General features: G+C 31.3%; 1 protein-coding gene across 1 annotated transcript; it reads left to right on the top strand.

Annotated features, from left to right (window-relative positions):
- Positions 1-50,587: 50,587 nt before the first annotated feature.
- Positions 50,588-54,596, top strand: LOC119607784. The gene is made up of 2 exons (XM_037961891.1): positions 50,588-53,170; positions 53,274-54,596. The coding sequence occupies exons 1-2, from the start codon at positions 50,588-50,590 to the stop codon at positions 54,594-54,596; spliced, it is 3,906 nt and encodes a 1,301-aa protein (XP_037817819.1).
- Positions 54,597-72,089: the final 17,493 nt, after the last annotated feature.

Below are 72,089 nucleotides of genomic sequence, written 5' to 3'. Positions count from 1 at the left end.
CTGGGAAAATAATTCTATCGATCTATCCAATTGGCCATTTTCTAAAAATACATTATGCAATAAATTATATACCAAAACAAATGGCAACTATAATGCAATAAAAAGATGTATAAACGACTGTTATAACATGAAAACTATAAAAGTTATTTGTCAATGTTATTTGCAACCATATCGGAACCTCAAACTACCGCGTTTTTAAAGCTGTGAAAATAATTCTACCGATCTATCCAATTGGCCATTTTCTAAAAATATATTATGGAATAAATTATATACCAAAGCAAATGGCAACTATAGTGCAATAAAAAGATATATAAACGACTGTTATAACATGAAAACTATAAAAGTTATTTGCAACCATATCGGAGCCTTAAATTACCGCATTTTTGAACCTGTACCAATAAATATACCGATCTATCCGATTTTTGTAAAAATTCATAATGCCACAAATTATACACCAAAATAAAGTGAAACTCTTATGCTTTAAAATGATGCCTAAACTATTGCCCTAGCATGAAAACTGTCAAAGTTATTTGCAACCATATCGGAACCTCAAATTACCGCGTTTTTAAACATAGAACAATAATACTTATCCATCAAATTGACCATTTTTTAGACGAACGCATTATGCTACAAATGATATACCAAATTAAAGTGCAATCATAATGCTCTAAAATGATGCATAATTGACTGTCATAGCATGAAAACAGTCAAAGTTATTCACAACCATATCGGAACCTCAAATTACCGCCTTTTTAAACCTGGGAAAATAACACTACCGATCTATCCAATTGGCCATTTTCTAAAAATACATTATACAATATATTATATACCAAAACAAATGGCAATTTTAATGCTTTAAAATGGTGCATAAATGACTGTCCTAGCACGAAAACTGCCAAAGTTAATTGCAACCATATCGGAAGCTCAAATTACCGCCTTTTTAAACATAGAACAATGATTCTACCGATCCATCAAATTGACCATTTTTTAGACGAACACATTATGCTACAAATGATATACCAAATTAAAGTGCAATCATAATGCTTTAAAATTATGCATAAATGACTGTCATAGCATGAAAACTGTCAATGTTATTCACAACCATATCGGAACCTCAAATTACCGCCTTTTTAAACCTGGGAAAATAATTCTATCGATCTATCCAATTGGCCATTTTCTAAAAATACATTATGCAATAAATTATATACCAAAACATATGGCAATTTTAATGCATAAACGACTGATCTAGCACGAAAACTGCCAAAGTTAATTGCAACCATATCGGAACCTCAGATTACAGCGTTTATTAAACATAGAACAATATTTCTACCGATCTATCAAATTGACCAATTTGTAAAAAACACACATTATGCAACAAATTATGTACCATATTAAAGTGCAATCATAATGCTTTAAAATGGTGCATAAATGACTGTCATAGCATGAAAACTGTCAATGTTATTTGCAACCATATCGGAACCTCAAACTACCGCGTTTTTAAAGCTGTGAAAATAATTCTACCAATCTATCCCATTGGCCATTTTCTAAAAATATATTATGGAATAAATTATATATCAAAGCAAATGGCAACTATAGTGCAATAAAAAGATATATAAACGACTGTTATAACATGAAAACTATAAAAGTTATTTGCAACCATATCGGAGCCTTAAATTACCGCATTTTTGAACCTGTACCAATAAATATACCGATCTATCCAATTTTTGTAAAAATTCATTATGCCACAAATTATACACCAAAATAAAGTGCAACTCTTATGCTTTAAAATGATGCATAAACTATTGCCCTAGCATGAAAACTGTCAAAGTTATTTGCAACAATATTGGAACCTCAAATTACCGCGTTTCTAAACATAGAACAATAATTCTACCGATCCATCAAATTGACCATTTTTTAGACGAACACATTATGCTACAAATGATATACCAAATTAAAGTGCAATCATAATGCTCTAAAATGATTCATAATTGACTGTCATAGCATGAAAACAGTCAAAGTTATTCACAGCCATATCGGAACCCCAAATTACCGCCTTTTTAAACCTGGGAAAATAATTCTACCGATCTATCCAATTGGCCATTTTCTAAAAATACATTATGCAATAAATTATATACCAAAACAAATGGCAATTTTAATGCTTTAAAATGGTGCATAAACGACTGTCCTAGCACGAAAACTGCCAAAGTTAATAACAACCATATCGGAACCTCAGATGACTGCGTTTATTAAATATAGAACAATAATTCTACCGATCTATCAAATTGACCAATTTGTAAAAACACACATTATGCTACAAATGATATACCATATTAAAGTGCAATCATAATGCTTTAAAATGATGCATAAATGACTGTCATAGCATGAAAACTGTCAATGTTATTTGCAACCATATCGGAACCTCAAATTATCGCGTTTTAAACATAGAACAATAATTCTACCGATCCATCAAATTGACCATTTTTTAGACGAACACATTATGCCACAAATGATATACCAAATTAAAGTGCAATCATAATGCTTTAAAATTATGCATAAATGACTGTCATAGCATGAAAACTGTCAAAGTTATTCACAACCATATCGGAACTTCAAATTACCGCCTTTTTAAACCTGGGAAAATAATTCTATCGATCTATCCAATTGGCCATTTTCTAAAAATACATTATGCAATAAATTATATACCAAAACAAATGGCAATTTTAATGCTTTAAAATGGTGCATAAACGACTGTCCTAGCACGAAAACTGCCAAAGTTAATAACAACCATATCGGAACCTCAGATGACTGCGTTTATTAAATATAGAACAATAATTCTACCGATCTATCAAATTGACCAATTTGTAAAAACACACATTATGCTACAAATGATATACCATATTAAAGTGCAATCATAATGCTTTAAAATGATGCATAAATGACTGTCATAGCTTGAAAACTGTCAAAGTTATTCACAACCATATCGGAACTTCAAATTACCGCCTTTTTAAACCTGGGAAAATAATTCTACCGATCTATCCAATTGGCCATTTTCTAAAAATACATTATGAAATAAATTATATACCAAAACAAATGGCAATTTTAATGCTTTAAAATGGTGCATAAACGACTGTCCTAGCACGAAAACTGCCAAAGTTAATAACAACCATATCGGAACCTCAGATGACTGCGTTTATTAAATATAGAACAATAATTCTACCGATCTATCAAATTGACCAATTTGTAAAAACACACATTATGCTACAAATGATATACCATATTAAAGTGCAATCATAATGCTTTAAAATGATGCATAAATGACTGTCATAGCATGAAAACTGTCAATGTTATTTGCAACCATATCGGAACCTCAAATTATCGCGTTTTTAAACATAGAACAATAATTCTACCGATCCATCAAATTGACCATTTTTTAGACGAACACATTATGCCACAAATGATATACCAAATTAAAGTGCAATCATAATGCTTTAAAATTATGCATAAATGACTGTCATAGCATGAAAACTGTCAAAGTTATTCACAACCATATCGGAACCTCAAATTACCGCGTTTTTAAACCTGGGAAAATAATTCTACCGATCTATCCAATTGGCCATTTTCTAAAAATACATTATGCAATAAATTATATACCATAACAAATGGCAATTTTAATGCATAAACGACTGTCATAGCACGAAAACTGCCAAAGTTAATTGCAACCATATCGGAACCTTAGATTACTGCGTTTATTAAACATAGAACAATAATACTACCGATCTATCAAATTGACCAATTTGTAAAAACACACATTATGCTACAAATGATATACCATATTAAAGTGCAATCATAATGCTTTAAAATGATGCATAAATGACTGTCATAGCGTGAAAACTGTCAATGTTATTTGCAGCCATATCGGAACCTCAAATTACCGCGTTTTTAAAGCTGTGAAAATAATTCTACCGATCTATCCAATTGGCCATTTTCTAAAAATATATTATGCAATAAATTATATACCAAAACAAATGGCAACTATAATGCAATAAAAAGATATATAAACGACTGCTATTTTGAACCTGTACCAATAAATATACCGATCTATCCAATTTTTGTAAAAATTCATTATGCCACAAATTATACACCAAAATAAAGTGCAACTCTTATGCTTTAAAATGATGCCTAAACTATTGCCCTAGCATGAAAACTGTCAAAGTTATTCGCAACCATATCGGAACCTCGGCATCGGAATCATAGCGTTTCTAAACATAGAACAATAATTCTACCGATCCATCAAATTGACCATTTTTTAGACGAACACATTATGCTACAAATGATATACCAAATTAAAGTACAATCATAATGCTTTAAAATGATGCATAAATGACTGTCATAGCATGAAAACTGTCAAAGTTATTCGCAACCATATAGGAACCTCAAATTACCGCCTTTTTAAACCTGGAAAAATAATTCTACCGATCTATCCAATTGGCCATTTTCTTAAAATACATTATGCAATAAATTAGCTACCAAAACAAATGGCAATTTTAATGCATAAACGACTGTCCTAGCACGAAAACTGCCAAAGTTAATTGCAACCATATCGGAACCTCAGATTACTGCGTTTATTAAACATAGAACAATAATTCTACCGATCTATCAAATTGACCAATTTGTAAAAAAACACATTATGCTACAAATGATATACCATATTAAAGTGCAATCATAATGCTTTAAAATGATGCATAAATGACTGTCATAGCATGAAAACTGTCAATGTTATTTGCAACCATATCGGAACCTCAAATTATCGCGTTTTTAAACATAGAACAATAATTCTACCGATCCATCAAATTGACCATTTTTTAGACGAACACATTATGCCACAAATGATATACCAAATTAAAGTGCAATCATAATGCTTTAAAATTATGCATAAATGACTGTCATAGCATGAAAACTGTCAATGTTATTCACAACCATATCGGAACCTCAAATTACCGCCTTTTTAAACCTGGGAAAATAATTCTATCGATCTATCCAATTGGCCATTTTCTAAAAATACATTATGCAATAAATTATATACCAAAACAAATGGCAATTTTAATGCATAAACGACTGAACTAGCACGAAAACTGCCAAAGTTAATTGCAACCATATCGGAACTTCAGATTACAGCGTTTATTAAACATAGAACAATAATTCTACCGATCTATCAAATTGACCAATTTGTAAAAACACACATTATGTAACAAATTATGTACCATATTAAAGTGCAATCATAATGCTTTAAAATGGTGCATAAATGACTGTCATAGCGTGAAAACTGTCAATGTTATTTGCAGCCATATCGGAACCTCAAATTACCGCGTTTTTAAAGCTGTGAAAATAATTCTACCGATCTATCCAATTGGCCATTTTCTAAAAATATATTATGCAATAAATTATATACCAAAACAAATGGCAACTATAATGCAATAAAAAGATATATAAACGACTGCTATTTTGAACCTGTACCAATAAATATACCGATCTATCCAATTTTTGTAAAAATTCATTATGCCACAAATTATACACCAAAATAAAGTGCAACTCTTATGCTTTAAAATGATGCCTAAACTATTGCCCTAGCATGAAAACTGTCAAAGTTATTCGCAACCATATCGGAACCTCGGCATCGGAATCATAGCGTTTCTAAACATAGAACAATAATTCTACCGATCCATCAAATTGACCATTTTTTAGACGAACACATTATGCTACAAATGATATACCAAATTAAAGTACAATCATAATGCTTTAAAATGATGCATAAATGACTGTCATAGCATGAAAACTGTCAAAGTTATTCGCAACCATAGAGTAACCTCAAATTACCGCCTTTTTAAACCTGGAAAAATAATTCTACCGATCTATCCAATTGGCCATTTTCTTAAAATACATTATGCAATAAATTATCTACCAAAACAAATGGCAATTTTAATGCATAAACGACTGTCCTAGCACGAAAACTGCCAAAGCTAATTGCAACCATATCGGAACATCAGATTACTGCGTTTATTAAACATAGAACAATAATTCTACCGATCTATCAAATTGACCAATTTGTAAAAAAACACATTATGCTACAAATGATATACCATATTAAAGTGCAATCATAATGCTTTAAAATGATGCATAAATGACTGTCATAGCATGAAAACTGTCAATGTTATTTGCAACCATATCGGAACCTCAAATTATCGCGTTTTTAAACATAGAACAATAATTCTACCGATCCATCAAATTGACCATTTTTTAGACGAACACATTATGCTACAAATGATATACCAAATTAAAGTACAATCATAATGCTTTAAAATGATGCATAAATGACTGTCATAGCATGAAAACTGTCAAAGTTATTCGCAACCATATAGGAACCTCAAATTACCGCCTTTTTAAACCTGGGAAAATAATTCTATCGATCTATCCAATTGGCCATTTTCTAAAAATACATTATGCAATAAATTATATACCAAAACAAATGGCAATTTTAATGCATAAACGACTGAACTAGCACGAAAACTGCCAAAGTTAATTGCAACCATATCGGAACTTCAGATTACAGCGTTTATTAAACATAGAACAATAATTCTACCGATCTATCAAATTGACCAATTTGTAAAAACACACATTATGCAACAAATTATGTACCATATTAAAGTGCAATCATAATGCTTTAAAATGGTGCATAAATGACTGTCATAGCATGAAAACTGTCAATGTTATTTGCAACCATATCGGAACCTCAAACTACCGCGTTTTTAAAGCTGTGAAAATAATTCTACCAATCTATCCCATTGACCATTTTCTAAAAATATATTATGGAATAAATTATATATCAAAGCAAATGGCAACTGTAGTGCAATAAAAAGATATATAAACGACTGTTATAACATGAAAACTATAAAAGTTATTTGCAACCATATCGGAGCCTTAAATTACCGCATTTTTAAACCTGTTCCAATAAATATACCGATCTATCCAATTTTTGTAAAAATTCATTATGCCACAAATTATACACCAAAATAAAGTGCAACTCTTATGCTTTAAAATGATGCCTAAACTATTGCCCTAGCATGAAAACTGTCAAAGTTATTTGCAACCATATCGGAACCTCAAATTACCGCGTTTCTAAACATAGAACAATAATTCTACCGATCCATCAAATTGACCATTTTTTAGACGAACACATTATGCTACAAATGATATACCAAATTAAAGTGCAATCATAATGCTCTAAAATGATTCATAATTGACTGTCATAGCATGAAAACAGTCAAAGTTATTCACAGCCATATCGGAACCCCAAATTACCGCCTTTTTAAACCTGGGAAAATAATTCTATCGATCTATCCAATTGGCCATGTTCTAAAAATACATTATGCAATAAATTATATACCAAAACAAATGGCAATTTTAATGCATAAACGACTGAACTAGCACGAAAACTGCCAAAGTTAATTGCAACCATATCGGAACCTCAGATTACAGCGTTTATTAAACATAGAACAATAATTCTACCGATCTATCAAATTGACCAATTTGTAAAAACACACATTATGCAACAAATTATGTACCATATTAAAGTGCAATCATAATGCTTTAAAATGGTGCATAAATGACTGTCATAGCATGAAAACTGTCAATGTTATTTGCAACCATATCGGAACCTCAAACTACCGCGTTTTTAAAGCTGTGAAAATAATTCTACCAATCTATCCCATTGGCCATTTTCTAAAAATATATTATGGAATAAATTATATATCAAAGCAAATGGCAACTATAGTGCAATAAAAAGATATATAAACGACTGTTATAACATGAAAACTATAAAAGTTATTTGCAACCATATCGGAGCCTTAAATTACCGCATTTTTGAACCTGTACCAATAAATATACCGATCTATCCAATTTTTGTAAAAATTCATTATGCCACAAATTATACACCAAAATAAAGTGCAACTCTTATGCTTTAAAATGATGCCTAAACTATTGCCCTAGCATGAAAACTGTCAAAGTTATTTGCAACCATATCGGAACCTCAAATTACCGCGTTTCTAAACATAGAACAATAATTCTACCGATCCATCAAATTGACCATTTTTTAGACGAACACATTATGCTACAAATGATATACCATATTAAAGTGCAATCATAATGCTCTAAAATGATTCATAATTGACTGTCATAGCATGAAAACAGTCAAAGTTATTCACAGCCATATCGGAACCCCAAATTACCGCCTTTTTAAACCTGGGAAAATAATTCTACCGATCTATCCAATTGGCCATTTTCTAAAAATACATTATGCAATAAATTATATACCGAAACAAATGGCAATTTTAATGCTTTAAAATGGTGCATAAACGACTGTCCTAGCACGAAAACTGCCAAAGTTAATAACAACCATATCGGAACCTCAGATGACTGCGTTTATTAAATATAGAACAATAATTCTACCGATCTATCAAATTGACCAATTTGTAAAAACACACATTATGCTACAAATGATATACCATATTAAAGTGCAATCATAATGCTTTAAAATGATGCATAAATGACTGTCATAGCATGAAAACTGTCAATGTTATTTGCAACCATATCGGAACCTCAAATTATCGCGTTTTAAACATAGAACAATAATTCTACCGATCCATCAAATTGACCATTTTTTAGACGAACACATTATGCCACAAATGATATACCAAATTAAAGTGCAATCATAATGCTTTAAAATTATGCATAAATGACTGTCATAGCATGAAAACTGTCAAAGTTATTCACAACCATATCGGAACTTCAAATTACCGCCTTTTTAAACCTGGGAAAATAATTCTATCGATCTATCCAATTGGCCATTTTCTAAAAATACATTATGCAATAAATTATATACCAAAACAAATGGCAATTTTAATGCTTTAAAATGGTGCATAAACGACTGTCCTAGCACGAAAACTGCCAAAGTTAATAACAACCATATCGGAACCTCAGATGACTGCGTTTATTAAATATAGAACAATAATTCTACCGATCTATCAAATTGACCAATTTGTAAAAACACACATTATGCTACAAATGATATACCATATTAAAGTGCAATCATAATGCTTTAAAATGACGCATAAATGACTGTCATAGCTTGAAAACTGTCAAAGTTATTCACAACCATATCGGAACTTCAAATTACCGCCTTTTTAAACCTGGGAAAATAATTCTATCGATCTATCCAATTGGCCATTTTCTAAAAATACATTATGCAATAAATTATATACCAAAAAAAATGGCAATTGTAATGCTTTAAAATGGTGCATAAACGACTGTCCTAGCACGAAAACTGCCAAAGTTAATAACAACCATATCGGAACCTCAGATGACTGCGTTTATTAAATATAGAACAATAATTCTACCGATCTATCCAATTGGCCATTTTCTAAAAATACATTATGCAATAAATTATATACCATAACAAATGGCAATTTTAATGCATAAACGACTGTCCTAGCACGAAAACTGCCAAAGTTAATTGCAACCATATCCGAACCTCAGATTACTGCGTTTATTAAACATAGAACAATAATTCTACCGATCTATCAAATTGACCAATTTGTAAAAACACACATTATGCTACAAATGATATACCATATTAAAGTGCAATCATAATGCTTTAAAATTTGCATAAATGACTGTCATAGCGTGAAAACTGTCAATGTTATTTGCAGCCATATCGGAACCTCAAATTACCGCGTTTTTAAAGCTGTGAAAATAATTCTACCGATCTATCCAATTGGCTATTTTCCAAAAATATATTATGCAATCAATTATATACCAAAACAAATGGCAACTATAATGCAATAAAAAGATATATAAACGACTGCTATAACATGAAAACTATAAAAGATATTTGCAACCATATCGGAGCCTTAAATTACCGCATTGTTAAACCTGTACCAATAAATATACCGATCTATCCAATTTTTTTAAAAATACATTATGCCACAAATTATACACCAAAACAGAGTGCAACTGTAATGCTTTAAAATGATGCATAAATGACTGTCATAGCATGAAAACTGTCAAAGTTATTCACAACGATATCGGAACCTCAAATTACCGCGTTTTTAAACCTGGGAAAATAATTCTACCGATTTATCTAATTGGCCATTTTCTTAAAATACATTATGCAATAAATTATATACCAAAACAAATGGCAATTTTAATGCTTTAAAATGGTGCATAAACGACTGTCATAGCACGAAAACTGCCAAAGTTAATTGCAACCATATCGGAAACTCAGAACAATAATTCTACCGATCTATCAAATTGACCAATTTGTAAAAACACACATTATGCTACAAATGATATACCATATTAAAGTGCAATCATAATGCTTTAAAATGATGCATAAATGACTGTCATAGCGTGAAAACTGTCAATGTTATTTGCAGCCATATCGGAACCTCAAACTACCGCGTTTTTAAACATAGAACAATAATTCTACCGATCCATCCAATTGGCCATTTTCCAAAAATATATTATGCAATAAATTATATACCAAAACAAATGGCAACTATAATGCAATAAAAAGATATATAAACGACTGCTATAACATGAAAACTATAAAAGATATTTGCAACCATATCGGAGCCTTAAATTACCGCATTTCTAAACCTGTACCAATAAATATACCGATCTGTCCAATTTTTGTAAAAATTCATTATGCCACAAATTATACACCAAAACAAAGTGCAAATGTATTGCTTTAAAATGTTGCATAAACGATTGTCCTGGCATGAAAACTGTCAAAGTTATTTGCAACCATAACGGAACCTCAAATCATAGCGTTTTTAAACATAGAACAACAATTCTACCGATCCATCGAATTTACAATTTTTTAGAAGAACACATTTTGCCACAAATGATATACCAAGTTAAAGTACAATCGTAATGCATCAAAGTGATGCATAAATTATTGTCATAGCATGAAAACTGTCAAAGTTATTCGCAACCATATCGGAACCTCAAATTACCGCCTTTTTAAACCTGGGAAAATAATTCTACCGATCTATCCAATTGGCCATTTTCTAAAAATACGTTATGCAATAAATTATATACCAAAACAAATGGCAATTTTAATGCATAAATTATTGTCATATCACGAAAATTGCCAAAGTTAATTGCAACCATATCGGAACCTCAGATTACTGCGTTTATTAAACATAGAACAATAATTCTACCGATCTATCAAATTGACCAATTTGTAAAAACACACATTATGCAACAAATTATGTAACATATTAAAGTGCAATCATAATGCTTTAAAATGGTGCATAAATGACTGTCATAGCATGAAAACTGTCAATGTTATTTGCAACCATATCGGAACCTCAAACTACCGCGTTTTTAAAGCTGTGAAAATAAGTCTACCGATTTATCTAATTGGCCATTTTCTTAAAATACATTATGCAATAAATTATATACCAAAACAAATGGCAATTTTAATGCTTTAAAATGATGCATAAATGACTGTCCTAGCACGAAAACTGCCAAAGTTAATTGCAACCATATCGGAACCTCAGATTACAGCGTTTATTAAACATAGAACAATAATTCTACCGATCTATCAAATTGACCAATTTGTAAAAACACACATTATGCAACAAATTATGTACCATATTAAAGTGCAATCATAATGCTTTAAAATGGTGCATAAATGACTGTCATAGCATGAAAACTGTCAATGTTATTTGCAACCATATCGGAACCTCAAACTACCGCGTTTTTAAAGCTGTGAAAATAATTCTACCGATCTATCCAATTGGCCATTTTCTAAAAATATATTATGGAATAAATTATATACCAAAGCAAATGTCAACTATAGTGCAATAAAAAGATATATAAACGACTGTTATAACATGAAAACTATAAAAGTTATTTGCAACCATATCGGAGCCTTAAATTGCCGCATTTTTGAACCTGTACCAATAAATATACCGATCTATCCAATTTTTGTAAAAATTCATAATGCCACAAATTATACACAAAAATAAAGTGCAATTCTTATGCTTTAAAATGATGCCTAAACTATTGCCCTAGCATGAAAACTGTCAAAGTTATTTGCAACCATATCGGAACCTCAAATTACCGCGTTTTTAAACCTGGGAAAATAATTCTACCGATCTATCCAATTGGCCATTTTCTAAAAATACATTATGCAATAAACAATAAAACAAATGGCAATTTTAATGCATAAACGACTGTCCTAGCACGAAAACTGCCAAAGTTAATTGCAACCATATCGGAACCTCAGATTACTGCGCTTATTAAACATAGAACAATAATTCTACCCATCTATCAAATTGACCAATTTGTAAAAACACACATTATGCTACAAATGATATACCATATTAAAGTGCAATCATAATGCTTTAAAATTATGCATAAATGACTGTCATAGCATGAAAACTGTCAATGTTATTTGCAACCATATGGGAACCTCAAATTACCGCGTTTTTAAAGCTGTGAAAATAATTCTACCGATCTATCCAATTGGCCATTTTCTAAAAATATATTATGCAATAAATTATATACCAAAACAAATGGCAACTATAATGCAATAAAAAGATATATAAACGACTGCTATAACATGAAAACTATAAAAGATATTTGCAACCATATCGGAGCCTTAAATTACCGCATTTCTAAACCTGTACCAATAAATATACCGATCTATCCAATTTTTGTAAAAATTCATTATGCCACAAATTATACACCAAAACAAAGTGCAAATGTAATGCTTTAAAATGTTGCATAAACGATTGTCCTGGCATGAAAACTGTCAAAGTTATTTGCAACCATAACGGAACCTCAAATCATAGCGTTTTTAAACATAGAACAACAATTCTACCGATCCATCGAATTTACAATTTTTTAGAAGAACACATTTTGCCACAAATGATATACCAAGTTAAAGTACAATCGTAATGCATCAAAGTGATGCATAAATTATTGTCATAGCATGAAAACTGTCAAAGTTATTCGCAACCATATCGGAACCTCAAATTACCGCCTTTTTAAACCTGGGAAAATAATTCTACCGATCTATCCAATTGGCCATTTTCTAAAAATACATTATGCAATAAATTATATACCAAAACAAATGGCAATTTTAATGCATAAATTATTGTCATAGCACGAAAATTGCCAAAGTTAATTGCAACCATATCGGAACCTCAGATTACTGCGTTTATTAAACATAGAAAAATAATTCTACCGATCTATCAAATTGACCAATTTGTAAAAACACACATTATGCAACAAATTATGTACCATATTAAAGTGCAATCATAATACTTTAAAATGGTGCATAAATGACTGTCATAGCATGAAAACTGTCAATGTTATTTGCAACCATATCGGAACCTCAAACTACCGCGTTTTTAAAGCTGTGAAAATAAGTCTACCGATTTATCTAATTGGCCATTTTCTTAAAATACATTATGCAATAAATTATATACCAAAACAAATGGCAATTTTAATGCTTTAAAATGATGCATAAATGACTGTCCTAGCACGAAAACTGCCAAAGTTAATTGCAACCATATCGGAACCTCAGATTACAGCGTTTATTAAACATAGAACAATAATTCTACCGATCTATCAAATTGACCGATTTGTAAAAACACACATTATGCAACAAATTATGTACCATATTAAAGTGCAATCATAATGCTTTAAAATGGTGCATAAATAACTGTCATAGCATGAAAACTGTCAATGTTATTTGCAACCATATCGGAACCTCAAACTACCGCGTTTTTAAAGCTGTGAAAATAATTCTACCGATCTATCCAATTGGCCATTTTCTAAAAATATATTATGGAATAAATTATATACCAAAGCAAATGGCAACTATAGTGCAATAAAAAGATATATAAACGACTGTTATAACATGAAAACTATAAAAGTTATTTGCAACCATATCGGAGCCTTAAATTGCCGCATTTTTGAACCTGTACCAATAAATATACCGATCTATCCAATTTTTGTAAAAATTCATTATGCCACAAATTATACACAAAAATAAAGTGCAACTCTTATGCTTTAAAATGATGCCTAAACTATTGCCCTAGCATGAAAACTGTCAAAGTTATTTGCAACCATATCGGAACCTCAAATTACCGCGTTTTTAAACATAGAACAATAATTCTACCGATCCATCAAATCGACCATTTTTTAGACGAACACATTATGCTACAAATGATATACCAAATTAAAGTGCAATCATAATGCTCTAAAATGATGCATAATTGACTGTCATAGCATGAAAACAGTCAAAGTTATTCGCAACCATATCGGAACCTCAAATTACCGCCTTTTTAAACCTGGGAAAATAATTCTACCGATCTATCCAATTGGCCATTTTCTAAAAATACATTATGCAATAAATTATATACCAAAACAAATGGCAATTTTAATGCTTTAAAATAGTGCATAAACGAAAACTGCCAAAGTTAATTGCAACCATATCGGAACCTCAGATTACTGCGTTTATTAAACATAGAACAATAATTCTACCGTTCTATCAAATTGACCAATTTGTAAAAACACACATTATGCTACAAATGATATACCATATTAAAGTGCAATAACAATGCTTTAAAATGATGCATAAATGACTGTCATAGCATGAAAACTGTCAATGTTATTTGCATCCATATCGGAACCTCAAACTACCGCGTTTTTAAACATGGAACAATAATTCTACCGATCCATCAAATTGACCATTTTTTAGACGAACACATTATGCCACAAATGATATACCAAATTAAAGTACAATCGTAATGCTTTAAAATGATGCATAAATGACTGTCATAGCATGAAAACTGTCAAAGTTATTCACAACCATATCGGAACCTCAAATTACCGCGTTTTTAAACCTGGGAAAATAATTCTACCGATCTATCCAATTGGCCATTTTCTAAAAATACATTATGCAATAAATCATATACCAAAACAAATGGCAACTATAATGCAATAAAAAGATGTATAAACGACTGTTATAACATGAAAACTTTAAAGGTTATTTGCAACCATATCGGAGCCTTAAATTACCGAATTTTTAAACCTGTACCAATAAATATACCGATCTATCCAATTTTTGTAAAAATTCGTTATGCCACAAATTATACACCAAAACAAAGTGCAACTGTAATGCTTTAAAATGATGCATAAATGACTGTCATAGCATGAAAACTGTCAAAGTTATTCACAACCATATCGGAACCTCAAATTACCGCGTTTTTAAACCTGGGAAAATAATTCTACCGATCTATCCAATTGGCCGTTTTCTAAAAATACATTATGCAATAAATTATATACCAAAACAAATGGCAATTTTAATGCTTTAAAATGGTGCATAAACGACTGTCCTAGCACGAAAACTGCCAAAGTTAATTGCAACCATATCGGAACCTCAGATTACAGCGTTTATTAAACATAGAACAATAATTCTACCGATCTATCAAATTGACCAATTTGTAAAAACACACATTATGCTACAAATGATATACCATATTAAAGTGCAATCATAATGTTTTAAAATGATGCATAAATGACTGTCATAGCGTGAAAACTGTCAATGTTATTTGCAGCCATATCGGAACCTCAAATTACCGCGTTTTTAAAGCTGTGAAAATAATTCTACCGATCTATCCAATTGGCCATTTTCTAAAAATATATTATGCAATAAATTATATACCAAAACAAATGGCAACTATAATGCAATAAAAAGATATATAAACGACTGCTATAACATGAAAACTATAAAAGATATTTGCAACCATATCGGAGCCTTAAATTACCGCATTTCTAAACCTGTACCAATAAATATACCGATCTATCCAATTTTTGTAAAAATTCATTATGCCACAAATTATACACCAAAACAAAGTGCAAATGTAATGCTTTAAAATGATGCATAAACGATTGTTGGCATGAAAACTGTCAAAGTTATTTGCAACCATAACGGAACCTCAAATCATAGCGTTTTTAAACATAGAACAACAATTCTACCGATCCATCAAATTTACAATTTTTTAGAAGAACACATTTTGCCACAAGTGATATACCAAGTTAAAGTACAATCGTAATGCATTAAAATGATGCATAAATGATGGTCATAGCATGAAAACTGTCAAAGTTATTCGCAACCATATCGGAACCTCAAATTACAGCCTTTTTAAACCTGGGAAAATAATTCTACCGATCTATCCAATTGGCCATTTTCTAAAAATACATTATGCAATAAATTATATACCAAAACAAATGGCAATTTTAATGCATAAACGACTGTCCTAGCACGAAAACTGCCAAAGTTAATTGCAACCATATCGGAACCTCAGATTACTGCGTTTATTAAACATAGAACAATAATTCTACCGATCTATCAAATTGACCAATTTGTAAAAACACACATTATGCTACAAATGATATACCATATTAAAGTGCAATCATAATGCTTTAAAATGATGCATAAATGACTGTCATAGCATGAAAACTGTCAATGTTATTTGCAACCATATCGGAACCTCAAATTACCGCGTTTTTAAACATAGAACAATAATTCTACCGATCCATCAAATTGACCATTTTTTAGACGAACACATTATGCCACAAATGATATACCAAATTAAAGTGCAATCATAATGCTTTAAAATGATGTATAAATGACTGTCATAGCATGAAAACTGTCAAAGTTATTCACAACCATATCGGAACCTTAAATTACCGCCTTTTTAAACCTGGGAAAATAATTCTATCGATCTATCCAATTGGCCATTTTCTAAAAATACATTATGCAATAAATTATATACCAAAACGAATGGCAACTATAATAAACTATAAAACTATAAAATTTATTTGCAACCATATCGGAGCCTTAAATTACCGCATTTTTAAACATGTACCAATAAATATACCGATCTATCCAATTTTTGTAAAAATTCATTATGCCACAAATTATACACCAAAACAAAGTTCAACTGTAATGCTTTAAAATAATGCATAAATGACTGTCATAGCATGAAAACTGTCAAAGTTATTCACAACCATATCGGAACCTCAAATTACCGCGTTTTTAAACCTGGGAAAATAATTCTACCGATTTATCTAATTGGCCATTTTCTAAAAATACATTATTCAATAAATTATACACCAAAACAAATGGCAATTTTAATGCATAAACGACTGTCCTAGCACAAAAACTGCCAAAGTTAATTGCAACCATATCGGAACCTCAGATTACTGCGTTTATTAAACATAGAACAATAATTCTACCGATCTATCAAATTGACCAATTTGTAAAAACACACATTATGCTACAAATGATATACCATATTAAAGTGCAATCATAATGCTTTAAAATGATGCATAAATGACTGTCATAGCATGAAAACTGTCAATGTTATTTGCAACCATATCGCAACCTCAAATTACCGCGTTTTTAAACATAGAACAATAATTCTACCGATCTATCCAATTGGCCATTTTCTAAAAATACATTATGCAATAAATTATATACCAAAACAGATGGCAACTATAATGCAATAAAAAGATGTATAAACGACTGTTATAACATGAAAACTATAAAATTTATTTGCAACCATATCGGAGCCTTAAATTACCGCATTTTTAAACCTGTACCAATAAATATACCGATCTATCCAATTTTTGTAAAAACTCATTATGCCAAAAATTATACACCAAAACAAAGTGCAACTGTAATGCTTTAAAATGATGCATAAATGACTGTCATAGCATGAAAACTGTCAAAGTTATTCACAACCATATCGGAACCTCAAATTACCGCGTTTTTAAACCTGGGAAAATAATTCTACCGATCTATCCAATTGGCCATTTTCTAAAAATACATTATGCAATAAATTATATACCAAAACAAATGGCAATTTTAATGCTTTAAAATGGTGCATAAACGACTGTCCTAGCACGAAAACTGCCAAAGTTAATTGCAACCATATCGGAACCTCAGATTACAGCGTTTATTAAACATAGAACAATAATTCTACCGATATCCCAAATTGACCAATTAGTAAAAACACACATTATGCTACAAATTATATACCATATTAAAGTGCAATCACAATGCTTTAAAATGATGCATAAATGACTGTCATAGCATGAAAACTGTCAATGTTATTTGCAACCATATCGGAACCTCAAATTACCGCCTTTTTAAAGCTGTGAAAATAATTCTACCGATCTATCCAATTGGCCATTTTCAAACATTTATTATGGAGTAAATTATATACCAAAGCAAATGGCAACTTTAATGCAATAAAAAGATATATAAACGACTGTTATAACATGGAAACTATAAAAGATATTTGCAACCATATCGGAGCCTTAAATTACCGCATTTCTAAACCTGTACCAATAAATATACCGATCTATCCAATTTTTGTAAAAATTCATTATGCCACAAATTATACACCAAAACAAAGTGCAACTGTAATGCTTTAAAATGATGCATAAACGATTGTCCTGGCATGAAAACTGTCAATGTTATTTGCAACCATATCGGAACCTCAAATTATCGCGTTTTTAAACATAGAACAATAATTCTACCGATCCATCAAATTGACCATTTTTTAGACGAACACATTATGCCACAAATGATATACCAAATTAAAGTGCAATCATAATTCTTTAAAATGATGCATAAATGACTGTCATAGCATGAAAACTGTCAAAGTTATTCACAACCATATCGGAACCTCAAATTACCGCCTTTTTAAACCTGGGAAAATAATTCTATCGATCTATCCAATTGGCCATTTTCTAAAAATACAGTATGCAATAAATTATATACCAAAACAAATGGCAACTATAATGCAATAAAAATATGTATAAACGACTGTTATAACATGAAAACTATAAAAGTTATTTGCAACCATATCGGAGCCTTAAATTACCGCATTTTTAAACCTGTACCAATAAATATACCGATCTATCCAATTTTTGTAAAAATTCATTATGCCACAAATTATACACCAAAACAAAGTGCAACTGTAATGCTTTAAAATGATGCATAAATGACTGTCATAGCATGAAAACTGTCAAAGTTATTCACAACCATATCGGAACCTCAAATTACCGCGTTTTTAAACCTGGGAAAATAATTCTACCGATCTATCCAATTGGCCATTTTCTAAAAATACATTATGCAATAAATTATATACCAAAACAAATGGCAATTTTAATGCATAAACGACTGTCCTAGCACGAAAACTGCCAAAGTTAATTGCAACCATATCGGAACCTCACATTACTGCGTTTATTAAACATAGAACAATAATTCTACCGATCTATCAAATTGACCAATTTGTAAAAACACACATTATGCTACAAATGATATACCATATTAAAGTGCAATCATAATGCCTTTAAAATGATGCATAAATGACTGTCATAGCATGAAAACTGTCAATGTTATTTGCAACCATATCGGAACCTCAAATTACCGCGTTTTTAAACAAAGAACAATAATTCTACCGATCTATCCAATTGGCCATTTTCTAAAAATACATTATGCAATAAATTATATACCAAAACAAATGGCAACTATAATGCAATAAAAAGATGTATAAACGACTGTTATAACATGAAAACTATAAAATTTATTTGCAACCATATCGGAGCCTTAAATTACCGCATTTTTAAACCTGTACCAATAAATATACCGATCTATCCAATTTTTGTAAAAACTCATTATGCCAAAAATTATACACCAAAACAAAGTGCAACTGTAATGCTTTAAAATGATGCATAAATGACTGTCATAGCATGAAAACTGTCAAAGTTATTCACAACCATATCGGAACCTCAAATTACCGCGTTTTTAAACAAAGAACAATAATTCTACCGATCTATCCAATTGGCCATTTTCTAAAAATACATTATGCAATAAATTATATACCAAAACAAATGGCAATTTTAATGCTTTAAAATGGTGCATAAACGACTGTCCTAGCACGAAAACTGCCAAAGTTAATTGCAACCATATCGGAACCTCAGATTACAGCGTTTATTAAACATAGAACAATAATTCTACCGATATCCCAAATTGACCAATTAGTAAAAACACACATTATGCTACAAATTATATACCATATTAAAGTGCAATCACAATGCTTTAAAATGATGCATAAATGACTGTCATAGCATGAAAACTGTCAATGTTATTTGCAACCATATCGGAACCTCAAATTACCGCCTTTTTAAAGCTGTGAAAATAATTCTACCGATCTATCCAATTGGCCATTTTCAAACATTTATTATGGAATAAATTATATACCAAAGCAAATGGCAACTATAATGCAATAAAAAGATATATAAACGACTGTTATAACATGGAAACTATAAAAGATATTTGCAACCATATCGGAGCCTTAAATTACCGCATTTCTAAACCTGTACCAATAAATATACCGATCTATCCAATTTTTGTAAAAATTCATTATGCCACAAATTATACACCAAAACAAAGTGCAACTGTAATGCTTTAAAATGATGCATAAACGATTGTTCTGGCATGAAAACTGTCAATGTTATTTGCAACCATATCGGAACCTCAAATTATCGCGTTTTTAAACATAGAACAATAATTCTACCGATCCATCAAATTGACCATTTTTTAGACGAACACATTATGCCACAAATGATATACCAAATTAAAGTGCAATCATAATTCTTTAAAATGATGCATAAATGACTGTCATAGCATGAAAACTGTCAAAGTTATTCACAACCATATCGGAACCTCAAATTACCGCCTTTTTAAACCTGGGAAAATAATTCTATCGATCTATCCAATTGGCCATTTTCTAAAAATACAGTATGCAATAAATTATATACCAAAACAAATGGCAACTATAATGCAATAAAAATATGTATAAACGACTGTTATAACATGAAAACTATAAAAGTTATTTGCAACCATATCGGAGCCTTAGATTACCGCATTTTTAAACCTGTACCAATAAATATACCGATCTATCCAATTTTTGTAAAAATTCATTATGCCACAAATTATACACCAAAACAAAGTGCAACTGTAATGCTTTAAAATGATGCATAAATGACTGTCATAGCATGAAAACTGTCAAAGTTATTCACAACCATATCGGAACCTCAAATTACCGCGTTTTTAAACCTGGGAAAATAATTCTACCGATCTATCCAATTGGCCATTTTCTAAAAATATATTATGCAATAAATTATATACCAAAACAAATGGCAACTATAATGCAATAAAAAGATATATAAACGACTGCTATAACATGAAAACTATAAAAGATATTTGCAACCATATCGGAGCCTTAAATTACCGCATTTCTAAAACTATACCAATAAATATCTATCCAATTTTTGTAAAAATTCATTATGCCACAAATTATACACCAAAACAAAGTGCAAATGTGATGCTTTAAAATGATACATAAACGATTGTCCTGGCATGAAAACTGTCAAAGTTATTTGCAACCATAACGGAAGCTCAAATTACCGCGTTTTTAAACATAGAACAATAATTCTACCGATCCATCAAATTGACCATTTTTTTGACGAACACATTATGCTACAAATGATATACCAAATTAAAGTACAATCATAATGCTTTAAAATGATGCATAAATGACTGTCATAGCATGAAAACTGTCAAAGTTATTCACAACCATATCGGAACCTCAAATTACCGCCTTTTTAAAGCTGTGAAAATAATTCTACCGATCTATCCAATTGGCCATTTTCTAAAAATACATTATGCAATAAATTATATACCAAAACAAATGGCAATTTTAATGCATAAACGACTGTCCTAGCACGAAAACTGCCAAAGTTAATTGCAACCATATCAGAACCTCAGATTACTGCGTTTATTAAACATAGAACAATAATTCTACCGATCTATCAAATTGACCAATTTGTAAAAACACACATTATGCTACAAATGATATACCATATTAAAGTGCAATCATAATGCTTTAGAATGATGCATAAATGACTGTCATAGCATGAAAACTGTCAATGTTATTTGCAACCATATCGGAACCTCAAATTACCGCGTTTTTAAACATATAACAATAATTTTACCGATCCATCAAATTTACCATTTTTTAGACGAACACATTATGCCACAAATGATATACCAAATTGAAGTGCAATCATAATGCTTTAAAATGATGTATAAATGACTGTCATAGCATGAAAACTGTCAAAGTTATTCACAACCATATCGGAACCTCAAATTACCGCCTTTTTAAACCTGGGAAAATAATTCTATCGATCTATCCAATTGGCCATTTTCTAAAAATACATTATGTAATAAATTATATACCAAAACAAATGGCAACTATAATGCAATAAAAAGATGTATAAACGACTGTTATAACATGAAAACTATAAAATTTATTTGCAACCATATCGGAGCCTTAAATTACCGCATTTTTAAACCTGTACCAATAAATATACCGATCTATCCAATTTTTGTAAAAATTCGTTATGCCACAAATTATACACCAAAACAAAGTGCAACTGTAATGCTTTAAAATGATGCATAAACGATTGTCCTGGCATGAAAACTGTCAAAGTTATTTGCAACCATATCCGAACCTCAAATCATAGCGTTTTTAAACATAGAACAACAATTCTACCGATCCATCGAATTTACAATTTTTTAGAAGAACACATTTTGCCACAAATGATATACCAAGTTAAAGTACAATCGTAATGCATTAAAGTGATGCATAAATTATTGTCATAGCATGAAAACTGTCAAAGTTATTCGCAACCATATCGGAACCTCAAACTACCGCGTTTTTAAACATAGAACAATAATTCTACCGATCCATCAAATTGACCATTTTTTAGACGAACACATTATGCTACAAATGATATGCCAAATTAAAGTACAATCATAATGCTTTAAAATGATGCATAAATGACTGTCATAGCATGAAAACTGTCAAAGTTATTCACAACCATATCGGAACCTCAAATTACCGCCTTTTTAAACCTGGGAAAATAATTCTACCGATCTATCCAATTGGCCATTTTCTAAAAATACATTATGCAATAAATTATATACCAAAACAAATGGCAATTTTAATGCTTTAAAATGGTGCATAAACGACTGTCCTAGCACGAAAACTGCCAAAGTTAATTGCAACCATATCGGAACCTCAGATTACAGCGTTTATTAAACATAGAACAATAATTCTACCGATATCCCAAATTGACCAATTAGTAAAAACACACATTATGCTACAAATTATATACCATATTAAAGTGCAATCACAATGCTTTAAAATGATGCATAAATGACTGTCATAGCATGAAAACTGTCAATGTTATTTGCAACCATATCGGAACCTCAAATTACCGCCTTTTTAAAGCTGTGAAAATAATTCTACCGATCTATCCAATTGGCCATTTTCAAACATTTATTATGGAATAAATTATATACCAAAGCAAATGGCAACTTTAATGCAATAAAAAGATATCTAAACGACTGTTATAACATGGAAACTATAAAAGATATTTGCAACCATATCGGAGCCTTAAATTACCGCATTTCTAAACCTGTACCAATAAATATACCGATCTATCCAATTTTTGTAAAAATTCATTATGCCACAAATTATACACCAAAACAAAGTGCAACTGTAATGCTTTAAAATGATGCATAAACGATTGTCCTGGCATGAAAACTGTCAATGTTATTTGCAACCATATCGGAACCTCAAATTATCGCGTTTTTAAACATAGAACAATAATTCTACCGATCCATCAAATTGACCATTTTTTAGACGAACACATTATGCCACAAATGATATACCAAATTAAAGTGCAATCATAATTCTTTAAAATGATGCATAAATGACTGTCATAGCATGAAAACTGTCAAAGTTATTCACAACCATATCGGAACCTCAAATTACCGCCTTTTTAAACCTGGGAAAATAATTCTATCGATCTATCCAATTGGCCATTTTCTAAAAATACAGTATGCAATAAATTATATACCAAAACAAATGGCAACTATAATGCAATAAAAATATGTATAAACGACTGTTATAACATGAAAACTATAAAAGTTATTTGCAACCATATCGGAGCCTTAAATTACCGCATTTTTAAACCTGTACCAATAAATATACCGATCTATCCAATTTTTGTAAAAATTCATTATGCCACAAATTATACACCAAAACAAAGTGCAACTGTAATGCTTTAAAATGATGCATAAATGACTGTCATAGCATGAAAACTGTCAAAGTTATTCACAACCATATCGGAACCTCAAATTACCGCGTTTTTAAACCTGGGAAAATAATTCTACCGATCTATCCAATTGGCCATTTTCTAAAAATACATTATGCAATAAATTATATACCAAAACAAATGGCAATTTTAATGCATAAACGACTGTCCTAGCACGAAAACTGCCAAAGTTAATTGCAACCATATCGGAACCTCAGATTACTGCGTTTATTAAACATAGAACAATAATTCTACCGATCTATCAAATTGACCAATTTGTAAAAACACACATTATGCTACAAATGATATACCATATTAAAGTGCAATCATAATGCTTTAAAATGATGCATAAATGACTGTCATAGCATGAAAACTGTCAATGTTATTTGCAACCATATCGGAACCTCAAATTACCGCGTTTTTAAACAAAGAACAATAATTCTACCGATCTATCCAATTGGCCATTTTCTAAAAATACATTATGCAATAAATTATATACCAAAACAAATGGCAACTATAATGCAATAAAAAGATGTATAACGACTGTTATAACATGAAAACTATAAAATTTATTTGCAACCATATCGGAGCCTTAAATTACCGCATTTTTAAACCTGTACCAATAAATATACCGATCTATCCAATTTTTGTAAAAACTCATTATGCCAAAAATTATACACCAAAACAAAGTGCAACTGTAATGCTTTAAAATGATGCATAAATGACTGTCATAGCATGAAAACTGTCAAAGTTATTCACAACCATATCGGAACCTCAAATTACCGCGTTTTTAAACCTGGGAAAATAATTCTACCGATCTATCCAATTGGCCATTTTCTAAAAATACATTATGCAATAAATTATATACCAAAACAAATGGCAATTTTAATGCTTTAAAATGGTGCATAAACGACTGTCCTAGCACGAAAACTGCCAAAGTTAATTGCAACCATATCGGAACCTCAGATTACAGCGTTTATTAAACATAGAACAATAATTCTACCGATATCCCAAATTGACCAATTAGTAAAAACACACATTATGCTACAAATTATATACCATATTAAAGTGCAATCACAATGCTTTAAAATGATGCATAAATGACTGTCATAGCATGAAAACTGTCAATGTTATTTGCAACCATATCGGAACCTCAAATTACCGCCTTTTTAAAGCTGTGAAAATAATTCTACCGATCTATCCAATTGGCCATTTTCAAACATTATTATGGAATAAATTATATACCAAAGCAAATGGCAACTATAATGCAATAAAAAGATATATAAACGACTGTTATAACATGGAAACTATAAAAGATATTTGCAACCATATCGGAGCCTTAAATTACCGCATTTCTAAACCTGTACCAATAAATATACCGATCTATCCAATTTTTGTAAAAATTCATTATGCCACAAATTATACACCAAAACAAAGTGCAACTGTAATGCTTTAAAATGATGCATAAACGATTGTTCTGGCATGAAAACTGTCAATGTTATTTGCAACCATATCGGAACCTCAAATTATCGCGTTTTTAAACATAGAACAATAATTCTACCGATCCATCAAATTGACCATTTTTTAGACGAACACATTATGCCACAAATGATATACCAAATTAAAGTGCAATCATAATTCTTTAAAATGATGCATAAATGACTGTCATAGCATGAAAACTGTCAAAGTTATTCACAACCATATCGGAACCTCAAATTACCGCCTTTTTAAACCTGGGAAAATAATTCTATCGATCTATCCAATTGGCCATTTTCTAAAAATACAGTATGCAATAAATTATATACCAAAACAAATGGCAACTATAATGCAATAAAAATATGTATAAACGACTGTTATAACATGAAAACTATAAAAGTTATTTGCAACCATATCGGAGCCTTAGATTACCGCATTTTTAAACCTGTACCAATAAATATACCGATCTATCCAATTTTTGTAAAAATTCATTATGCCACAAATTATACACCAAAACAAAGTGCAACTGTAATGCTTTAAAATGATGCATAAATGACTGTCATAGCATGAAAACTGTCAAAGTTATTCACAACCATATCGGAACCTCAAATTACCGCGTTTTTAAACCTGGGAAAATAATTCTACCGATCTATCCAATTGGCCATTTTCTAAAAATATATTATGCAATAAATTATATACCAAAACAAATGGCAATTTTAATGCATAAACGACTGTCCTAGCACGAAAACTGCCAAAGTTAATTGCAACCATATCAGAACCTCAGATTACTGCGTTTATTAAACATAGAACAATAATTCTACCGATCTATCAAATTGACCAATTTGTAAAAACACACATTATGCTACAAATGATATACCATATTAAAGTGCAATCATAATGCTTTAGAATGATGCATAAATGACTGTCATAGCATGAAAACTGTCAATGTTATTTGCAACCATATCGGAACCTCAAATTACCGCGTTTTTAAACCTGGGAAAATAATTCTATCGATCTATCCAATTGGCCATTTTCTAAAAATACATTATGCAATAAATTATATACCAAAACAAATGGCAATTTTAATGCATAAACGACTGTCCTAGCACGAAAACTGCCAAAGTTAATTGCAACCATATCAGAACCTCAGATTACTGCGTTTATTAAACATAGAACAATAATTCTACCGATCTATCAAATTGACCAATTTGTAAAAACACACATTATGCTACAAATGATATACCATATTAAAGTGCAATCATAATGCTTTAGAATGATGCATAAATGACTGTCATAGCATGAAAACTGTCAATGTTATTTGCAACCATATCGGAACCTCAAATTACCGCGTTTTTAAACATATAACAATAATTTTACCGATCCATCAAATTTACCATTTTTTAGACGAACACATTATGCCACAAATGATATACCAAATTGAAGTGCAATCATAATGCTTTAAAATGATATAAATGACTGTCATAGCATGAAAACTGTCAAAGTTATTCACAACCATATCGGAACCTCAAATTACCGCCTTTTTAAACCTGGGAAAATAATTCTATCGATCTATCCAATTGGCCATTTTCTAAAAATACATTATGTAATAAATTATATACCAAAACAAATGGCAACTATAATGCAATAAAAAGATGTATAAACGACTGTTATAACATGAAAACTATAAAATTTATTTGCAACCATATCGGAGCCTTAAATTACCGCATTTTTAAACCTGTACCAATAAATATACCGATCTATCCAATTTTTGTAAAAATTCGTTATGCCACAAATTATACACCAAAACAAAGTGCAACTGTAATGCTTTAAAATGATGCATAAACGATTGTCCTGGCATGAAAACTGTCAAAGTTATTTGCAACCATATCCGAACCTCAAATCATAGCGTTTTTAAACATAGAACAACAATTCTACCGATCCATCGAATTTACAATTTTTTAGAAGAACACATTTTGCCACAAATGATATACCAAGTTAAAGTACAATCGTAATGCATTAAAGTGATGCATAAATTATTGTCATAGCATGAAAACTGTCAAAGTTATTCGCAACCATATCGGAACCTCAAACTACCGCGTTTTTAAACATAGAACAATAATTCTACCGATCTATCAAATTGACCAATTTGTAAAAACACACATTATGCTACAAATGATATACCATATTAAAGTGCAATCATAATGCTTTAAAATGATGCATAAATGACTGTCATAGCATGAAAACTGTCAATGTTATTTGCAACCATATCGGAACCTCAAATTATCGCGTTTTTAAACCTGGGAAAATAATTCTATCGATCCATCCAATTGGCCATTTTCTAAAAATACATTATGCAATAAATTATATACCAAAACAAATGGCAACTATAATGCAATAAAAAGATGTGTAAACGACTGTTATAACATGAAAACTATAAAATTTATTTGCAACCATATCGGAGCCTTTAATTACCGCATTTTTAAACCTGTACCAATAAATATACCGATCTATCCAATTTTTGTAAAAATTCATTATGCCACAAATTATACATCAAAACAAAGTGCAACTGTAATGCTTTAAAATGATGCATAAACGATTGTCCTGGCATGAAAACTGTCAAAGTTATTTGCAACCATATCGGAACCTCAAATCATAGCGTTTTTAAACATAGAACAACAATTCTACCGATCCATCGAATTTACAATTTTTTAGAAGAACACATTTTGCCACAAATGATATACCAAGTTAAAGTACAATCGTAATGCATTAAAGTGATGCATAAATTATTGTCATAGCATGAAAACTGTCAAAGTTATTCGCAACCATATCGGAACCTCAAATTACCGCCTTTTTAAACCTGGGAAAATAATTCTACCGATCTATCCAATTGGCCATTTTCTAAAAATACATTATGCAATAAATTATAAACCAAAACAAATGGCAATTTTAATGCTTTAAAATGGTGCATAAATGACTGTCCTATCACGAAAACTGCCAAAGTTAATTGCAACCATATCGGAACCTCAGATTACAGCGTTTATTAAACATAGAACAATAATTCTACCGATCTATCAAATTGACCAATTTGTAAAAACACACATTATGCTACAAATGATATACCATATTAAAGTGCAATCATAATGCTTTAAAATGATGCATAAATGACTGTCATAGCATGAAAACTGTCAATGTTATTTGCAACCATATCGGAACCTCAAATTATCGCGTTTTTAAACATTGAACAATAATTCTACCGATCCATCAAATTGACCATTTTTTAGACGAACACATTATGCCACAAATGATATACCAAATTAAAGTGCAATCATAATGCTTTAAAATGATGCATAAATGACTGTCATAGCATGAAAACTGTCAAAGTTATTCACAACCATATCGGAACCTCAAATTACCGCCTTTTTAAACCTGGGAAAATAATTCTATCGATCTATCCAATTGGCCATTTTCTAAAAATATATTATGCAATAAATTATATACCAAAACAAATGGCAACTATAATGCAATAAAAAGATATATAAACGACTGCTATAACATGAAAACTATAAAAGATATTTGCAACCATATCGGAGCCTTAAATTACCGCATTTCTAAACATATACCAATAAATATCTATCCAATTTTTGTGAACCTCAAATTACCGCCTTTTTAAAGCTGTGAAAATAATTCTACCGATCTATCTAAACTATTGCCCTAGCATGAAAACTGTCAAAGTTATTTGCAACCATGTCGGAACCCCAAATTACCGCGTTTTTAAACATAGAACAATAATTCTACCGATCCATCAAATTGACCATTTTTTAGACGAACACATTATGCTACAAATGATATACCAAATTAAAGTGCAATCATAATGCTCTAAAATGATGCATAATTGACTGTCATAGCATGAAAACAGTCAAAGTTATTCACAACCATATCGGAACCTCAAATTACCGCCTTTTTAAACCTGGGAAAATAATTTTACCGATCTATCCAATTGGCCATTTTCTAAAAATACATTATGCAATAAATTATATACCAAAACAAATGGCAATTTTAATGCTTTAAAATGGTGCATAAACGACTGTCCTAGCACGAAAACTGCCAAAGTTAATTGCAACCATATCGGAACCTCAGATTACTGCGTTTATTAAACATAGAACAATAATTCTACCGATCTATCAAATTGACCAATTTGTAAAAACACACATTATGCTACAAATGATATACCATATTAAAGTGCAATCATAATGCTCTAAAATGATGCATAAATGACATAGCATGAAAACTGTCAATGTTATTTGCAACCATATCGGAACCTCAAATTATCGCGTTTTTAAACCTGGGAAAATAATTCTATCGATCTATCCAATTGGCCATTTTCTAAAAATACATTATGCAATAAATTATATACCAAAACAAATGGCAACTATAATGCAATAAAAAGATGTATAAACGACTGTTATAACATGAAAACTATAAAATTTATTTGCAACCATATCGGAGCCTTAAATTACCGCATTTTTAAACCTGTACCAATAAATATACCGATCTATCCAATTTTTGTAAAAATTCATTATGCCACAAATTATACACCAAAACAAAGTGCAACTGTAATGCTTTAAAATGATGCATAAACGATTGTCCTGGCATGAAAACTGTCAAAGTTATTTGCAACCATATCGGAACCTCAAATCATAGCGTTTTTAAACATAGAACAACAATTCTACCGATCCATCAAATTTACAATTTTTTAGAAGAACACATTTTGCCACAAATGATATACCAAGTTAAAGTACAATCGTAATGCATTAAAGTGATGCATAAATTATTGTCATAGCATGAAAACTGTCAAAGTTATTCGCAACCATATCGGAACCTCAAATTACCGCCTTTTTAAACCTGGGAAAATAATTCTACCGATCTATCCAATTGGCCATTTTCTAAAAATACATTATGCAATAAATTATATACCAAAACAAATGGCAACTATAATGCAATAAAAAGATGTATAAACGACTGTTATAACATGAAAACTATAAAATTTATTTGCAACCATATCGGAGCCTTAAATTACCGCATTTTTAAACCTGTACCAATAAATATACCGATCTATCCAATTTTTGTAAAAATTCATTATGCCACAAATTATACACCAAAACAAAGTGCAACTGTAATGCTTTAAAATGATGCATAAACGATTGTCCTGGCATGAAAACTGCCAAAGTTAATTGCAACCATATCGGAACCTCAGATTACAGCGTTTATTAAACATAGAACAATAATTCTACCGATCTATCAAATTGACCAATTTGTAAAAATACACATTATGCTACAAATGATATACCATATTAAAGTGCAATCATAATGCTTTAAAATGATGCATAAATGACTGTCATAGCATGAAAACTGTCAACGTTATTTGCAACCATATCGGAACCTCAAATTATCGCGTTTTTAAACATTGAACAATAATTCTACCGATCCATCAAATTGACCATTTTTTAGACGAACACATTATGCCACAAATGATATACCAAATTAAAGTGCAATCATAATGCTTTAAAATGATGCATAAATGTCATAGCATGAAAACTGTCAAAGTTATTCACAACCATATCGGAACCTCAAATTACCGCGTTTTTAAACTTGGGAAAATAATTCTATCGATCTATCCAATTGGCCATTTTCTAAAAATACATTTTGCAATAAATTATATACCAAAACAAATGGCAACTATAATGCAATAAAAAGATGTATAAGCGACTGTTATATCATGAAAACTATAAAAGTTATTTGCAAAAATATCGGAGCCTTAAATTACCGCATTTTTAAACCTGTACCAATAAATATACCGATCTATCCAATTTTTGTAAAAATTCATTATGCCACAAATTATACGCCAAAACAAAGTGCAACTGTAATGCTTTAAAATGATGCATAAATGACTGTCATAGCATGGAAACTGTCAAAGTTATTCACAACCATATCGGAACCTCAAATTACCGCGTTTTTAAACCTGGGAAAATAATTCTACCGATCTATCCAATTGGCCATTTTCTAAAAATACATTATGCAATAAATTATATACCAAAACAAATGGCAATTTTAATGCATAAACGACTGTCCTAGCACGAAAACTGCCAAAGTTAATTGCAACCATATCGGAACCTCAGATTACTGCGTTTATTAAACATAGAACAATAATTCTACCGATCTATCAAATTGACCAATTTGTAAAAACACACACTATGCTACAAATGATATACCATATTAAAGTGCAATCATAATGCTTTAAAATGATGCATAAATGACTGTCATAGCGTGAAAATTGTCACTGTTATTTGCAGCCATATCGGAACCTCAAATTACCGCGTTTTTAAAGCTGTGAAAATAATTCTACCGATCTATCCAATTGGCCATTTTCTAAAAATATATTATGCAATAAGTTATATACCAAACAAGTGGCAACTATAATGCAATAAAAAGATATATAAAGGACTGCTATAACATGAAAACTATAAAAGATATTTGCAACCACATCGGAGCCTTAAATTACCGCATTTCTAAACCTGTACCAATAAATATACCGATCTATCCAATTTTTTTTAAAAATTCATTATGCCACAAATTATACACCAAAACAAAGTGCAACTGTAATGCTTTAAAATGATGCATAAACGATTGTCCTGGCATGAAAACTGTCAAAGTTATTTGCAACCATATCGGAACCTCAAATCATAGCGTTTTTAAACATAGAACAACAATTCTACCGATCCATCGAATTTACAATTTTTTAGAAGAACACATTTAGCCACAAATGATATACCAAGTTAAAGTACAATCGTAATGCATTAAAGTGATGCATAAATTATTGTCATAGCATGAAAACTGTCAAAGTTATTCGCAACCATATCGGAACCTCAAATTACCGCCTTTTTAAACCTGGGAAAATAATTCTACCGATCTAACCAATTGGCCATTTTCTAAAAATACATTATGCAATAAATTATATACCAAAACAGATGGCAATTTTAATGCTTTAAAATGGTGCATAAATGACTGTCCTAGCACGAAAACTGCCAAAGTTAATTGCAACCATATCGGAACCTCAGATTACAGCGTTTATTAAACATAGAACAATAATTCTTCCGATCTATCAAATTGACCAATTTGTAAAAACACACATTATGCAACAAATTATGTACCATATAAAAGTGCAATCATAATGCTTTAAAATGGTGCATAAATGACTGTCATAGCATGAAAACTGTCAATGTTATTTGCAACCATATCGGAACCTCAAACTACCGCGTTTTTAAAGCTGTGAAAATAATTCTACCGATCTATCCAATTGGCCATTTTCTAAAAATATATTATGGAATAAATTATATACCAAAGCAAATGGCAATTATAGTGCAATAAAAAGATATATAAACGACTGTTATAACATGAAAACTATAAAAGTTATTTGCAACCATATCGGAGCCTTAAATTACCGCATTTTTGAACCTGTACCAATAAATATACCGATCTATCCAATTTTTGTAAAAATTCATTATGCCACAAATTATACACCAAAATAAAGTGCAACTCTTATGCTTTAAAATGATGCCTAAACTATTGCCCTAGCATGAAAACTGTCAAAGTTATTTGCAACCATATCGGAACCTCAGATTACTGCGTTTATTAAACATAGAACAATAATTCTACCGATCTATCAAATTGACCAATTTGTAAAAACACACATTATGCTACAAATGATATACCATATTAAAGTGCAATCATAATGCTTTAAAATGATGCATAAATGACTGTCATAGCATGAAAACTGTCAATGTTATTTGCAACCATATCGGAACCTCAAATTATCGCGTTTTTAAACATAGAACAATAATTCTACCGATCCATCAAATTGACCATTTTTTAGACGAACACATTATGCCACAAATGATATACCAAATTAAAGTGCAATCATAATGCTTTAAAATGATAGCATGAAGACTGTCAAAGTTATTCACAACCATATCGGAACCTCAAATTACCGCCTTTTTAAACCTGGGAAAATAATTCTATCGATCTATCCAATTGGCCATTTTCTAAAAATACATTATGCAATAAATTATATACCAAAACAAATGGCAACTATAATGCAATAAAAAGATGTATAAACAACTGTTATAACATGAAAACTATAAAAGTTATTTGCAACCATATCGGAGCCTTAAATTACCGCATTTTTAAACCTGTACCAATAAATATACCGATCTATCCAATTTTTGTAAAAATTCATTATGCCACAAATTATACACCAAAACAAAGTGCAACTGTAATGCTTTAAAATGATGCATAAATGACTATCATAGCATGAAAACTGTCAAAGTTATTCACAACAATATCGGAACCTCAAATTACCGCGTTTTTAAACCTGGGAAAATAATTCTACCGATCTATCCAATTGGCCATTTTCTAAAAATACATTATGCAATAAATTATATACCAAAACAAATGGCAATTTTAATGCATAAACGACTGTCCTAGCACGAAAACTGCCAAAGTTAATTGCAACCATATCGGAACCTCAGATTACTGCGTTTATTAAACATAGAACAATAATTCTACCGATCTATCAAATTGACCAATTTGTAAAAACACACACTATGCTACAAATGATATACCATATTAAAGTGCAATCATAATGCTTTAAAATGATGCATAAATGACTGTCATAGCGTGAAAATTGTCACTGTTATTTGCAGCCATATCGGAACCTCAAATTACCGCGTTTTTAAAGCTGTGAAAATAATTCTACCGATCTATCCAATTGGCCATTTTCTAAAAATATATTATGCAATAAGTTATATACCAAAACAAGTGGCAACTATAATGCAATAAAAAGATATATAAAGGACTGCTATAACATGAAAACTATAAAAGATATTTGCAACCACATCGGAGCCTTAAATTACCGCATTTCTAAACCTGTACCAATAAATATACCGATCTATCCAATTTTTTTTAAAAATTCATTATGCCACAAATTATACACCAAAACAAAGTGCAACTGTAATGCTTTAAAATGATGCATAAACGATTGTCCTGGCATGAAAACTGTCAAAGTTATTTGCAACCATATCGGAACCTCAAATCATAGCGTTTTTAAACATAGAACAACAATTCTACCGATCCATCGAATTTACAATTTTTTAGAAGAACACATTTAGCCACAAATGATATACCAAGTTAAAGTACAATCGTAATGCATTAAAGTGATGCATAAATTATTGTCATAGCATGAAAACTGTCAAAGTTATTCGCAACCATATCGGAACCTCAAATTACCGCCTTTTTAAACCTGGGAAAATAATTCTACCGATCTAACCAATTGGCCATTTTCTAAAAATACATTATGCAATAAATTATATACCAAAACAGATGGCAATTTTAATGCTTTAAAATGGTGCATAAATGACTGTCCTAGCACGAAAACTGCCAAAGTTAATTGCACATTATGCCACAAATGATATACCAAATTAAAGTGCAATCATAATGCTTTAAAATGATAGCATGAAGACTGTCAAAGTTATTCACAACCATATCGGAACCTCAAATTACCGCCTTTTTAAACCTGGGAAAATAATTCTATCGATCTATCCAATTGGCCATTTTCTAAAAATACATTATGCAATAAATTATATACCAAAACAAATGGCAACTATAATGCAATAAAAAGATGTATAAACAACTGTTATAACATGAAAACTATAAAAGTTATTTGCAACCATATCGGAGCCTTAAATTACCGCATTTTTAAACCTGTACCAATAAATATACCGATCTATCCAATTTTTGTAAAAATTCATTATGCCACAAATTATACACCAAAACAAAGTGCAACTGTAATGCTTTAAAATGATGCATAAATGACTATCATAGCATGAAAACTGTCAAAGTTATTCACAACCATATCGGAACCTCAAATTATCGCGTTTTTAAACCTGGGAAAATAATTCTACCGATCTATCCAATTGGCCATTTTCTAAAAATACATTATGCAATAAATTATATACCAAAACAAATGGCAATTTTAATGCATAAACGACTGTCCTAGCACGAAAACTGCCAAAGTTAATTGTAACCATATCGGAACCTCAGATTACTGCGTTTATTAAACATAGGACAATAATTCTACCGATCTATCAAATTGACCAATTTGTAAAAACACACATTATGCTACAAATGATATACCATATTAAAGTGCAATCATAATGCTTTAAAATGATGCATAAATGACTGTTATAGCGTGAAAACTGTCAATGTTATTTGCAGCCATATCGGAACCTCAAATTACCGCGTTTTTAAAGCTGTGAAAATAATTCTACCGATCTATCCAATTGGGCATTTTCTAAAAATATATTATGCAATAAATTATATACCAAAACAAGTGGCAACTATAATGCAATAAAAAGATATATAAAGGACTGTTATAAAAAAAAAAGTTATTTGCAACCATATCGGAGCCTTAAATTACCGCATTTTTAAACCTGTACCAATAAATATACCGATCTATCCAATTTTTGTAAAAATTCATTATGCCACAAATTATACACCAAAACAAAGTGCAACTGTAATGCTTTAAAATGATGCATAAATGACTGTCATAGCATGAAAACTGTCAAAGTTATTCACAACCATATCGGAACCTCAAATTACCGCGTTTTTAAACCTGGGAAAATAATTCTACCGATCTATCCAATTAGCCATTTTCTAAAAATACATTATGCAATAAATTATATACCAAAAAATTGGCAATTTTAATGCATAAACGACTGTCCTAGCACGAAAACTGCCAAAGTTAATTGCAACCATATCGGAACCTCAGATTACTGCGTTTATTAAACATAGAACAATAATTCTACCGATCTATCAAATTGACCAATTTGTAAAAACACACATTATGCTACAAATGATATACCATATTAAAGTGCAATCATAATGCTTTAAAATGATGCATAAATGACTGTTATAGCGTGAAAACTGTCAATGTTATTTGCAGCCATATCGGAACCTCAAATTACCGCGTTTTTAAAGCTGTGAAAATAATTCTACCGATCTATCCAATTGGCCATTTTCTAAAAATATATTATGCAATAAATTATATACCAAAACAAGTGGCAACTATAATGCAATAAAAAGATATATAAAGGACTGTTATAAAAAAAAAAGTTATTTGCAACCATATCGGAGCCATAAATTACCGCATTTTTAAACCTGTACCAATAAATATACCGATCTATCCAATTTTTGTAAAAATTCATTATGCCACAAATTATACACCAAAACAAAGTGCAAAGTGCTTTAAAATGATGCATAAACGATTGTCCTGGCATGAAAACTGTCAAAGTTATTTGCAACCATATCGGAAACTCAAATCATAGCGTTTTTAAACATAGAACAACAATTCTACCGATCCATCGAATTTACAATTTTTTAGAAGAACACATTTTGCCACAAATGATATACCAAGTTAAAGTACAAACGTAACGCATTAAAGTGATGCATAAATTATTGCCATAGCATGAAAACTGTCAAAGTTATTCGCAACCATATCGGAACCTCAAATTACCGCCTTTTTAAACCTGGGAAAATAATTCTACCGATCTATCCAATTGGCCATTTTCTAAAAATACATTATGCAGTAAATTATATACCAAAACAAATGGCAATTTTAATGCTTTAAAATGGTGCATAAATGACTGTCCTAGCACGAAAACTGTCAAAGTTATTTGCAACCATATCGGAACCTCAGATTACAGCGTTTATTAAACATAGAACAATAATTCTACCGATCTATCAATTGACCAATTTGTAAAAACACACATTATGCAACAAATTATGTACCATATTAAAGTGCAATCATAATGCTTTAAAATGGTGCATAAATGATTGTCATAGCATGAAAACTGTCAATGTTATTTGCAACCATATCGGAACCTAAAACTACCGCGTTTTTAAAGCTGTGAAAATAATTCTACCGATCTATCCAATTGGCCATTTTCTAAAAATATATTATGGAATAAATTATATACCAAAGCAAATGGCAACTATAGTGCAATAAAAAGATATATAAACGACTGTTATAACATGAAAACTATAAAAGTTATTTGCAACCATATCGGAGCCTTAAATTACCGCATTTTTGAACCTGTACCAATAAATATACCGATCTATCCAATTTTTGTAAAAATTCATTATGCCACAAATTATACACCAAAATAAAGTGCAACTCTTATGCTTTAAAATGATGCCTAAACTATTGCCCTAGCATGTACCGCCTTTTTAAACCTGGGAAAATAATTCTACCGATCTATCCAATTGGTCATTTTCTAAAAATACATTATGCAATAAATTATATACCGAAACAAATGGCAATTTTAATGCTTTAAAATGGTGCATAAACGACTGTCCTAGCACGAAAACTGCCAAAGTTAATTGCAACCATATCGGAACCTCAGATTACTGCGTTTATTAAACATAGAACAATAATTCTACCGATCTATCAAATTGACCAATTTGTAAAAACACACATTATGCTACAAATGATATACCATATTAAAGTGCAATCATAATACTTTAAAATGATGCATAAATGACTGTCATAGCATGAAAACTGTCAATGTTATTTGCAACCATATCGGAACCTCAAATTATCGCGTTTTTAAACATTGAACAATGATTCTACCGATCCATCAAACTGACCATTTTTTAGACGAAAACATTATGCCACAAATGATATACCAAATTAAAGTGCAATCATAATGCTTTAAAATGATGCATAAATGACTGTCATAGCATGAAAACTGTCAAAGTTATTCACAACCATATCGAAACCTCAAATTACCGCCTTTTTAAACCTGTGAAAATAATTCTATCGATCTATCCAATTGGCCATTTTCTAAAAATACATTATGCAATAAATTATGTACCAAAACAAATGGCAACTATAATGCAATAAAAAGATGTATAAACGACTGTTATAACATGAAAGCTATAAAAGTTATTTGCAACCATATCGGAGCCTTAATTTACCGCATTTTTAAACCTGTACCAATAAATATACCGATCTATCCAATTTTTGTAAAAATTCATTATGCCACAAATTATACACCAAAACAAAGTGCAACTGTAATGCTTTAAAATGATGCATAAATGACTGTCATAGCATGAAAACTGTCAAAGTTATTCACAACCATATCGGAACCTCAAATTACCGCGTTTTTAAACCTGGGAAAATAATTCTACCGATCTATCCAATTGGCCATTTTCTAAAAATACATTATGCAATAAATTATATACCAAAACAAATGGCAACTATAATGCAATAAAAAGATATATAAACGACTGCTATAACATGAAAACTATAAAAGATATTTGCAACCATATCGGAGCCTTAAATTACCGCATTTCTAAACCTGTACATATAAATATACCGATCTATCCAATTTTTGTAAAAATTCATTATGCCACAAATTATACACCAAAATAAAGTGCAACTCTTATGCTTTAAAATGATGCCTAAACTATTGCCCTAGCATGAAAACTGTCAATGTTATTTGCAACCATATCGGAACCTCAAACTACCGCGTTTTTAAAGCTGTGAAAATAATTCTACCGATCTATCCAATTGGCCATTTTATAAAAATATATTATGCAATAAATTATATACCAAAGCAAATGGCAACTATAGTGCAATAAAAAGATGTATAAACGACTGTTATAACATGAAAACTATAAAAGATATTTGCAACCATATCGGAGCCTTAAATTACCGCATTTTTGAACCTGTACCAATAAATATACCGATCTATCCAATTTTTGTAAAAATTCATTATGCCACAAATTATACACCAAAATAAAGTGCAACTCTTATGCTTTAAAATGATGCATAAACTATTGCCCTAGCACGAAAACTGTCAAAGTTATTTGCAACCATATCGGAACCTCAAATTACCGCGTTTTTAAACATAGAACAATAATTCTACCGATCCATCAAATTGACCATTTTTTAGACGAACACATTATGCTACAAATGATATACCAAATTAAAGTGCAATCATAATGCTCTAAAATGATGCATAATTGACTGTCATAGCATGAAAACAGTCAAAGTTATTCACAACCATATCGGAACCTCAAATTACCGCCTTTTTAAACCTGGGAAAATAATTCTACCGATCTATCCAATTGGCCATTTTCTAGAAATACATTATGCAATAAATTATATACCAAAACAAATGGCAATTTTAATGCTTTAAAATGGTGCATAAACGACTATCCTAGCACGAAAACTGCCAAAGTTAATTGCAACCATATCGGAACCTCAGATTACTGCGTTTATTAAACATAGAACAATAATTCTACCGATCTATCAAATTGACCAATTTGTAAAAACACACATTATGCTACAAATGATATACCATATTAAAGTGCAATCATAATGCTCTAAAATGATGCATAAATGAATGTCATAGCATGAAAACTGTCAATGTTATTTGCAACCATATCGGAACCTCAAATTATCGCGTTTTTAAACCTGGGAAAATAATTCTATCGATCTATCCAATTGGCCATTTTCTAAAAATACATTATGCAATAAATTATATACCAAAACAAATGGCAACTATAATGCAATAAAAAGATGTATAAACGACTGTTATAACATGAAAACTATAAAATTTATTTGCAACCATATCGGAGCCTTAAATTACCGCATTTTTAAACCTGTACCAATAAATATACCGATCTATCCAATTTTTGTAAAAATTCATTATGCCACAAATTATACACCAAAACAAAGTGCTTTAAAATGATGCGTAAACGATTGTCCTGGCATGAAAACTGTCAAAGTTATTTGCAACCATATCGGAACCTCAAATCATAGCGTTTTTAAACATAGAACAACAATTCTACCGATCCATCGAATTTACAATTTTTTAGAAGAACACATTTTGCCACAAATGATATACCAAGTTAAAGTACAATCGTAATGCATTAAAGTGATGCATAAATTATTGTCATAGCATGAAAACTGTCAAAGTTATTCGCAACCATATCGGAACCTCAAATTACCGCCTTTTTAAACCTGGGAAAATAATTCTACCGATCTATCCAATTGGCCATTTTCTAAAAATACATTATGCAAAAAATTATATACCAAAACAAGTGGCAATTTTAATGCATAAACGACTGTCCTAGCACGAAAACTGCCAAAGTTAATTGCAACCATATCGGAACCTCAGATTTCTGCGTTTATTAAACATAGAACAATAATTCTACCGATCTATCAAATTGACCAATTTGTAAAAACACACATTATGCTACAAATGATATACCATATTAAAGTGCAATCATAATGCTTTAAAATGATGCATAAATGACTGTCATAGCATGAAAACTGTCAACGTTATTTGCAACCATATCGGAACCTCAAATTATCCCGTTTTTAAACATTGAACAATAATTCTACCGATCCATCAAATTGACCATTTTTTAGACGAACACATTATGCCACAAATGATATACCAAATTAAAGTGCAATCATAATGCTTTAAAATGATGCATAAATGACTGTCATAGCATGAAAACTGTCAAAGTTATTCACAACCATATCGGAACCTCAAATTACCGCGTTTTTAAACTTGGGAAAATAATTCTATCGATCTATCCAATTGGCCATTTTCTAAAAGTACATTATGCAATAAATTATATACCAAAACAAATGGCAACTATAATGCAATAAAAAGATGTATAAACGACTGTTATAACATGAAAACTATAAAAGTTATTTGCAACCATATCGGAGCCTTAAATTACCGCATTTTTAAACCTGTACCAATAAATATACCGATCTATCCAATTTTTGTAAAAATTCATTATGCCACAAATTATACGCCAAAACAAAGTGCAACTGTAATGCTTTAAAATGATGCATAAATGACTGTCATAGCATGAAAACTATCAAAGTTATTCACAACCATATCGGAACCTCAAATTACCGCGTTTTTAAACCTGGGAAAATAATTCTACCGATCTATCCAATTGGCCATTTTCTAAAAATACATTATGCAATAAATTATATACCAAAACAAATGGCAATTTTAATGCATAAACGACTGTCCTAGCACGAAAACTGCCAAAGTTAATTACAACCATATCGGAACCTCAGATTTCTGCGTTTATTAAACATAGAACAATAATTCTACCGATCTATCAAATTGACCAATTTGTAAAAACACACATTATGCTACAAATGATATACCATATTAAAGTGCAATCATAATGCTTTAAAATGATGCATAAATGACTGTCATAGCGTGAAAATTGTCACTGTTATTTGCAGCCATATCGGAACCTCAAATTACCGCGTTTTTAAAGCTGTGAAAATAATTCTACCGATCTATCCAATTGGCCATTTTCTAAAAATATATTATGCAATAAATTATATACCAAAACAAATGGCAACTATAATGCAATAAAAAGATATATAAAGGACTGCTATAACATGAAAACTGTCAAAGTTATTTGCAACCATATCGGAGCCTTAAATTACCGCATTTTTGAACCTGTACCAATAAATATACCGATCTATCCAATTTTTTTTAAAATTCGGAATATCATATCGGAACCTCAAATTACCGCGTTTTTAAAGCTGTGAAAATAATTCTACCGATCTATCCAATTGGCCATTTTCTAAAAATATATTATGCAATAAATTATATACCAAAACAAATGGCAACTATAATGCAATAAAAAGATATATAAAGGACTGCTATAACATGAAAACTATAAAAAATATTTGCAACCATATCGGAGCCTTAAATTACCGCATTTTTGAACCTGTACCAATAAATATACCGATCTATCCAATTTTTTTAAAAATTCATTATGCCACAAATTATACACCAAAACAAAGTGCAACTGTAATGCTTTAAAATGATGCATAAACGATTGTCCTGGCATGAAAACTGTCAAAGTTATTTGCAACCATATCGGAACCTCAAATCATAGCGTTTTTAAACATAGAACAACAATTCTACCGATCCATCGAATTTACAATTTTTTAGAAGAACACATTTTGCCACAAATGATATACCAAGTTAAAGTACAATCGTAATGCATTAAAGTGATGCATAAATTATTGTCATAGCATGAAAACTGTCAAAGTTATTCGCAACCATATCGGAACCTCAAATTACCGCCTTTTTAAACCTGGGAAAATAATTCTACCGATCTAACCAATTGGCCATTTTCTAAAAATACATTATGCAATAAATTATATACCAAAACAAATGGCAATTTTAATGCTTTAAAATGGTGCATAAATGACTGTCCTAGCACGAAAACTGCCAAAGTTAATTGCAACCATATCGGAACCTCAGATTACAGCGTTTATTAAACATAGAACAATAATTCTTCCGATCTATCAAATTGACCAATTTGTAAAAACACACATTATGCAACAAATTATGTACCATATAAAAGTGCAATCATAATGCTTTAAAATGGTGCATAAATGACTGTCATAGCATGAAAACTGTCAATGTTATTTGCAACCATATCGGAACCTCAAACTACCGCGTTTTTAAAGCTGTGAAAATAATTCTACCGATCTATCCAATTGGCCATTTTCTAAAAATATATTATGGAATAAATTATATACCAAAGCAAATGGCAATTATAGTGCAATAAAAAGATATATAAACGACTGTTATAACATGAAAACTATAAAAGTTATTTGCAACCATATCGGAGCCTTAAATTACCGCATTTTTGAACCTGTACCAATAAATATACCGATCTATCCAATTTTTGTAAAAATTCATTATGCCACAAATTATACACCAAAATAAAGTGCAACTCTTATGCTTTAAAATGATGCCTAAACTATTGCCCTAGCATGAAAACTGTCAAAGTTATTCACAACCATATCGGAACCTCAGATTACTGCGTTTATTAAACATAGAACAATAATTCTACCGATCTATCAAATTGACCAATTTGTAAAAACACACATTATGCTACAAATGATATACCATATTAAAGTGCAATCATAATGATTTAAAATGATGCATAAATGACTGTCATAGCATGAAAACTGTCAATGTTATTTGCAACCATATCGGAACCTCAAATTATCGCGTTTTTAAACATAGAACAATAATTCTACCGATCCATCAAATTGACCATTTTTTAGACGAACACATTATGCCACAAATGATATACCAAATTAAAGTGCAATCATAATGCTTTAAAATGATAGCATGAAGACTCTCAAAGTTATTCACAACCATATCGGAACCTCAAATTACCGCGTTTTTAAACCTGGGAAAATAATTCTACCGATCTATCCAATTGGCCATTTTCTAAAAATACATTATGCAATAAATTATATACCAAAACAAATGGCAATTTTAATGCATAAACGACTGACCTAGCACGAAAACTGCCAAAGTTAATTGCAACCATATCGGAACCTCAGATTACTGCGTTTATTAAACATAGAACAATAATTCTACCGATCTATCAAATTGACCAATTTGTAAAAACACACATTATGCTACAAATGATATACCATATTAAAGTGCAATCATAATGCTTTAAAATGATGCATAAATGACTGCTATAGCGTGAAAACTGTCAATGTTATTTGCAGCCATATCGGAACCTCAAATTACCGCGTTTTTAAAGCTGTGAAAATAATTCTACCGATCTATCCAATTGGGCATTTTCTAAAAATATATTATGCAATAAATTATATACCAAAACAAGTGGCAACTATAATGCAATAAAAAGATATATAAAGGACTGTTATAAAAAAAGTTATTTGCAACCATATCGGAGCCTTAAATTACCGCATTTTTAAACCTGTACCAATAAATATACCGATCTATCCAATTTTTGTAAAAATTCATTATGCCACAAATTATACACCAAAACAAAGTGCAACTGTAATGCTTTAAAATGATGCATAAATGACTGTCATAGCATGAAAACTGTCAAAGTTATTCACAACCATATCGGAACCTCAAATTACCGCGTTTTTATACCTGGGAAAATAATTCTACCGATCTATCCAATTAGCCATTTTCTAAAAATACATTATGCAATAAATTATATACCAAAACAATTGGCAATTTTAATGCATAAACGACTGTCCTAGCACGAAAACTGCCAAAGGTAATTGCAACCATATCGGAACCTGAGATTACTGCGTTTATTAAACATAGAACAATAATTCTACCGATCTATCAAATTGACCAATTTGTAAAAACACACATTATGCTACAAAAATATACCATATTAAAGTGCAATCATAATGCTTTAAAATGATGCATAAATGACTGTTATAGCGTGAAAACTGTCAATGTTATTTGCAGCCATATCGGAACCTCAAATTACCGCGTTTTTAAAGCTGTGAAAATAATTCTATCGATCTATCCAATTGGCCATTTTCTAAAAATATATTATGCAATAAATTATATACCAAAACAAGTGGCAACTATAATGCAATAAAAAGATATATAAAGGACTGTTATAAAAAAAAGTTATTTGCAACCATATCGGAGCCTTAAATTACCGCATTTTTAAACCTGTACCAATAAATATACCGATCTATCCAATTTTTGTAAAAATTCATTATGCCACAAATTATACACCAAAACAAAGTGCAACTGTAATGCTTTAAAATGATGCATAATCGATTGTCCTGGCATGAAAACTGTCAAAGTTATTTGCAACCATATCGGAAACTCAAATCATAGCGTTTTTAAACATAGAACAACAATTCTACCGATCCATCGAATTTACAATTTTTTAGAAGAACACATTTTGCCACAAATGATATACCAAGTTAAAGTACAAACGTAACGCATTAAAGTGATGCATAAATTATTGCCATAGCATGAAAACTGTCAAAGTTATTCGCAACCATATCGGAACCTCAAATTACCGCCTTTTTAAACCTGGGAAAATAATTCTACCGATCTACCCAATTGGCCATTTTCTAAAAATACATTATGCAATAAATTATATACCAAAACAAATGGCAATTTTAATGCTTTAAAATGGTGCATAAATGACTGTCCTAGCACGAAAACTGCCAAAGTTAATTGCAACCATATCGGAACCTCAAATTACAGCGTTTATTAAACATAGAACAATAATTCCACCGATCTATCAATTGACCAATTTGTAAAAACACACATTATGCAACAAATTATGTTCCATATTAAAGTGCAATCATAATGCTTAAAAATGGTGCATAAATGATTGTCATAGCATGAAAACTGTCAATGTTATTTGCAACCATATCGGAACCTAAAACTACCGCGTTTTTAAAGCTGTGAAAATAATTCTACCGATCTATCCAATTGGCCATTTTCTAAAAATATATTATGGAATAAATTATATACCAAAGCAAATGACAACTATAGTGCAATAAAAAGATATATAAACGACTGTTATAACATGAAAACTATAAAAGTTATTTGCAACCATATCGGAGCCTTAAATTACCGCATTTTTGAACCTGTACCAATAAATATACCGATCTATCCAATTTTTGTAAAAATTCATTACGCCACAAATTATACACCAAAATAAAGTGCAACTCTTATGCTTTAAAATGATGCCTAAACTATTGCCCTAGCATGAAAACTGTCAAAGTTATTTGCAACCATATCGGAACCTCAAATTACCGCCTTTTTAAACCTGGGAAAATAATTCTACCGATCTATCCAATTGGTCATTTTCTAAAAATACATTATGCAATAAATTATATACCGAAACAAATGGCAATTTTAATGCTTTAAAATGGTGCATAAACGACTGTCCTAGCACGAAAACTACCAAAGTTAATTGCAACCATATCGGAACCTCAGATTACTGCGTTTAATAAACATAGAACAATAATTCTACCGATCTATCAAATTGACCAATTTGTAAAAACACACATTATGCTACAAATGATATACCATATTAAAGTGCAATCATAATGCTTTAAAATGATGCATAAATGACTGTCATAGCATGAAAACTGTCAATGTTATTTGCAACCATATCGGAACCTCAAATTATCGCGTTTTTAAACATAGAACAATGATTCTACCGATCCATCAAGCTGACCATTTTTTAGACGAAAACATTATGCCACAAATGATATACCAAATTAAAGTGCAATCATAATGCTTTAAAATGATGCATAAATGACTGTCATAGCATGAAAACTGTCAAAGTTATTCACAACCATATCGAAACCTCAAATTACCGCCTTTTTAAACCTGTGAAAATAATTCTATCGATCTATCCAATTGGCCATTTTCTAAAAATATATTATGCAATAAATTATGTACCAAAACAAATGGCAACTATAATGCAATAAAAAGATGTATAAACGACTGTTATAACATGAAAACTATAAAAGTTATTTGCAACCATATCGGAGCCTTAAATTACCGCATTTTTAAACCTGTACCAATAAATATACCGATCTATCCAATTTTTGTAAAAATTCATTATGCCACAAATTATACACCAAAACAAAGTGCAACTGTAATGCTTTAAAATGATGCATAAATGACTGTCATAGCATGAAAACTGTCAAAGTTATTCACAACCATATCGGAACCTCAAATTACCGCGTTTTTAAACCTGGGAAAATAATTCTACCGATCTATCCAATTGGCCATTTTCTAAAAATACATTATGCAATAAATTATATACCAAAACAAATGGCAACTATAATGCAATAAAAAGATATATAAACGACTGCTATAACATGAAAACTATAAAAGATATTTGCAACCATATCGGAGCCTTAAATTACCGCATTTCAAAACCTGTACATATAAATATACCGATCTATCCAATTTTTGTAAAAATTCATTATGCCACAAATTATACACCAAAATAAAGTGCAACTCTTATGCTTTAAAATGATGCCTAAACTATTGCCCTAGCATGAAAACTGTCAATGTTATTTGCAACCATATCGGAACCTCAAACTACCGCGTTTTTAAAGCTGTGAAAATAATTCTACCGATCTATCCAATTGGCCATTTTATAAAAATATATTATGGAATAAATTATATACCAAAGCAAATGGCAACTATAGTGCAATAAAAAGATGTATAAACGACTGTTATAACATGAAAACTATAAAAGATATTTGCAACCATATCGGAGCCTTAAATTACCGCATTTTTGAACCTGTACCAATAAATATACCGATCTATCCAATTTTTGTAAAAATTCATTATGCCACAAGTTATACACCAAAATAAAGTGCAACTCTTATGCTTTAAAATGATGCATAAACTATTGCCCTAGCACGAAAACTGTCAAAGTTATTTGCAACCATATCGGAACCTCAAATTACCGCGTTTTTAAACATAGAACAATAATTCTACCGATCCATCAAATTGACCATTTTTTAGACGAACACATTATGCTACAAATGATATACCAAATTAAAGTGCAATCATAATGCTCTAAAATGATGCATAATTGACTGTTGTTTGTGTCTGTCTAGTGTAACACATAGTTTATATTTTCTCTATGTGTAAAATCGCTAGAACAATATGCATTGTATGGCAACTCCCCACTTTAGTGTGGTGAGTTTGCGTTGCTCTTTATGTCAAAGGGCTTGACACATTTTTTTTTATTCTCATTGCTTTTCAACCACCGGACAGACAACAAGTGCAAAATTAATAAAAGAAATTGAAATAAAATAAAAGTTTAAGAATTAAAATAAAATTAAAGTTTAATTAAATAAAAACAAAAGGAAAAGTGAACTTAAATAAAATAAACAGAAATACAAAAGAAAAGAAGTAAACAAAGCTTTTTAATAAAATAAAAATAAGGGTTGTTTTTTGGCAACACAACAACAAGTGTTTGTGTGTATATAAAAACACATTTGGCCCTGACCTGCCGCATCAAGAGAAAACCAAGTGGACGGCTGCCGGAGACAGTTTGCCAACAACCAGCACCTAGGAACCAGCTCAGCAACTAAGAGGTAACAACCGGGAATCCCGATTTGGCCCCAAACATTGGTCCTTCTCCCGTAAATTGAAATTATTAAAGTGCAAAGTGTTTCATATGCATATATTGTGGTTCATTATTTGTGGCTCGGAAAAAGTGAGGTTGTGTAACTTTTTGAAATTACATCGTGAACTTTTACATTAAGCCGCCGTTTTTCCTTACGGTCATTTGTATTTGTTGTTTTATTTTTGGAACCTAAATAAATTTGTCGTCCATCTTTTTTCTCAAGTTTTTAAACTTATTGGAAATTGTGATTTTGGCGCATTTTAACTTAGTGGTTCTCTTTAATTCTTTTATTGGAAAATAAAGTTTTGTGGTTCTCTTTAACTTTGTATGGTGTTAAAAAACTTCAGTTTCTCTTTTCATTTCTTGATTTTATTTAAAGAAGTTTGTGACTCTGTGATTTGTTTTAAATTTTTGGAAATATATTTTTGTGGTTCTCTTAAATAAATTAAAATATGTCGATTTTTGAAAAATACATAGTGGCTGCGGATGAATTAATCAGCTTTGAGGTTATGCTTAAAGCTGAAGATTTTTCTAGTTACACGGACGATGCTTTTGATTTTGAAAGATCAGAATTAGATAAATCATGGGAAAATTATAAAAGCATTTATAGTGATTGTTCTGATGTCACAATAGAAAAAAAGAAAGAATTGTTAATGGTACAAACAAAGCATCCGCAGGTCCGCAAGACATATATAAGATGTATTAACATTATTTCCAAAGCAAAAGCAAACTTAGGTAAAAAAACTGAAGAAAATGTAGAATCAGCAATTCCCAATCTTTGTGGTTCCATATCCGTACCTCCTTGTGATACTGGTGTTTTTCATTGGGATTACGTTTCGTGGCCCACCTTTAGGGATATGTTTACTGCGATTTACATAAACAATACAAGACTTAGCCCTGTAGAAAAGTTATTTTACTTGTTTAGAAAAACTGATGGTGAGGCAAGGGATATAAATAGAAATGTTGCCCTGACAGCAGAAAATTTTGAGATAGCTTGGAATAATTTGAAAATTCAGTATGAAAATAAACGGGTTTTGATTAATAGTCAATTGAAGTTGCTCTTTAATTTAGCTCCTTGTCAACAAGAATCGGCTAGTGAAATTAAAAGACTTCAAAGGGAGATCAATAATTGTATGGCTATCCTTAAGTTATACAATGTAGATATTAATTCATGGGACCCTATTTTTGTATTCCAATGCTCATCCCGTCTCTCAGAATGTTCACTTAATCTGTGGGAACAATCGTTCAAGAACAAAACAGAGGTTCCCAAATGGGAAGAATTAAATAATTTTCTCACCGATAGATTTCATGCCCTTGAAAGTGTATCAGATATCATAGCTATAAACAATTCAAATCCCAGTGGTTCCCAATCGGCACTTAATAGTAACAATAACCATACATCAACTAAAGTAAAACAATTTAAGGCCCATAATACTAAAGTTGAAACCATTTTTTGCAAATTATGCAAAGAAAACCATAAAATCAGCTCCTGTACCAGATTTTTGAATATGGATTATAGAAATCGTGTTTCTACTTTGAAAAAATTTCGTTATTGTTTTAATTGCCTCAACATGGTGATTGTAGTAGCACAAACGGTTGCTCCAAGTGCAAAAGGAAGCACCATACTTTAATGCATAGGGATTTTGTAAATAAAAACAATAATAGCCAAAATCAAGGAAATACTAGATTTCAGGGCGAAAGTCAAAATAGTTCTGTCCAACAAATACAGTCCACAAATACAAATCAATTACAGTCCACTAATATCGCAGGTCCGTCTGGTGTTGTTCAGTCACATCACACATCAGTAGCTAAGAAAGTGATGTTGGCTACAGCTTGGGTCAATATAATTAGTTGTGGTTCCTATTACAAAGTTCGAGCACTCATAGATCCTTGTTCGGATGAAAGTTTTGTTTCTCAGAGAATACAAACTGTATTGAAGTTGCCCAATAAGCCAGTTTCCGCAGAAATTACTGGTTTAGGAGGAGAATTAGTAAGCAAATCTTCAAAGATTGCGAACTTTATAATTGTTTCTCTGTTTGATCAAAATGTATCTCTAAATATTCAGGCTTTAGTAGTTACTCGTGTAACAGGAAATGTACCTACACATACATTTAAGCCTCCAAAGAATATAGATTTGCCCAATCTGAATTATGCTGACCCCAAGTTTTATGAAAGCAGTGAAATAGACTTATTGTTAGGAGGTGATTTGTATCCCCTAATTCTTCGTGATGGAGTTCAACATGGAATTTTCGAATCTTTAGTGGCCCAAGAGACAATTTTTGGCTGGATTGTCACAGGCCCAACTCCAAGTAATGATTCCTCACGTTTTTCAATAACCAATTATATGACAAAAGTTTCCATTGACGATCAGTTAACAAAGTTTTGGGAGTTAGAAGAAGTTTCTCGTAGAAAGATTTTATCAGAAGAGGATAAAAAATGTGAAGAGATCTATCTTTCTACTTCCACAAGAAATTCTGAAGGAAGATATATAGTTTGTTTGCCCTTTAAAGATACTTTTTCGTCACTTGGCCCAAATCGTCATATTGCTCTCAGTCAATATTTAAGAAATGAAAAGGTTTTAATGCGAAATCCTGAATTTAAGGCTCAATATGATGAGGTTTTAAAAGAATACATAGCTTTGGGACACATGGAGAAAATTGAAAATTCAGAAAGTAGTCCGAGTTATTATTTACCTCACCATGGAGTTTTTAAGCCTGACAGTACCACCACAAAGTTAAGAATTGTTTTTAATGCTTCAAGCTCGTCTTCTAATGGTAACAGTCTTAACGATTTGCTGTTTGTAGGCCCTATATTGCAAGCTGATTTAGTAGCCCTAATTCTAAAATGGCGACTCTTTCAGTTTGTCTTTAATGCAGATATATCCAAAATGTATCGACAAATTTTATTAAAATCTGAACATAGACAGTATCAGAAGATAGTTTTTCGTAGTCCTAGTGAAACCCAAATCGAAGATTATCAGTTGAACACCGTCACTTTTGGCGTTAATTGTGCCCCCTTTTTGGCCCTTAGAACGCTTTTACAGTTAGCTGACGATGAAGAACGATGTTTTCCGCTAGGCTCAAGAATTCTTCGTGAGTCAATGTATGTTGATGATGCTCTTGTTGGAGCTCATTCGATCCCTGATGCTTTGGAGGCACGAGACCAATTAATTGGTATATTGGGTACAGCTGGGTTTGAGTTGAGAAAATGGGCCTCAAACTCTAAACAAATTTTAAAAAATTTGCCCCAAGAACATCTTCTTAACTCTTCTTTTTTGTCGCTCGATGATAAAAGTAATGCTAAAACACTCGGTGTCCGTTGGAATGCGGCAGAAGATTACTTTTATTTTACAACTGAGAAGATTAAGTTCAAAACAGCTTATACAAAGAGGGAAGTACTCTCAATTATAGCAAGGCTATTTGATCCAGCAGGTTGGTTGGCCCCAGTGATTATAACAGCAAAGATTTTGATGCAGCAAATGTGGCTCGACAAAATAGACTGGGACGAACATATAAAACCTGTGGCTCTACAAAAATGGAAGACATTCATTTCTAATTATAATGAGATTGATACAATTAAACTTGATCGTTGGGTTCAATATACGCCTAGTTCTTATATTGAATTTCATGGCTTTTGTGACTCTTCTGAGTTAGCTTACGCAGCTACACTATATATACGTATTGTGAATGGTGATAAAGTTTATGTAAATCTACTAATTGGCAAAACAAAAGTGGCTCCAGTTAAAAGGCCATCTTTGCCGCGTTTAGAGTTGTGTGGCGCAGTTCTTTTAGCCAATTTAGTAAACAGCGTAATCCCCAATTTCAAATTGCATACGTATAATTTATATTTGTGGTCCGATTCGACAATAGTTCTTGCTTGGTTACGAAAACCGCCATGTAATTGGAAAACCTTTGTTGCAAATAAGGTAGCAACAATATTAGAAAAAGTAGGAAACAAAAATTGGTTTCACGTAGCTTCTAATCACAATCCTGCCGATCTAGCAACCCGGGGGCTGATACCTTCGGATTTAAGAGAAAACAAACTTTGGTGGCATGGTCCTGATTGGCTCAGATTAAACAAATCGTCGTGGCCCGAAGGTCCATTAGAATTCGAAACAGTAGAAGAATCGAAACAAGTGCAAGTTAATATTGCTAGATCCGCTGAACGAGAAGATATACTGGACCGTTTCTCAAGTTTGCCCAGAGCATATCATGTTATTGCTTATATATTTAGATTTTTTAATCTTGCGAGCAAAAGCAATTTCCGCTCAAGAACTTGTATTTGTACGAAATCGGCTATTTTTTCTCTCTCAACAGTCGCACTTTTCTGATGAGTTTAGTTGTCTGTCATCGAAAAAGAAAATTGACTCTCGTAGTCCTTTATTAACGCTTATGCCTTTCTTAGACAAAAATGGTATTATTCGTGCTAATGGTCGTCTTGGCTCTACAAAATGTTTGTCATACAATGAACGACATCCCGTAATACTTGCATATACTAGTAGATTAGCACGACTTTACGTTGAGTTTGTCCACAATATGGTCTTACATGGAGGCCCTCGTTTAGTCCTAAATGTCGTACGTCAGGAGTGTTGGATTATAAAGGCTAAAAATCTAATAAAAACGGTCATCCACAACTGTAAAATCTGCGTTATACATAGAAAAAAGCTTCAAAATCAGATCATGGCAGTGCTACCTGAAGAAAGAACTACTTTAAGTCGCCCTTTTACTAACACAGGTGTTGATTTTGCCGGCCCATTTGAAATCAAAAGTTTCACTGGTCGATATTGCCGTATCACTAAAGGCTACGTGTGTCTATTTGTTTGTTTCTCTACTAAGGCGATTCACATTGAGGCCGTTAGCGATTTGTCCACTCCTGCATTTCTAGCAGCTTTGGCTCGATTTGTTGCTCGTCGTGGTTGCCCTAGTCGCATTTTCTCTGATAATGGAAGGAATTTTGTTGGCGCTGCAAGAGAACTTGAAAATAACTTCGAAAAACATATAGAAGAATTACGTGATTCGGCAGTAGAAAAATATGGTCATCAACATCTTGAGTGGCACTTTATTCCTGCAGCAGCTCCTCATATAGGAGGACTGTGGGAGGCAGGAGTAAAAAGTTTGAAAATGCACTTTAAAAAGTCAGCTGGACAAATGAAATATACGTTTGAAGAGTTTTCGACACTTTTGGCAAAGATAGAATCGTGTCTCAATTCGCGTCCTCTTGGCCCTACGTCCGACAGCATCGATGATTTGCCCGCTCTTACTCCTGGTCATTTTTTAATAGGCTCTGCTATTCTTACTCCTGCTGAACCTGAAGAGCTTAGCTCGCCAATTAGTATAGTAAACCGTTGGCGAAAAATCAAAGCATTGCAGCAAGAAATTTGTCACCGTTGGAAAGACGAATATTTAAAAGAGTTGCACAAGCGTAATAAATGGAAAAGTCCCCAAATAGACTTAAAAGAAAATGACCTCGTTGTTCTTAAAAGTGAACCTTGTTGTCCAACTGAATGGCGCTTAGGTCGTGTTGTAAAAGTTTATCATGGTTCTGACGGTAAAGTTCGAGTGGCTGACCTTAAAACTCAAAATGGCGAAATCACTCGACCGATACACAAATTAGTTTTACTCCCTAATTGCACTGATTAATAATTCAATATCACCTTTTCTAAAATAAAGTTGCTCATTTAAACTTCTAGATTAAAAAACAAGTAAGAAATTATAGTCGGGCGTGGCCGACCATATGATACCCTACACCAATTGCCAATATTAAATGTGATTAATTTCAATAATTACGCATTTCTGTTAATCTTATATAGGTTCCAAATAATGTCTGTTCATGTTCGGTTGTATGCTGACTAGGAAAAATAGAAGACCGATTTTAATCATTTTCAACAGCCATCGTCAGTGGATCAAGAGAATAGTATGTGACACATTTTAACAAATTATATTCAAAATTGCGATCTGTTGCGTGCACACAAGTTTTACACGGTCACAAAGACGGACATAGCTTAATAAGGACAAATATTTTTGAGTGCTACAAACATCAACACATTGTTCCGATCATGGCGAAAAATTACAGTGTTATTTATAATTACATATCAAACTTAGTTGTGCCAATTTTTGGGAAGATAGTAGTATATTTATCGTAGTCATGAGCTAAGAGGCCCTAATCGGTAGGTCCGGTTGTATGGGGGCTAGGGAAAAAATTGGTCCGATCCTTATAAAATTTAATGTCGACATTTTATATAAAATGTTTATATAAAATCTATTTGTGGTAAATTTCATATTGATACTAGTGTTTATAAGTGAATTGTGGACATTCAAGTCATTTCCTGAAGGGGATTTTGTATAGGGGATAGGGTCAAATAATGCCCGATCATTATAAAAATCGACAGTGTTATTTATAATTATATCCAACTTAGTTGTGCCGATTTTTGGAGAGATAGTAGTGTATTTGACAAAGTTATGAGCTAAAAGGCCCAAATCGGAAGGTCCGCTTATATGGGGGCTAGAGTAAAACTTGGTCCGATCCCTATAAAATTTATTGTTGGGAATTATGTTTATATAAAACTCATTTGTGCCAAATTTCATCGTGATACTACTGTTTATAAGTGAATTGTGGACATTCAAGTCATTTTCTGAGGGGGACTTTGTATGGGGGCTAGGGTCAAATAATGCCCGATCTTTACGAAAATCACTAGAATTATTAAGACATATATAAAACTAAACTTTTCCAATTTTTGTAGAGATAGCAGATCATTTAACATAATTATGAGGTCAAAAGCCCTATTCGGGGGGTCTGGTTGTATGGGGGCTAGGTGAAATAATGGACCGATTTCAACCATTTTCAATAGCGTTCGTCCTTGGACCAAGAGAAGTGCATGTTCCAAATTTCATCAAATTATCTCAAAAATTGCGACCTGTAGAGTGCGCACAAGGTTTACATGGACACACAGACAGACGGACGGACGGACAGACGGACATAGCTTAATCGACTCAGGAAGTGATTCTGAGTCGATTGGTATACTTTAAGGTGGGTGTAGGACCAATATTTTTGGGTGTTACAAACATCAGCACAAACGCATAATACCCTCCCCACTATAGTGGTGTAGGGTATAAAAATGGACTTCAACACCGATTATGGTTGCCCGCTTTGTAATCGCCTTCACGCCATACGACAGTGTTCACGTTTTATTGTGATGCCCGTGGAGCTAAAGCTTCGAGTTGTTGCCCAAAACTTGTTATGTTATAACTGCCTGGCTCAGTCGCACAGCCGAGCGAATTGTAGAAGTATAGATCGGTGCCGTCGCTGTATGCAGGACCATAATACTTGGTTGCACCCTTTGCCGCAGGGCCGTATTTGGTTTCCCATGACAGCGTTGATACGGGTAGTCACCAATCATGATACTGACGTCTTCATTAGAGCATTAATAGATCCAACAGCGGCCAGGTCAGCAATCATGAAACGTGAAGTCGAAGAATTGGGCTTACGGATTTCTAAAGGACGTACTGACATCGTTGTATACCATCGTCGCGAGAAGAAACGTCGCATAACGGTTGAATGTATTTTAGAAGACAAGATTTACGGCCGAAGCCCTATTGTTAATGTGGAGCGAGCAGACAAATATCTACGTCCAACAACTGTAGACCGTGCCAATGCGGACGTACACTGGCATATTAGTTGACCTTACCAGCTTATCCTAGGAGCTGATACTATGAGCAGAATTCTGATTGGACCAGCTATGAGTCGCCCAGGACAACTATATGCCCAGAATACCATATTCGGCATAGCATATTTTGGAGAAGGTGTCAAAAGAACCTGAAGTATATTATTTATGCTATAATTTGTTGCCCTCAAAAGGCTTTAAAGTATTATTTACATTTTGTTTGATATGTACTCTTTAACGTTACACTTAAAAACATTTGAATGTACTATTATTTTTTATATACTTGAATTGTTCTCATATGTTAATTATATTTGTTAACTTTTGTTATTCCTTTTTTATAATTAACAATAATGAACTTAAAATGTTAATTTGTTGCTCTAGATAACATAATTGAATTTGTTATATTACTTATATCTAATTTTGTATTTGATTTTATATTTTGCACTACCGTTGCAAGGTGGGCGGTATGTTTGTGTCTGTCTAGTGTAACACATAGTTTATATTTTCTCTATGTGTAAAATCGCTAGAACAATATGCATTATATGGCAACTCCCCACTTTAGTGTAGTGAGTTTGCGTTGCTCTTTATGTCAAAGGGCTTGACACATTTTTTTTATTCTCATTGCTTTTCAACCACCGGACAGACAACAAGTGCAAAATTAATAAAAGAAATTGAAATAAAATAAAAGTTTAAGAATTAAAATAAAATTAAAGTTTAATTAAATAAAAACAAAAGGAAAAGTGAACTTAAATAAAATAAACAGAAATACAAAAGAAAAGAAGTAAACAAAGCTTTTTAATAAAATAAAAATAAGGGTTGTTTTTTGGCAACACAACAACAAGTGTTTGTGTGTATATAAAAACACATTTGGCCCTGACCTGCCGCATCAAGAGAAAACCAAGTGGACGGCTGCCGGAGACAGTTTGCCAACAACCAGCACCTAGGAACCAGCTCAGCAACTAAGAGGTAACAACCGGGATTACCGATTTGGCCCCAAACAACTGTCATAGCATGAAAACAGTCAAAGTTATTCACAACCATATCGGAACCTCAAATTACCGCCTTTTTAAACCTGGGAAAATAATTCTACCGATCTATCCAATTTGCAATTTTCTAAAAATACATTATGCAATAAATTATATACCAAAACAAATGGCAATTTTAATGCTTTAAAATGGTGCATGTCCTAGCACGAAAACTGCCAAAGTTAATTGCAACCATATCGGAACCTCAGATTACTGCGTTTATTAAACATAGAACAATAATTCTACCGATCTATCAAATTGACCAATTTGTAAAAACACACATTATGCTACAAATGATATACCATATTAAAGTGCAATCATAATGCTTTAAAATGATGCATAAATGACTGTCATAGCATGAAAACTGTCAATGTTATTTGCAACCATATCGGAACGTCAAATTATCGCGTTTTTAAACATAGAACAATGATTCTACCGATCCATCAAATTGACCATTTTTTAGACGAACACATTATGCCACAAATGATATACCAAATTAAAGTGCAATCATAATGCTTTAAAATGATGCATAAATGACTGTCATAGCATGAAAACTGTCAAAGTTATTCACAACCATATCGGAACCTCAAATTACCAAAACAAATGGCAACTATAATGCAATAAAAAGATATATAAACGACTGCTATAACATGAAAACTATAAAAGATATTTGCAACCATATCGGAGCCTTAAATTACCGCATTTCTAAACCTGTACCAATAAATATACCGATCTATCCAATTTTTGTAAAAATTCATTATGCCACAAATTATACACCAAAACAAAGTGCAAATGTAATGCTTTAAAATGATGCATAAACGATTGTCCTGTCATGAAAACTGTCAAAGTTATTTGCAACCATAACGGAACCTCAACTCATAGCGTTTTTAAACATAGAACAACAATTCTACCGATCCATCAAATTTACAATTTTTTAGAAGAACACATTTTGCCACAAGTGATATACCAAGTTAAAGTACAATCGTAATGCATTAAAATGATGCATAAATGATTGTCATAGCATGAAAACTGTCAAAGTTATTCGCAACCATATCGGAACCTCAAATTTCTGCCTTTTTAAACCGGGGAGAATAATTCTACCGATCTATCCAATTGGCCATTTTCTAAAAATACATTATGCAATAAATTATATACCAAAACAAATGGCAATTTTACTGCTTTAAAATGGTGCATAAATGACTGTCCTAGCACGAAAACTCTCAAAGTTAATTGCAACCATATCGGAACCTCAGATTACAGCGTTTATTAAACATAAAACAATAATTCTACCGATCTATCAAATTGACCAATTTGTAGAAACACACATTATGCTACAAATTATGTACCATATTAAAGTGCAATCATAATGCTTTAAAATGGTGCATAAATGACTGTCATAGCATGAAAACTGTCAATGTTATTTGCAACCATATCGGAACCTCAAATTATCGCGTTTTTAAACATAGAACAATAATTCTACCGATCCATCAAATTGACCATTTTTTAGACGAACACATTATGCCACAAATGATATACCATATTAAAGTGCAATCATAATGCTTTAAAATGATGCATAAATGACTGTCATAGCGTGAAAACTGTCAATGTTATTTACAGCCATATCGGAGCCTTAAATTACCGCGTTTTTAAACCTGTACCAATAAATATACCGATCTATCCAATTTTTGTAAAAATTCATTATGCCACAAATTATACACCAAAACAAAGTGCAACTGCTATGCTTTAAAATGATGCATAAATGACTGTCATAGCATGAAAACTGTCAAAGTTATTCACAACCATATCGGAACCTCAAATTACCGCCTTTTTAAACCTGGGAAAATAATTCTACCGATCTATCCAATTGGCCATTTTCTAAAAATACATTATGCAATAAATTATATACCAAAACAAATGGCAATTTTAATGCATAAACGACTGTCCTAGCACGAAAACTGCCAAAGTTAATTGCAACCATATCGGAACCTCAGATTACTGCGTTTATTAAACATAGAACAATAATTCTACCGATCTCCCAAATTGACCAATTAGTAAAAACACACATTATGCTACAAATTATATATCATATTAAAGTGCAATCACAATGCTTTAAAATGATGCATAAATGACTGTCATAGCGTGAAAACTGTCAATGTTATTTGCAACCATATCGGAACCTCAAATTACCGCGTTTTTAAAGCTGTGAAAATAATTCTACCGATCTATCCAATTGGCCATTTTCTAAAAATATATTATGCAATAAATTATATACCAAAACAAATGGCAACTATAATGCAATAAAAACATATATAAACGACTGCTATAACATGAAAACTATAAAAGATATTTGCAACCATATCGGAGCCTTAAATTACCGCATTTCTAAACCTGTACCAATAAATATACCGATCTATCCAATTTTTGTAAAAATTCATTATGCCACAAATTATACACCAAAACAAAGTGCAAATGTAATGCTTTAAAATGATGCATAAACGATTGTCCTGTCATGAAAACTGTCAAAGTTATTTGCAACCATAACGGAACCTCAAATCATAGCGTTTTTAAACATACAACAACAATTCTACCGATCCATCAAATTTACAATTTTTTAGAAGAACACATTTTGCCACAAGTGATATACCAAGTTAAAGTACAATCGTAATGCATTAAAATGATGCATAAATGATTGTCATGGCATGAAAACTGTCAAAGTTATTCGCAACCATATCGGAACCTCAAATTTCTGCCTTTTTAAACCGGGGAGAATAATTCTACCGATCTATCCAATTGGCCATTTTCTAAAAATACATTCTGCAATAAATTATATACCAAAACAAATGGCAATTTTAAATTGCTTTAAAATGGTGCATAAATGACTGTCCTAGCACGAAAACTGATAAAGTTAATTGCAACCATATCGGAAGCTCAAATTGCCGCGTTTTTAAACATAGAACAGTAATTCTACCGATCCATCAAATTGACCATTTTTTAGACGAACACATTATGCTACAAATGATATACCAAATTAAAGTACAATCATAATGCTTTAAAATGATGCATAAATGACTGTCATAGCATAAAAACTGTCAAAGTTATTCACAACCATATCGGAACCTCAAATTACCGCCTTTTTAAACCTGGGAAAATAATTCTACCGATCTATCCAATTGGCCATTTTCTAAAAATACATTATTCAATAAATTATATACCAAAACAAATGGCAATTTTAATGCTTTAAAATGGTGCATAAATGACTGTCCTAGCACGAAAACTGTCAAAGTTAATTGCAACCATATCGGAACCTCAGATTACTGCGTTTTTAAAGCTGTGAAAATAATTCTACCGATCTATCCAATTGGCCATTTTCTAAAAATATATTATGGAATAAATTATATACCAAAGCAAATGGCAACTATAATGCAATAAAAAGATATATAATCGACTGTTATAACATGAAAACTATAAAAGATATTTGCAACCATATCGGAGCTTTAAATTACCGCATTTCTAAACCTGTACCAATAAATATACCGATCTATCCAATTTTTGTAAAAATTCATTATGTCACAAATTATACACCAAAACAAAGTGCAACTGTAATGCTTTAAAATGATGCATAAACGATTGTCCTGGCATGAAAACTGTCAAAGTTATTTGCAACCATATCGGAACCTCAAATCATAGCGTTTTTAAACATAGAACAACAATTCTACCGATCCATCGAATTTACAATTTTTTAGAAGAACACATTTTGCCACAAATGATATACCAAGTTAAAGTACAATCGTAATGCATTAAAGTGATGCATAAATTATTGTCATAGCACGAAAACTGTCAAAGTTATTCGCAACCATATCGGAACCTCAAATTACCGCCTTTTTAAACCTGGGAAAATAATTCTACCGATCTATCCAATTGGCCATTTTCTAAAAATACGTTATGCAATTAATTATATACCAAAACAAATGGCAATTTTAATGCTTTAAAATGGTGCATAAACGACTGTCCTAGCACGAAAACTGCCAAAGTTAATTGTAACCATATCGGAACCTCAGATTACTGCGTTTATTAAACATAGAACAATAATTCTACCGATCTATCAAATTGACCAATTTGTAAAAACACACATTATGCTACAAATGATATACCATATTAAAATGGCAACTATAGTGCAATAAAAAGATATATAAACGACTGTTATAACATGAAAACTATAAAAATTATTTGCAACCATATCGGAGCCTTAAATTACCGCATTTTTGAACCTGTACCAATAAATATACCGATCTATCCAATTTTTGTAAAAATTCATTATGCCACAAATTATACACCAAAATAAAGTGCAACTGTTATGCTTTAAAATGATGCCTAAACTATTGCCCTAGCATGAAAACTGCCAAAGTTAATTGCAACCATATCGGAACCTCAGATTACTGCGTTTATTAAACATAGAACAATAATTCTACCGATCTATCAAATTGACCAATTTGTAAAAACACACATTATGCTACAAATGATATACCATATTAAAATGGCAACTATAGTGCACAAATTATACACCAAAATAAAGTGCAACTCTTATGCTTTAAAAAGATGCCTAAACTATTGCCCTAGCATGAAAACTGTCAAAATTATTTGCAACCATATCGGAACCTCAAATTACCGCGTTTTTAAACATAGAACAATAATTCTACCGATCCATCAAATTGACCATTTTTTAGACGAACACATTATGCTACAAATGATATATCAAATTAAAGTGCAATCATAATGCTCTAAAATGATGCATAATTGACTGTCATAGCATGAAAACAGTCAAAGTTATTCACAGCCATATCGGAACCTCAAATTACCGCCTTTTTAAACCTGGGAAAATAATTCTACCGATCTATCCAATTGGCCATTTTCTAAAAATACATTATGCAAAAAATTATATACCAAAACAAATGGCAATTTTAATGCTTTAAAATGGTGCATAAACGACTGTCCTAGCACGAAAACTGCCAAAGTTAATTGCAACCATATCGGAACCTCAGATTACTGCGTTTTTAAAGCTGTGAAAATAATTCTACCGATCTATCCAATTGGCCATTTTCTAAAAATATATTATGGAATAAATTATATACCAAAGCAAATGGCAACTATAATGCAATAAAAAGATATATAATCGACTGTTATAACATGAAAACTATAAAAGATATTTGCAACCATATCGGAGCTTTAAATTACCGCATTTCTAAACCTGTACCAAGAAATATACCGATCTATCCAATTTTTGTAAAAATTCATTATGTCACAAATTATACACCAAAACAAAGTGCAACTGTAATGCTTTAAAATGATGCATAAACGATTGTCCTGGCATGAAAACTGTCAAAGTTATTTGCAACCATATCGGAACCGCAAATCATAGCGTTTTTAAACATAGAACAACAATTCTACCGATCCATCGAATTTACAATTTTTTAGAAGAACACATTTTGCACAAATGATATACCAAGTTAAAGTACAATCGTAATGCATTAAAGTGATGCATAAATTATTGTCATAGCATGAAAACTGTCAAAGTTATTCGCAACCATATCGGAACCTCAAATTACCGCCTTTTTAAACCTGGGAAAATAATTCTACCGATCTATCCAATTGGCCATTTTCTAAAAATACGTTATGCAATAAATTATATACCAAAACAAATGGCACTTTTAATGCTTTAAAATGGTGCATAAATGACTGTCCTAGCACGAAAACTGCCGAAGTTAATTGCAACCATATCGGAACCTCAGATTACAGCGTTTATGAAACATAGAACAATAATTCTACCGATCTATCAAATTGACCAATTTGTAAAAACACACATTATGCAACAAATTATGTACCATATTAAAGTGCAATCATAATGCTTTAAAATGGTGCATAAATGACTGTCATAGCATGAAAACTGTCAATGTTATTTGCAACCATATCGGAACCTCAAACTACCGCGATTTTAAAGCTGTGAAAATAATTCTACCGATCTATCCAATTGGCCATTTTCTAAAAATATATTATGGAATAAATTATATACCAAAGCAAATGGCAACTATAGTGCAATAAAAAGATATATAAACGACTGTTATAACATGAAAACTATAAAAGTTATTTGCAACCATATCGGAGCCTTAAATTACCGCATTTTTGAACCTGTACCAATAAATATACCGATCTATCCAATTTTTGTAAAAATTCATTATGCCACAAATTATACACCAAAATAAAGTGCAACTCTTATGCTTTAAAATGATGCCTAAACTATTGCCCTTGCATGAAAACTGTCAAAGTTATTTGCAACCATATCGGAACCTCAAATTACCGCGTTTTTAAACATAGAACAATAATTCTACCAATCCATCAAATTGACCATTTTTTAGACGAACACATTATGCTACAAATGATATACCATATTAAAGCGCAATCATAATGCTCTAAAATGATGCATAATTGACTGTCATAGCATGAAAACAGTCAAAGTTATTCACAACCATATCGGAACCTCAAATTACCGCCTTTTTAAACCTGGGAAAATAATTCTACCGATCTATCCAATTGGCCATTTTCTAAAAATACATTATGCAATAAATTATATACCAAAACAAATGGCAATTTTAATGCTTTAAAATGGTGCATAAACGACTGTCCTAGCACGAAAACTGCCAAAGTTAATTGCAACCATATCGGAACCTCAGATTACTGCGTTTATTAAACATAGAACAATAATTCTACCGATCTATCAAATTGACCAATTTGTAAAAACACACATTATGCTACAAATGATATACCATATTAAAGTGCAATCATAATTCTTTAAAATGATGCATAAATGAGTGTCATAGCGTGAAAACTGTCAATGTTATTTGCAGCCATATCGGAACCTCAAATTACCGCGATTTTAAAGCTGTGAAAATAATTCTACCGATCTATCCAATTGGCCATTTTCTAAAAATGCATTATGCAATAAATTTTACACCAAAACAAATGGCAATTTTAATGCTTTAAAATGGTGCATAAATGACTGTCCTAGCACGAAAACTGCCAAAGTTAATTGCAACCATATCGGAAGCTCAAATTACCGCGTTTTTAAACATAGAACAATAATTCTACCGATCCATCAAATTGACCATTTTTTAGACGAACACATTATGCTACAAATGATATACCAAATTAAAGTACAATCATAATGCTTTAAAATGATGCATAAATGACTGTCATAGCATGAAAACTGTCAAAGTTATTCACAACCATATCGGAACCTCAAATTACCGCCTTTTTAAACCTGGGAAAATAATTCTACCGATCTATCCAATTGGCCATTTTCTAAAAATACATTATGCAATAAATTATATACCAAAACAAATGGCAATTTTAATGCATAAACGACTGTCCTAGCACGAAAACTGCCAAAGTTAATTGCAACCATATCGGAACCTCAGATTACTGCGTTTATTAAACATAGAACAATAATTCTACCGATCTATCAAATTGACCAATTTGTAAAAACACACATTATGCTACAAATGATATACCATATTAAAGTGCAATCATAATGCTTTAAAATGATGCATAAATGACTGTCATAGCATGAAAACTGTCAATGTTATTTGCAACCATATCGGAACCTCAAATTACCGCGTTTTTAAACAAAGAACAATAATTCTACCGATCCATCAAATTTACCATTTTTTAGACGAACAAATTATGCCACAAATGATATACCAAATTAAGGTGCAAACATAATGCTTTAAAATGATGTATAAATGACTGTCATAGCATGAAAACTGTCAAAGTTATTCACAACCATATCGGAACCTCAAATTACCGCCTTTTTAAACCTGGAAAAATAATTCTATCGATCTATCCAATTGGCCATTTTCTAAAAATACATTATGCAATAAATTATATACCAAAACAAATGGCAACTATAATGCAATAAAAAGATGTATAAACGACTGTTATAACATGAAAACTATAAAATTTATTTGCAACCATATCGGAGCCTTAAATTATCGCATTTTTAAACCTGTACCAATAAATATACCGATCTATCCAATTTTTGTAAAAATTCATTATGCCACAAATTATACACCAAAACAAAGTGCAACTGTAATGCTTTAAAATGACGCATAAATGACTGTCATAGCATGAAAACTGTCAAAGTTATTCACAACCATATCGGATCCTCAAATTACCGCGTTTTTAAACCTGGGAAAATAATTCTACCGATTCATCTAATTGGCCATTTTCTAAAAACACATTATGCAATAAATTATATACCAAAACAAATGACAATTTTAATGCTTTAAAATGGTGCATAAACGACTGTCCTAGCACGAGAACTGCCAATTTTAATTGCAACCATATCGGAACCTCAGATTACTGCGTTTATTAAACATAGAACAATAATTCTACCGATCTCCCAAATTGACCAATTAGTAAAAACACACATTATGCTACAAATTATATACCATATTAAAGTGCAATCACAATGCTTTAAAATGATGCATAAATGACTGTCATAGCATGAAAACTGTCAATGTTGTTTGCAACCATATCGGAACCTCAAATTACCGCCTTTTTAAAGCTGTGAAAATAATTCTACCGATCTATCCAATTGGCCATTTTCTAAAAATATGTTATGGAATAAATTATATACCAAAGCAAATGGCAACTATAATGCAATAAAAAGATATATAAACGACAGTTATAACATGAAAACTATAAAAGATATTTGCAACCATATCGGAGCCTTAACTTACCTCATTTCTAAACCTGTACCAATAAATATACCGATCTATCCAATTTTTGTAAAAATTAATTATGCCACAAATTATACACCAAAACAAAGTGCAACTGTAATGCTTTAAAATGATGCATAAACGATTGTCCTGGCATGAAAACTGTCAAAGTTATTTGCAACCATATCGGAACCTCAAATCATAGCGTTTTTAAACATAGAACAACAATTCTACCGATCCATCGAATTTACAATTTTTTAGAAGAACACATTTTGCCACAAATGATATACCAAGTTAAAGAACAATCGTAATGCATTAAAGTGATGCATAAATTATTGTCATAGCATGAAAACTGTCAAAGTTATTCGCAACCATATCGGAACCTCAAATTACCGCCTTTTTAAACCTGGGAAAATAATTCTACCGATCTTTCTAATTGGCCATTTTCTAAAAATACATTATGCAATAAATTATATACCAAAACAAATGGCGATTTTAATGCTTTAAAATGGTGCATAAATGACTGTCCTAGCACGAAAACTGCCAAAGTTAATTGCAACCATATCAGAACCTCAGATTACAGCGTTTATTAAACATAGAACAATAATTCTACCGATCTATCAAATTGACCAATTTGTAAAAACACACATTATGCAACAAATTATGTACCATATTAAAGTGCAATCATAATGCTTTAAAATGGTGCATAAATGACTGTCATAGCATGAAAACTGTCAATGTTATTTGCAACCATATCGGAACCTCAAACTACCGCGTTTTTAAAGCTGTGAAAATAATTCTACCGATCTATCCAATTGGCCATTTTCTAAAAATATATTATGGAATAAATTATATACCAAAGCAAATGGCAACTATAGTGCAATAAAAAGATATATAAACGACTGTTATAACATGAAAACTATAAAAGTTATTTGCAACCATATCGGAACCTTAAATTACCGCATTTTTGAACCTGTACCAATAAATATACCGATCTATCCAATTTTTGTAAAAATTCATTATGCCACAAATTACACACCAAAATAAAGTGCAAATCTTATGCTTTAAAATGATGCCTAAACTATTGCCCTAGCATAAAAACTGTCAAAGTTATTTGCAACCATATCGGAACCTCAAATTACCGCGTTTTTAAACATAGAACAATAATTCTACCGATCCATCAAATTGACCATTTTTTAGACGAACACATTATGCTACAAATGATATACCAAATTAAAGTGCAATCATAATGCTCTAAAATGATGCATAATTGACTGTCATAGCATGAAAACTGTCAAAGTTATTCACAACCATATCGGAACCTCAAATTACCGGCTTTTTAAACCTGGGAAAATAATTCTACCGATCTATCCAATTGGCCATTTTCTAAAAATACATTATGCAATAAATTATATACCAAAACAAATGGCAATTTTAATGCTTTAAAATGGTGCATAAACGACTGTCCTAGCACGAAAACTGCCAAAGTTAATTGCAACCATATCGGAACCTCAGATTACTGCGTTTATTAAACATAGAACAATAATTCTACCGATCTATCAAATTGACCAATTTGTAAAAACACACATTATGCTACAAATGATATACCATATTAAAGTGCAATCATAATGCTTTAAAATGATGCATAAATGACTGTCATAGCATGAAAACTGTCAATGTTATTTGCAACCATATTCGAACCTCAAATTATCGCGTTTTTAAACATAGAACAATAATTCTACCGATCCATCAAATTGACCATTTTTTAGACGAACACATTATGCCACAAATGATATACCAAATTAAAGTGCAATCATAATGCTTTAAAATGATGTATAAATGACTGTCATAGCATGAAAACTGTCAAAGTTATTCACAACCATATCGGAACCTCAAATTACCGCCTTTTTAAACCTGGGAAAATAATTCTATCGATCTATCTAATTGGCCATTTTCTAAAAATACATTATGCAATAAATTTTACACCAAAACAAATGGCAATTTTAATGCTTTAAAATGGTGCATAAATGACTGTCCTAGCACGAAAACTGCCAAAGTTAATTGCAACCATATCGGAAGCTCAAATTACCGCGTTTTTAAACAAAGAACAATAATTTTACCGATCCATCAAATTTACCATTTTTTAGACGAACAAATTATGCCACAAATGATATACCAAATTAAAGTGCAATCATAATGCTTTAAAATGATGTATAAATGACTGTCATAGCATGTAAACTGTCAAAGTTATTCACAACCATATCGGAACCTCAAATTACCGCCTTTTTAAACCTGGAAAAATAATTCTATCGATCTATCCAATTGGCCATATTCTAAAAATACATTATGCAATAAATTATATACCAAAACAAATGGCAACTATAATGCAATAAAAAGATGTATAAACGACTGTTATAACATGAAAACTATAAAATTTATTTGCAACCATATCGGAGCCTTAAATTACCGCATTTTTAAACCTGTATCAATAAATATACCGATCTATCCAATTTTTGTAAAAATTCATTATGCCACAAATTATACACCAAAACAAAGTGCAACTGTAATGCTTTAAAATGATGCATAAATGACTGTCATAGCATGAAAACTGTCAAAGTTATTCACAACCATATCGGAACCTCAAATTACCGCGTTTTTAAACCTGGGAAAATAATTCTACCGATCTATCCAATTGGCCATTTTCTAAAAATACATTATGCAATAAATTATATACTAAAACAAATGGCAATTTTAATGCATAAACGACTTCCTAGCACGAAAACTGCCAAAGTTAATTGCAACCATACCGGAACCTCAGATTACTGCGTTTATTAAACATAGAACAATAATTCTACCGATCTATCAAATTGACCAATTTGTAAAAGCACACATTATGCTACAAATGATATACCATATTAAAGTGCAATCATAATGCTTTAAAATGATGCATAAATGACTATCATAGCGTGAAAACTGTCAATGTTATTTGCAGCCATATCGGAACCTCAAATTACCGCCTTTTTAAAGCTGTGAAAATAATTCTACCGATCTATCCAATTGGCCATTTTCTAAAAATATATTATGCAATAAATTATATAAAAAAACAAATGGCAACTATAATGCAATAAAAAGATATATAAACGACTGCTATAACATGAAAACTATAAAAGATATTTGCAACCATATCGGAGAATTAAATTACCGCATTTCTAAACCTGTACCAATAAATATACCGATCTATCCAATTTTTGTAAAAATTCATTATGCCACAAATTATACACCAAAACAAAGTGCAAATGTAATGCTTTAAAATGATGCATAAACGATTGTCCTGGCATGAAAACTGTCAAAGTTATTTGCAACCATAACGGAACCTCAAATCATAGCGTTTTTAAACATAGAACAACAATTCTACCGATCCATCAAATTTACAGTTTTTTAGAAGAACACATATTGTGATATACTAAGTTAAAGTACAATCGTAATGCATTAAAATGATGCATAAATGACTATCATAGCATGAAAACTGTCAAAGTTATTCACAACCATATCGGAACCTCAAATTACCGCCTTTTTAAACCTGGGAAAATAATTTTACCGATCTATCCAATTGGCCATTTTCTAAAAATACATTATGCAATAAATTATATACCAAAACAAATGGCAATTTTAATGCTTTAAAATGGTGCATAAACGATGTCCTAGCACGAAAACTGCCAAAGTTAATTGCAACCATATCGGAACCTCAGATTACAGCGTGTATTAAACATAGAACAATAATTCTACCGATCTCCCAAATTGACCAATTAGTAAAAACACACATTATGCTACAAATTATATACCATATTAAAGTGCAATCACAATGCTTTAAAATGATGCATAAATGACTGTCATAGCATGAAAACTGTCAATGTTATTTGCAACCATATCGGAACCTCAAACTACCGCGCTTTTAAAGCTGTGAAAATAATTCTACCGATCTATCCAATTGGCCATTTTCTAAAAATATATTATGGAATAAATTATATACCAAAGCAAATGGCAACTATAGTGCAACAAAAAGATATATAAACGACTGTTATAACATGAAAACTATAAAAGTTATTTGCAACCATATCGGAGCCTTAAATTACCGCATTTTTGAACCTGCACCAATAAATATACCGATCTATCCAATTTTTGTAAAAATTCATTATGCCACAAATTATACACCAAAACAAAGTGCAACTGTAATGCTTTAAAATGATGCATAAACGATTGTCCTGGCATGAAAACTGTCAAAGTTATTTGCAACCATATCGGAACCTCAAATTACCGCGTTTTTAAACATAGAACAATAATTCTACCGATCTATCAAATTGACCAATTTGTAAAAACACACATTATGCAACAAATTATGTACCATATTAAAGTGCAATCATAATGCTTTAAAATGATAGCATGAAGACTGTCAAAGTTTTTCACAACCATATCGGAACCTCAAATTACCGCCTTTTTAAACCTGGGAAAATAATTCTATCGATCTATCCAATGGCCATTTTCTAAAAATACATTATGCAATAAATTATATACCAAAACGTATAAACGACTGTTAACATGGAAAACTATATAAAATTTATTTGCAACCATATCGGAGGCCTTAAATTACCGCATTTTTAAACCTGTACCAATAAATATACCGATCTATCCAATTTTTGTAAAAATTCATTATGCCACAAATTATACACCAAAACAAAGTGCAACTGTAATGCTTTAAAATGATGCATAAACGATTGTCCTGGCATGAAAACTGTCAAAGTTATTTGCAACCATATCGGAACCTCAAATTACCGCGTTTTTAAACATAGAACAATAATGCTACCGATCCATCAAATTGACCATTTTTTAGACGAACACATTATGCTACAAATGATATACCAAATTAAAGTGCAATCATAATGCTCTAAAATGATGCATAATTGACTGTCATAGCATGGAAACTGTCAAAGTTATTCACAACCATATCGGAACCTCAAATTACCGCCTTTTTAAACCTGGGAAAATAATTCTACCGATCTATCCAATTGGCCATTTTCTAAAAATACATTATGCAATAAATTATATACCAAAACAAATGGCAATTTTAATGCTTTAAAATGGTGCATAAACGACTGTCCTAGCACGAAAACTGCCAAAGTTAATTGCAACCATATCGGAACCTCAGATTACAGCGTTTATTAAACATAGAACAATAATTCTACCGATCTATCAAATTGACCAATTTGTAAAAACACACATTATGAAACAAATTATGTACCATATTAAAGTGCAATCATAATGCTTTAAAATGGTGCATAAATGACTGTCATAGCATGAAAACTGTCAATGTTATTTGCAACCATATCGGAACCTCAAACTACCGCGCTTTTTAAAGCTGTGAAAATAATTCTACCGATCTATCCAATTGGCCATTTTCTAAAAATATATTATGGAATAAATTATATACCAAAGCAAATGGCAACTATAGTGCAACAAAAAGATATATAAACGACTGTTATAACATGAAAACTATAAAAGTTATTTGCAACCATATCGGAGCCTTAAATTACCGCATTTTTGAACCTGCACCAATAAATATACCGATCTATCCAATTTTTGTAAAAATTCATTATGCTACAAATTATACACCAAAACAAA

The sequence above is a fragment of the Lucilia sericata genome, unplaced genomic scaffold, assembly GCF_015586225.1.
Source record: "Lucilia sericata isolate MDLA Ls3-8-SP2 unplaced genomic scaffold, ASM1558622v1 Contig000748F_arrow, whole genome shotgun sequence".
NCBI lineage: Eukaryota > Metazoa > Arthropoda > Insecta > Diptera > Calliphoridae > Lucilia > Lucilia sericata.
This window is presented reverse-complemented; position numbering and strand designations above follow the sequence as displayed.

Excerpts from the sequence above, each read along its gene's own strand:
- LOC119607784 (XM_037961891.1), top strand. The coding sequence starts at position 50,588 with ATGCATAGGGATTTTGTAAATAAAAACAATAATAGCCAAAATCAAGGA. Across the intron at positions 53,171-53,273 it reads GTTTGCCCAGAGCATATCAT|TCGCACTTTTCTGATGAGTT; the intron begins GTTATTGCTTAT and ends CTCTCTCAACAG.